This window comes from Zea mays, chromosome 5 (genome assembly GCF_902167145.1).
Source record: "Zea mays cultivar B73 chromosome 5, Zm-B73-REFERENCE-NAM-5.0, whole genome shotgun sequence".
NCBI lineage: Eukaryota > Viridiplantae > Streptophyta > Magnoliopsida > Poales > Poaceae > Zea > Zea mays.
The window spans coordinates 211,309,872-211,381,096 of NC_050100.1; the positions used below are offsets into that span (position 1 = coordinate 211,309,872).

At 50.0% G+C, this 71,225-nt stretch overlaps 2 protein-coding genes across 2 annotated transcripts; both read right to left on the minus strand.

Moving 5' to 3' along the window:
- Nucleotides 1–24,564: 24,564 nt before the first annotated feature.
- On the minus strand, nt 24,565–28,960 carry LOC103627656 (uncharacterized). Its single transcript, XM_008647948.4, has 4 exons — nt 28,139–28,960; nt 25,676–25,959; nt 25,350–25,577; nt 24,565–25,256 (listed from the first exon to the last, which is right to left on the minus strand). Exons 1-4 carry the CDS (start codon nt 28,623–28,625, stop codon nt 24,765–24,767), a joined length of 1,491 nt encoding a protein of 496 aa, XP_008646170.1. The 5' UTR covers nt 28,626–28,960; the 3' UTR covers nt 24,565–24,764.
- Nucleotides 28,961–34,029: 5,069 nt separating this feature from the next.
- Nucleotides 34,030–36,052, minus strand: LOC100286120 (60S ribosomal protein L31). The gene is made up of 2 exons (NM_001159008.2): nt 35,906–36,052; nt 34,030–34,463 (listed from the first exon to the last, which is right to left on the minus strand). Exons 1-2 carry the CDS (start codon nt 35,995–35,997, stop codon nt 34,184–34,186), a joined length of 372 nt encoding a protein of 123 aa, NP_001152480.2. The 5' UTR covers nt 35,998–36,052; the 3' UTR covers nt 34,030–34,183.
- Between the last annotated feature and the right edge of the window lie 35,173 nt (nt 36,053–71,225).

The window sequence follows — 71,225 nt, forward strand, 5'->3', positions numbered from 1 at the left end:
TCATGCTTGATGCCCTCCTCCTCAAGGAAGCCTTCGATTTGAGAGTTCTTGAACTCCATCCCGTTGTCGCTTCTAATTTTCTTGATCCTTGAGCCAAACTCATTCTGAGCCCGTCTCAAGAATCCCTTTAAGGTTTCTTGGGTTTGGGATTTTTCCTGTAAAAAGAACACCCAAGTGAAGCGAGAATAATCATCCACAATAACTAGACAGTACTTACTCCCGCCGATGCTTATGTAAGCGATCGGGCCGAATAGATCCATGTGTAGGAGCTCCAGTGGCCTGTCGGTCGTCATTATGTTCTTATGCGGATGATGAGTGCCAACTTGCTTCCCTGCTTGGCATGCACTACAAATCCTGTCTTTCTCAAAATGAACATTTGTTAATCCTAAAATGTGTTCTCCCTTTAGAAGCTTGTGAAGATTCTTCATCCCAACATGTGCTAGTCGGCGGTGCCAGAGCCAACCCATGTTAGTCTTAGCAATTAAGCAAGTGTCGAGTTCAGCTCTATCAAAATCTACCAAGTATAGCTGACCCTCTAACACTCCCTTAAATGCTATTGAGTCATCACTTCTTCTAAAGACAGTGACACCAATATCAGTAAAAAGACAGTTGTAGCCCATTTGACATAATTGGGAAACAGAAAGCAAATTATAATCTAGAGAATCTACAAGAAAAACATTGGAAATAGAATGGTCAGGAGATATAGCAATTTTACCCAATCCTTTGACCAAACCTTGATTTCCATCCCCGAATGTGATCGCTCTTTGGGGATCTTGGTTTTTCTCATATGAGGAGAACATCTTTTTCTCCCCAGTCATGTGGTTCGTGCACCCGCTGTCGAGTATCCAACTTGAGCCCCCGGATGCATAAACCTACAAAACAAGTTTAGTTCTTGATTTTAGGTACCCAAATGGTTTTGGGTCCTTTGGCATTAGACACAAGAACTTTGGGTACCCAAACACAAGTCTTTGACCCCTTGTGTTTGCCCCCAACATATTTGGCAACTACCTTGCCGGATTTGTTAGTCAAAACATAAGATGCATCAAAAGTCTTAAATGAAATGTTATGATCATTTGATGCACTAGGAGTTTTCTTTCTAGGCAACTTAGCACGGGTTGGTTGCCTAGAGCTAGATGTCTCACCCTTATACATGAAAGCATGATTAGGGCCAGAGTGAGACTTCCTAGAATGAATTTTCCTAATTTTGCTCTCGGGATAACCGGCAGGGTATAAAATGTAACCCTCGTTATCCTGAGGCATGGGAGCCTTGCCCTTAACAAAGTTGGACAATCTCTTAGGAGGGGCATTAATTTTGACATTGTCTCCCCTTTGGAAGCCAATGCCATCCTTGATGCCCGGGCGTCTCCCATTATAAAGCATGCTACGAGCAAATTTAAACTTTTCATTTTCTAAGTTGTGCTCGGTAATTTTAGCATCTAGTTTTGCTATATGATCATTTTGTTGTTTAATTAAAGCCATATGATCATGAATAGCATTGACATCAACATCTCTACATCTAGTACAAATAGATACATGTTCAACAATAGATGTAGAGGGTTTGCAAGAATTAAGTTCAACAATCTTAGCATGAAGAATATCATTTTTATCTCTAAGATTGGAAATGGTAGCATTGCAAACATCTAGTTCTTTAGCCTTAGCAATTAAATTTTCATTTTCTACTCTAAGGCTAGCAATAGAAATGTTTAATTCTTCAATCCTAGTAAGCAAATCATTATTATTATCTCTAGGATTGGGAATTGAAACATTGCAAACATGTGAATCAACCTTAGCATTTAAACTAGCATTTTCATTCCTAAGGTTGTCAATCATCTCACGGCAAGTGCTTAGCTCACTAGATAATTTTTCACATTTCTCAATTTCTAAAGCATAAGCATTTTTAACCTTAACATGTTTCTTGTTTTCCTTAATAAGACAATCCTCTTGGGAATCCAAAAGGTCATCCTTTTCATGAATAGCACTAATTAATTCATTTAATTTTTCTTTTTGTTCCATGTTAAGATTGGCAAAAAGGGTACGCAAGTTATCCTCCTCATCACTAGCATTTTCATCACTAGAAGTTTCATATTTAGTGGAGGATCTTGATTTTACCTTCTTCCTTTTGCCGTCCTTTGCCATGAGGCACTTGTGACCGACGTTGGGGAAGAGAAGCCCTTTGGTGACGGCGATGTTGGCGGCGTCCTCGTCGTCGGAGGAGTCGCTTGAGCTTTCGTCGGAATCCCACTCCCGACAAACATGGGCATCGCCGCCCTTCTTCTTGTAGTATCTCTTCTTCTCCTTTCTTCTTCCCTTCTTGTCGTCGCCTCGGTCACTGTCACTTGATATAGGACATTTAGCAATAAAATGACCGGGCTTACCACATTTGTAGCAAACCTTCTTGGAGCGGGACTTGTAATCTTTCCCCCTCCTTTGTTTGAGGATTTGGCGGAAGCTCTTGATGACGAGCGCCATCTCCTCATTGTCAAGCTTGGAGGCGTCTATTGGTTGTCGACTTGGTGTAGACTCCTCCTTCTTGTCTTCCGTCGCCTTGAATGCGACGGGTTGAGCTTCGGATGTGGAGGGATCATCAAGCTCATTGATCTTCCTCGAGCCTTCGATCATGCACTCAAAACTTACAAAATGCCCGATTACTTCCTCGGGGGTCATTTTAGTATGTCTTGGATTACCACGAATTAATTGAACTTGAGTAGGGTTAAGGAAAATAAGAGATCTTAGAATAACCTTAACCATTTCGTGGTCGTCCCACTTTACGCTCCCGAGGTTGCGCACTTGGTTCACCAAGGTCTTGAGCCGGTTGTACATGTGTTGTGGCTCCTCTCCTTTGCGAAGCCGGAACCGACCGAGCTCCCCCTCGATCGTTTCCCGCTTGGTGATCTTGGTTAGCTCGTCTCCCTCGTGCGCGGTTTTGAGCACATCCCAAACCTCCTTGGCACTCTTCAACCCTTGTACTTTGTTATACTCCTCTCTACTTAGTGAGGCGAGGAGTATTGTTGTTGCTTGCGAGTTGAAGTGCTCGATTTGGGCCACCTCATCCTCATCATAATCCTTATCCCTTACGGATGGTACCTGTGCACCAAACTCAACAACATCCCATATACTTTTGTGGAGTGAGGTTAGATGAAATCGCATTAAATCACTCCACCTAGCATAATCTTCACCATCAAAAGTTGGTGGTTTGCCTAATGGGACGGAAAGTAAAGGTGTATGTTTAGAAATGCGAGAGTAGTGTAAGGGGATCTTACTAAACTTCTTACGCTCTTGGCGTTTAGAAGTTACGGAGGGCGCGTCGGAGCCGGAGGTCGATGTTGATGAAGTGTCGGTCTCGTAGTAGACCACTTTCCTCATCCTCTTTTGCTTATCTCCGCTTCGATGCGGCTTGTGGGAAGAAGATTTTTCCTTCTTCTCTTTGTGGTGAGAAGAGGGTTTCTTCTCCTTCCCTTTGTTGGAGGAGCTCTTCTTCTTCTCCCTCCTTTTGGTGCGGGACTCTTCCGATGAAGTGCTCCCGTGGCTTGTAGTGGGCTTTTCGCCGGTCTCCATCTCCTTCTTGGCGTGATCTCCCGACATCACTTCGAGCGGTTAGGCTCTAATGAAGCACCAGGCTCTGATACCAATTGAAAGTCGCCTAGAGGGGGGGTGAATAGGGCGAAACTGAAATTTACAAATATAAACACAACTACAAGCCGGGTTAGCGTTAGTAATAAAGAAACGAGTCCGCGAGAGAGGGCGCAAAACAAATCCCAAGCGAATAAGCAAGTGAGACACGGAGATTTGTTTTACCGAGGTTCGGTTTTTGCAAACCTACTCCCCGTTGAGGAGGCCACAAAGGCCGGGTCTCTTTCAACCCTTCCCTCCCTCAAACGATCCACGGATCGAGTGAGCTTTCTCTTCTCAATCACTTGGAACACAAAGTTCCCACAAGGACCACCACAAGTTTGGTGTCTCTTGCCTCAATTTACAAGTGAGTTTGATCGCAATGAAAGAATCAAGAAGGAAGAAAGCAATCCAAGCGCAAGAGCTCGAAAGAACACAAGCAAATCACTCTCTCTAATCACTATGGCGTTGTGTGGAATTTGGAGAGGATTTGATCTCTTAGGTGTGTCTAGAATTGAATGCTAGAGCTCTTGTATTAGTTGGGAAGTGGAAAACTTGGATGCAATGAATGGTGGGGTGGTTGGGGTATTTATAGCCCCAACCACCAAATGTGGCCGTTGGGAGGCTGTCTGCTCGATGGCGCACCGGACAGTTCGGTGCACACCGGACATGTCCGGTGCCCCCGCCACGTCATCACTACCGTTGGATTCTGATCGTTGGAGCTTCTGTCTTGTGGGCCCGCCTGGGTGTCCGGTGCACACCGGACAGGTACTGTTTGCTGTCCGGTGTGCCAGTATGGGCGCGCCTGACTTCTGCGCGCGCTGCGCGCGCATTTAATGCGCCGCAGGTAGCCGTTGGCGCCGACTAGCCGTTGCTCCGGAGTTGCACCGGACAGTCCGGTGAATTTTAGCGGACTAGCCGTTGGAGTTTCCCGAAGCTGGCGAGTTCCTGAGGCCGCTCCTCCTTGGCGCACCGGACACTGTCCGGTGAATTATAGCGGAGTCGCCTCTGGAAATTCCCGAAGGTGGCGATTTCGAGTTGGAGTCCTCTGGTGCACCGGACACTGTCCGGTGTACACCGGACAGTCCGGTGCCCCCAGACTAGAGAGCCTTCGGTTGCCACTTTGCTCCTTTGTTGAATCCAAAACTTGGTCTTTTTATTGGCTGAGTGTGAACCTTTTACACCTGTATAATCTTATATACTTGGGCAAACTAGTTAGTCCAATTGTTTGTGTTGGGCAATTCAACCACCAAAAATTAATTAGGGACTAGGTGTAAGCCTAATTCCCTTTCAGGTGCTCCAGTGGCATACTCGGCTTGGAACCTACCTCCTCCCAAAGCTTTCACCCTTTTTGTGTCAAATCCGCCTGTGACTGATAGCAATTTGGGCCTTAGAGTGCGACCCTCTGCTGAGGAAGTCAGTACTTTGGTCGCTTCGCTCGGGGCGATTCCTGATGATGAACGGCAGGTTTATTTTGAAGTGCCTCTGAACCCTAGTGATGCAGACATAAATGACATGCTTGATCTGTTAGCTGAGGATTCGTCCGATGCTGCTCCTGATGGTACGTTGGCAGTAGTGCCCCTTCCAGAGGTTGATACAACTTTGGATGTCCCGAAACCTGTCAGTACTCGCCCGAGACGCCCTAGCCGAACCAGTCAGCCCGAGCCTTCTGCTGATGAGCAAAAGAAGAAGAGAAGACGCCTCCGGCGAGTATCCAGTTTTGATGAGGACGCCGGTACCTTAGCTCCTGCTGCTGAAGAAGTGCCTGCAACTGGTCTTACTGACACTGATCCCAATGGGTGTGCCCAAACTGTTGCTGATCCCAATGGGAGTGCTGCTTGCGTTGCCGCTGTGGAGGATGAAGAGGAAGAAGATGAAGCTCCTTTAACTCGGAAAAACAGTCGGCAGTTCATCGCCAGCGGTGGAAGTAGTGGAGTTCCTTCTCCTGCTTTGTCTGCCCTTATTGGTCTGCAAGAACTGTCCATGGCCAACTTTGATCAAACTCTAGAGGATATGGTCCCAGAGGATTTGCTATCAGAGCCTGTGGATGTTGATGCAACAGAGACTTGTGCTGTCGTGCCCGATGCTGGGTTGAGGTCATCCCGTGCCTCGTCGACCTTAGAGCATGATCTCGAGGGTCGGGATGCTGACTTGGATTGTCCTGGTTCCATGGAAGTAGCTGAAGGCCCGTCAACCTTAGAGGTGGTTACGGCAGAGAGCTTGGACCCCTTGAATAGTGCTGACATGTGCCTAGCCCCCGAGGATGTCGCCGGGGAAGACTTAGCTCGGGTGAAGAGTATAAGCCACTGCCCAGCCCCCGAGGGTGTTGCCGGGGATGATCCGGCTCAAGTGGGCAGTGCCAACTGTGACCCAGCCCCCGAGGGTGTCCGGGCAAGGTCTCCTTCCTGCACTTCCATGGATGTTCATGCGGGTTCATCTCCACACTCTGGCGGTATGGTGGTGGCCCAAACTCCAGATCAGGGAGTCGCTTTAGAGGGCAGCATCCCCACTGGTCTGGCGTTAGGCTCTGTTGAATGTACTGAGCTCGTTCCTGCTGGTCTGATGCAAGCTGCTTCGGGTGGTGGTCTGGCACCTGGTTATCAGCTGATTTCTCCTGACTTGGGGATCCCTTCGTTCTTTTCCAACCTCCAGGTATTGTGCTGTACTTTAGTTTGTTCTTTACGTTGCATGAATTTTTGTCATTATGTTCATCCGCTCTTCTCATCAGGCTTTGGTGGATGGGATGGCCAGCCAGCTGAGATCGCAGGGTGCTTCCATCCCAGAAGTGGCTTCATCTCTTGAGCGTTGGAATCCGGTGTCGCTTCATCGTCGTGTATCTGAGTTGGAGGCGACTAATGCGGGTTAGTGCCCTTCTTCTTCTTCCTTGCCCTTATTCGTGGATTGTTTTACCTTCTGACCTCATTTCGTTTGATTACCTCTTGATAGGAATGACTCGGCAGATTGCAGTTCTTGAGGAAAAACATTCCCGAGATCAAGCTGAAATGGCTCAACGGTGTGCTGACTTTGAGGAGAAGTATTCTCAGAGCCAGACTGAACTGAATCAGGTCTCCGCTGCTTTGGATGACGCCAACGCTCTGAGTTCTTCTCTTCATGCTCGACTTGACTCTGAAAAGGTAACTTACAAAACCGTGCCTCGCCTTATTACATGCTTGGATTCTGAATGAGTTGATTTTTGTTTGTAGGAAGAAAAACGTATCCTTGCTGCCTCTCGCGACAATCTGGATAGATTGTATCGAGACTCTAGCAACTCGCTAACCATCTTGGAGAGGAGCCACCATTTTACGATGGAAGAACTGGACAACCAGCGTCGCAGGCTGCAAGAATCTGCAGACGAAGTGACCCGCCTCACGCAATTGATATCAGCAAAAGATGCCACCATCAAGGGACTCCGAGCTTCTAAGAAATCCATTGCTCAGGAGTTAGAAGCTGCTCAGCTGGCTGCTAGAGTTGCCGAAGAAACTGTTGTCACTCTCAAAGCTCAGCGTGATAAAGCCATGGACAAGGCTATTCGGGCGGGACAAATCTTGATGAGAAGACCCGGCGTGGTTGTCCCTGAAGACATAAGAGCCGATGTGAATGCTGCCCCCGATTCTTCGAATCGCCCTTCTTCATCAGTCGTTCCTGAGAAAGACATTGGAAAATAGAGAAACATTTCGCGTGCTATGAGCGCGCGGTTAGCATGATCAAGTACTCGTTAGGGGTTATCAGCTTATCATTCGAATGATATGATCACTCTCTTATTGTATCAGAATTTTTTAATTCGCAAGTTTGTGGTAACGCTACATGATGATTATGAAGTTTGTTTTCGGGATATGGAAGTCATCCCCTGAATTGCATAAGCGTGAGTATGTTGCACTGGCTTAAGCCATCGCTGACTTTTAGCCGATAGCTCCGTTGATAGGGCATAGTGGTCGCCCTGGGTTAAGTAGGCGTGAGCATGTTGCACCGGCTTAGGTCGTTGCCGACTTAAGTCGATTGCTCCGTTTGTAGGGCATAGTGGTCACCCCAAATGAAGTAAGCGTGAGCATGTTGCACCGCCTTAAGTCGTTGCCGACTTAAGTCGATTGCTCCGTTTGTAGGGCATAGTGGTCACCCCAAATTAAGTAAGCGTGAGCATGTTGCACCGCCTTAAGTCGTTGCCGACTTAAGTCGATTGCTCCGTTTGTAGGGCATAGTGGTCACCCCGAGTTAAGTAAGCGTGAGCATGTTGCACCGCCTTAAGTCATTGCCGACTTAAGTCGATTGCTCCGTTTGTAGGGCATAGTGGTCACCCCAAATTAAGTAAGCATGAGCATGTTGCACCGCCTTAAGTCGTTGCCGACTTAAGTCGATTGCTCCGTTTGTAGGGCATAGTGGTCACCCCAAATTAAGTAAGTGTGAGCATGTTGCACCGCCTTAAGTCGTTGCCGACTTAAGTCGATTGCTCCGTTTGTAGGGCATAGTGGTCACCCCAAATTAAGTAAGCGTGAGCATGTTGCACCGCCTTAAGTCGTTGTCGACTTAAGTCGATTGCTCCGTTTGTAGGGCATAGTGGTCACCCCGAATTAAGTAAGCGTGAGCATGTTGCACCGCCTTAAGTCGTTGCTGACTTAAGTCGATTGCTCCGTTTGTGGGGCATAGTGGTCACCCCGAGTTAAGTAAGAATGCAAGTCAATCGTAAACGAGCCGAGTATCTTTGAAATCTCTCTTTATTGATGACGTATTTCCATTTTACAGAATACATGGTCGCCCCAGCTGTTTTGAAATACAGCTAGGGGTAAAACTTTCTGAGGTGCTCTATGTTCCAGGAGTTCCCAACTTCTGTGCCATCCATCTGGGTGAGGCGATACGATCTGGGCCGAGTGACCTCTGCTACTATGAAAGGCCCTTCCCATAAGGGTGATAACTTGTGCCGTCCCTCCCCCGTTAGAATTCGGCGGAGGACGAGGTCTCCTATCGAAAAGAAACGTTGCCGCACAGCTTTGTTGTGATAGCGCCTTAGAGTCTGCTGGTACCGTGCTGATTGGATTACTGCATTCAGTCGTTCTTCCTCAAGTACATCAATATCCTCCAGCCTGGTGGCCTCGGCTTCTGCTATGCTTTCGAAGATCAATCTTGGCGCCCCAAACTTGAGATCAGCAGGTAGCACTGCCTCCGACCCATAGACCATGAAGAAAGGAGTGTTTCCATGCAGGGCTCGGCTAGGTTGGGTTCTCAGGCTCCAAACAACATAAGGCAGCTCTCTTATCCATTTTCCTGCGAATTTTTCATTCTTATCGAAGACCCTTTTCCTGAGTGCCTCCAATATCATTCCGTTGGCTCGCTCAACCTGCCCGTTGGCTCTTGGATGTGCTACAGATGCGTACTTGATCTGAATGCTCTTTTGCTCGCAAAAGTCAAAGAATTCTGAACCGGTGAAGTTGGATCCCAAGTCGGTGATGATACTGTTTGGTATCCCGAATCTGAATATTATGCTTTGTATGAATTCCACGGCTTTAGCAGAGGTTAAAGAAGCAATGGGCTGGAACTCTATCCATTTAGTGAATTTGTCAATCGCCACCAATACATGGGTATATCCTCCTTGAGCTTTCTTGAAAGGTCCAATCATATCCAGTCCCCAGCATGCGAAAGGCCAAGTTACTGGTATGGTCTGTAGCTGCTGTGCTGGCATGTGCTGTTGCTTTGACAGGTATTGGCAAGCTTCGCATCTCTGAACTAACTCGGCTGCATCGTTCTTCGCCGTCGGCCAATAGAATCCTGACCTGAAAACCTTCCCGACTAGTGTTCTGGATGCTGCATGTACTCCACACTGCCCTGCATGGACTTCCTCCAGAAGTTGCTTCCCGGTGGACGGGAGAACGCACTTCATGAGGACGCCTGACGCGCCCCTCCTGTATAATACCTCCCCAATGAGTGTATAGTGAGCCGATTGTCTGGCAATGCGCTCTGCCGAGTTCTTGTCATCTGGTTCTTCTTCATTCTTTATATACTTAATAATCGGCCGTCTCCAGTCATCAGAGTCTGACTCGGGTTGATCTATGATGTTGCACTCTTCTGTTTGATCCATTGAGATACTCGGCTGCAGGATTTCTTGTACGAAGACTCCGGGTGGGACCTGAGTTCGACCGGATCCGAGCTTGGACAGTACATCGGCTGCCATGTTCCGATCTCTTTCTATATGATGAAACTCCAGACCCTCGAATTTATCTTCCAGCTTTCGGACGGCAGCACAGTATTTTCCCATTGAATCACTTGAACAATCCCATTCTTTGTTTATCTGGCTGATGACTACCAGAGAATCTCCATATACCATCAATCTTTTGACGCCCAATGATATGGCGATGTTTAATCCGTGTATCAAGGCTTCATACTCGGCTGCATTGTTTGAGGCCGGGAATAGCAACTGGAGAGCGTACTTGAGGTGCTCGCCTCCAGGTGCGGTGAAGAGAATCCCTGCTCCTGCTCCCTGCAGCTTCAGCGAGCCATCGAAATACATTCGCCATACTTCTGTAGTTTCTGGATTGTCTGGTACTTGCTGTTCTGTCCATTCCGATACGAAATCAACCAGTGCTTGAGTTTTGATGGCGGTGCGAGGTCGGAACTCGATATCGTGGGATCCCAACTCGCAAGCCCACTTGGCTATTCGGCCAATGGCTTCCTTGTTGTGAAGAATGTCCCCTATTGGAAAACCAGTAACTACTATGACTTTGTGGTCGTCAAAGTAGTGACGCAGCTTGCGGGCAGTTAGAAGTACTGCATATAATAGCTTCTGAACCTGAGGATACTTTTTCTTCGAGGGGCCTAGAACTTCACTGATGAAGTAAACAGGATGTTGTACTGGATAGGCATGTCCTTCTTCTACTCGCTCGACTACCAACGCAGTGCTTACCACGTGAGTCGTGCAAGAGATATACAGCAACAAATCTTCAGCCGGTTGAGTCGGCGTAGCTTGCCGGGGTGGTTTCAATACTGGTGGTGTTGTCAAGAATTTCTTCAGCGCGTCTAGAGCTCCTTGTGCTTCTGAAGTCCACTGAAACTTATCCACCTTCTTGAGTAGTTTGTAAAATGGCAAACCTTTTTCTCCCAGCCTGGATATAAATCTGCTCAGAGTTGCCATACATCCAGTGAGTCGCTGAACCTTCTTTTGTGACCGAGGAGCTTCCATCTTCATGATAGCTTCAATCTTATCTGGATTAGCCTCGATTCCTCGGTGGCTGATGATAAATCCGAGCAACTTTCCTGCTGGTACCCCGAAAACACATTTTTTAGGATTGAGCTTCCATCTATATCTTCTCAGGCTGTTGAAAACCAGCTGCAAATCTTCGATGAAGTTTTCCGAATTCTCTGTTTTGATCACCACGTCATCTACGTAAGCCTCCACACGCTTGCCCCAGTGATCGGCTAAGCATGTTTGAATGGCTCTCTGATAAGTCGCTCCAGCGTTTTTGAGGCCGAACGGCATGGAGGTATAACAGAAAGCACCAAACGGAGTGATGAATGCCGTTTTTTCCTCGTCTTCTTTTGCCAAACTAATCTGATGGTACCCGGAATAGCAATCTAAGAAAGACAGCACAGAACATCCAGCGGTGGAATCCACCACCTGATCTATCCTCGGGAGCCCGAAGGGATCCTTCGGACAGTGTTTGTTGAGATCAGTATAGTCGACGCACATGCGCCAATCCACTTTATTCTTTTTGAGTACAAGAACAGGGTTGGCCAACCACTCGGGGTGTAATACTTCTCTAATAAATCCAGCCGCGACCAAGCGAGCTAACTCGGCACGAATGGCCTCTGTCTTGTCGGGCGTGAAACGACGTAGCTTTTGCCGGATCGGCCTCGCCTGGGGATAGACCTTCAATTTGTGCTCGGCCAGTTCTCTTGGGACTCCCGGCATATCCGCAGGTTGCCATGCGAATACGTCTCGGTTATCTTGCAGGAACTGGACGAGCGCGCTTTCCTATTTGTCATTCAAACTGGAGCTGATGATGGTCGTCTTGCGCTCATCAGCGAACCCCAGGTTGATTCGCTTGGTTTCTTCAGTCGGCCGCATAGAGGTCACGGCCTGAGCTTCGTTTGCCGGTACGGCGAGGTCTTCCTCAGGCTTAGAGTTCGCCGGCGTAGAAGGAACCGTTGACGGCTTGGTGGTGAGGGCTGCTTGGATGGCCACTCGGAAACATTTTGCGGCGCCCTGGAAGTCGGCGCGCACAGTTATGATTCCTTGCGGTCCTGGCATCTTCAGTATCATGTATGTATAGTGCGGAATGGCCATGAATTTAGCCAGCCCCGGTCTCCCGATGATGGCGTTGTACCCGCAGTCGAAGTTCGCCACCTCGAACCTCAGGAACTCGGTTCTGTAGTTCTCCGGAGTTCCGAAGGTGACCGGCATGTAGATGTGGCCCAGCGGGTATTCCCCTTCCGTCGGCACGATGCCGAAGAAAGGGGTGTCCGACTCGCGGAGCTCTTTGAGGTGAACTCCCAAGCCTTGGAGTGTCCGGGGGAAAGTGACGTTGATGCTGCTCCCCCCGTCCACTAGCACCTTCTTTACCCGGCTTTCTCGGATCACCGGATCGACGAGAAGCGGGTATTTGCCTGGATGGTCGAAGTTGAGCCATTGATCCCCCCGAGTGAAAGTGATCGGGTGCTCCGACCACCGGTATGGGGCGGGAGGACCGGTGGTCGCCACCAGTATCTGGCGGTCGTTGAGCTTTTGTTGTCTTTTGTTCTCCTGCGACCCATGTCCGCCGAAGATGACGTTGACCTCCCTGTCAACGCGTGGGAAAGCTCCTCCTCTCCCCTCCTCCTGCTGATGGGGCTGTCGTGGTTCATCTGGTCCTCCCCTCGGCGGAGGAGGCGGTAGAGGTTGGAAGGGTCGGCCGTGCTCGACGGAGTGCTTGAAGTCCCGGCAGTTACGAAGAGTGTGGCGCATGTCCTTGTGGTACGGGCACTGGGCGTCGAAGATGTCGTCCAGCGTGCGCTCGCCTCCACGAGGTCCTCCTCGGGCGCGAGAGGCGGGTGGTCCGGCGGCGTGTACTTCTTCACGAGGCCTCTTCTCCCAACGTTTGTCGGGTGGTTGGTTCGCGTCACGTCGCGGTGCTGCCGGTGCAGGCTTTGCTCCTCCAATGAGATCCTGGGCCCGCTCGTCGGCGGTGATGTAGAGGTCGGCTTCCCGGAACAGCTCCTCGGAGGTAGTCGGTGCCTTTTGTAGTATGGCTCGGACGAAAGCCGAGTCATTGGATCCTCTGTAGAAGTCCTCGATCACGGCCGCCTCTGTGACCTCGGGGATACGGTTTCTCATGGTCTGGAACCTTTTGAGGTACGACCGGAGAGTCTCGTCCCCCCGGCGCTTGATGGATTTGAGGTCCCATGGTTGCGCTGGTTTGTCGGAGAGGGACTGGAAGTTGGCGGTGAAACGTCGACTGAAGTCTCCCCAGTCGTCGATGCAGTGTCGGGGTAGATGTCGTAGCCACTGCAGCGCATCTTGCCCAATGACAATGGGCAGATACGCGGTCATGACGTCTTCAGATGCCCCGGCAGCCCGAGCAGCGGTGGTGTAGACGGCTAGCCAACCCCCTGGATCCTGCTTAGGTTCATATTTGTCGACATTGGATACCTTAAAGTTGGGAGGCCATTGGATGGCCCTAAGGCGCGGAGTAAGAGCGGATACTCCGCACGTGTCTTCCTGTCGTCGGGGACGATGTCTGTCCCGGGGAGGGGAGTGGTGGTGGTGGTTCCTCGACCGTCCCCGGGTGGTACCGCCAGTTGAAGCTGTTGCCGACTCGGTCCTGGTGGCCTGGCTTTGAGTCGGGAAGCCGTGATCTCGGTCATACTCCTCCCGACGGCGAATTTCGTTTCCATGCCGCCGTTCGCGCGAAGCATTGATAGAGCTTCGCGCGTCTCGGCGACTGTTGATGGCGTGTCGCAAATCGTTCGGCGGGTGAGCGAGCGGTAGAAGATGATTGGCCGCCTGAGTGAACAGGCGTCGGTATCCCTCGGCGTCGGGAGTCCGAGGAAGTCCGTCAGCTATCCGAGCTAGTACGCCTCCGACTTCGCTCGGCGTGTTCATAGCTCGGGCAAAGTCGGGGTTTAGGTTGCGCCCGAAGAGCGGATTCTCCCAGCGTTGCCTTGCATCTTGCTCGGCTTGCTCCTGAGTCCGTCGGCGATCACGTCGTCAGGAGTTCCTTCGTTCCCTGAAGACGCGTTCTTCCGGAGTTTCTCCTATCTCTGAGACCTCGTCTCGCGAGATAGGCTGCTCCGGATCCCGTTCTCCGGCCGCGTGATGTCGTCGAACGTTCCTGCGTTGGTTCCTCCGTCGGCGGGATTCTCGTTGAGGTGGTTCTTCTCCAGGCGCGGTCGGTTCGTCGTTAGAGATGGCGGGCGACTCCACTCTCCCGATGAAGAGGACGTCGGGGTAGAATGGTGCTGCTGTCGTGGCGACTTTCTTTCCGTTCTCCTTTGAGGCCGGAGGAACGGAAAGAACGACTTGCCTTTCCCTGGTCTCCTTCTTCCTCGCGATCCGTGTCCATTCTTTTGTTGGGGAAGTAGACAGCGGAGTCTTCCGGGTCAGCGAGCTTCCAGCTCCAGCCTTTCCGGAGATAATCTTTTTCCGAAGAGCCGGAGGTAGCGTCTTTCCAGCATTTTCGGAGTTCGTTGGAGGAGACTTCTTTTCCGGCAGATCTGCGAGGCGGTGTAGAATTCCCTCTTCATCCGCTACAGATGAGATTGTCCCGAAGCAGAATACAGATCCGGGACGCACGGTGATCTTGCTGTGGAAGGTGACGGCCATTGAGCTAGCTTGGATCGTCGACACACCCCCTACCTGGCGTGCCAGCTGTCGGTGTTTTGGGTCCGACCGCACACCTGGGGTTACCCCTCAAGGTGTTTTTAGGAGTAGGACGGTGTCAACGACTGTAGCAAAATGGTTCGTGCCGATTGCACGAGGGACAGTGAACAAGATTTGCAGGTTCGGGCCGCTTAGAGATGCGTAACACCCTACGTCCTGATGAGTATTCGAGTGTGGTTACAAGAGGGCTCTCTGGATTGAAGGCACAGAGAGTTTATGTGGGTGGCTAAGTAAAGTAGGGTCGATCGTTCTGAAGGGGTGCCCCCTAGGCCTTATATACTCGACCGTGGGGCAGTACACGTGGATATGATAACAACAAGTAGCTGAAAGATAGTAAACCTCTTGAGTTTATCCCTACGTAACCCTTGCCGACTTATCCTCGCATGGCTCTGTTGCATGGGGGCTTCAGCGCGGGAAAGTCGGGTCTCTGTTGCGATTTACTCGTTCGACGTTGTGGGTCGTCCGGGTTTGCTCCAATCCAGTCTTACGTCTTCTCTGCTTCGTTGATTGTCTTTCCCCAGGCCCACGAAAGAACGAACTTACGATTTATTGGGCCCTTGGGCCTTTCGTGAGGTCTTTTATCTCTTTAGTGGACCCAGGGGATATCTATCCCCCACATACCTCTTTGATGAACCCTGCCGCCATTAGCTTGTGGATCTCCTCGCCTATGGCTCTGTGCTTTTCTTCGTCGAATCGGCGCAGAGGCTGCTTGACGGGTCGGGCTCCAGCTCGGATATCCAGCGAGTGCTCGGCGACATCCCTCGGTATGCCGGGCATGTCCGAGGGACTCCACGCGAAGACGTCGGCGTTCACGCGGAGAAAGTCGACGAGCACCGCTTCCTATTTGGGATCGAGCTCGGAGCCGATCCGGACTTGCTTGGAGGCGTCGCCGCTGGGGTCGAGGGGGACGGACTTAACCGTCTCCGCTGGCTCGAAGTTGCCGGCATGACGCTTCACGTCTGGCACCTCCTTAGAGAGGCTCTCCAGGTCGGCGATGAGGGTCTCGGATTCGGCGAGGGCCTCGGCGTACTCCACGCACTCGACGTCGCATTCGAACGCGTGTCGGTACGTGGGGCCGACGGTGATGACCCCGTTGGGGCCCGACATCTTGAGCTTGAGGTAGGTGTAGTTGGGGACGGCCATGAACTTCGCGTAGCATGGCCTCCCCAGTACCGCGTGGTAGGTTCCTCGGAACCCGACCACCTCGAACGTGAGGGTCTCCCTTCGGAAGTTGGAGGGTGCTCCGAAGCAGACGGGAAGGTCGAGTTGTCCGAGGGGCTGGACGCGCTTCCCGGGAATGATCCCGTGGAAAGGCGCAGCGCCTGCCCGGACCGAGGACAGATCAACACGCAGAAGCCCGAGGGTCTCGGCGTAGATGATGTTGAGGCTGCTGCCTCCGTCCATGAGGACCTTGGTAAGGCTGACGTTGCCGATGATGGGGTCGACAACGAGCGGGTATTTCCCCGGGCTCGGCACGTGGTCGGGGTGGTCGGCTTGGTCGAAAGTGATGGGCTTGTCGGACCAGTCTAGGTAGACTGGCGCTGCCACCTTCACCGAACAGACCTCCCAACGCTCTTGCTTGGTGATCTTCCTTCTTGCCATCGTCGCAGACCCTGCCACCCTTCGCGGGTGGCCCGGCCCTGTGGAAGTGGCGTCGAAGCATGACGCACTCCTCAAGGGTGTGCTTGACGGGCCCCTGGTGATAGGGGCACGGCTCCTTGAGCATCTTGTCGAAGAGGTTGGCACCTCCGGGGGGTTTCCGAGGGTTCTTGTACTCGACGGCGGCGACAAGGTCCGCGTCGGCGGCGTCGTGTTTCGCTTGCGTCTTCTTCTTGCCCTTTTTCTTGGCGCCGCGCTGAGTTGACGCCTCGGGGGCATCTTCCGGTGGGCGGCCCTGGGGCTGCTTGTCCTTCCGGAAGATAGCCTCAACCGCCTCCTGGCCAGAGGCGAACTTGGTGGCGATGTCCATCATCTCGCTCGCCCTGGTGGGGGTCTTGCGACCCAGCTTGCTCACCAGGTCGCGGCAGGTGGTGCCGGCGAGGAACGCGTCGATGACATCCGAATCGGTGATGTTGGGCAGCTCGGTGCGCTGCTTCGAGAATCGTCGGATGTAGTCCCGGAGAGACTCTCCCGGCTGCTGCCGGCAGCTTCGGAGGTCCCAGGAGTTTCCAGGGCGCACGTACGTGCCCTGGAAATTGCCGGCGAAGGCCTGGACCAGGTCGTCCCAGTTGGAGATCTGCCCTGGAGGCAGGTGCTCCAACCAGGCGCGAGCGGTGTCGGAGAGGAACAGGGGGAGGTTGCGGATGATGAGGTTGTCATCGTTCGTTCCACCCAGTTGGCAGGCCAGCCGGTAGTCCGCGAGCCACAGTTCTGGTCTCGTCTCCCCCGAGTACTTTGTGATAGTAGTCGGGGGTCGGAACCGGGTCGGGAACGACACCCGGCGTATGGCGCGGCTGAAAGCCTGCGGACCGGGTGGTTCGGGCGAGGGACTCCGATCCTCCCCGCTGTCGTAGCGCCCCCCACGCCTGGGGTGGTAGCCTCGGCGCACCCTCTCGTCGAGGTGGGCCCGATGGTCGCGGTGATGGTGCTCGTTGCCGAGGCGTCCCGGGGCCGCAGGCGCTGTGTTGCGCGTGCGCCCGGTGTGAACCGAGGCTTCCCGCATGAATCGGGAAGTCGCGGCGCGATGTTTCGAGGGGTACCCCTGCCTTCGGGAGGCGGAGCTTTCGTCCCGTCGGACCGCGGCGTCCTCCAGGAGATTCTTGAGCTCTCCCTGGATTCGCCGTCCCTCGGTGGTTGATGGCTCCGGCATCGCGCAGAGGAGCATTGCCGCTGCAGCCAGGTTCTGGCCGACTCCACTGGAAGCGGGCGACGGCCTCATCCTGGCATCGTCGGCGATGTGGTGCTGGAAGCCCTGGGGTAGATGACGCATTTCCCCGGCCGGAGGTTGGCCCGCCCATTCCTGCCCGACGTCCCGACGGATCGGCTCAAGTGCTCCTGCTCCCTCGTCGAGCCTGCCCGGCACCCCGCGGATTTGCTCGAGCTGTGGGTCATGACCCCCCGCCTGAACGGAGACCACTGCTAGCTCCCGTAGGATGTCAACGCGAGGCACAGGCCTAGGGGGATCACCGTTCTACGGCAGACCAAGATGGTTGCCTTCGGAGGGACCCCCTAGATCGACGTGGAAACATTCGTGACTCGGGCCGCAGTCCTCGTCGCCGAGGCTGCGGCTACCGTCGGAACAGTCGGAAAGGCAGTAGTCGCATGCGGTCATGAAGTCCCGCATGGCACTGGGGTTGCCAAGTCCGGAGAAATCCCAACAATAGTCAGGCACGTCGTCTTCCTCGCCCGTAGGTCGAGACGTCCGTCAGCCGGACCCAGGGTGACCGCATACGAAACCCCAGAGGGTTTGGACTCGCCTCTACGAGAGCGCCCACCAAAGCGAAGTCGCGTCAGGGACTGACTGCATCGTCGTCTCTGGTACGAGGGTGACGCCCAGTAAGCCTTTCGCGAGCGTGCTGGCGTTGTCCGTTTGCTTGGAATCGGCGCGTTGCGGGGAGACGGCGCTCGTCTTCGTCTCAAACGCGAGGTCGATGCCCGACGCACCCCCCGTTGAGGTGTCGACGTTGTCGACTCGCTCGACAGCCGACGAGGCGCTGCCTCCTGCTTGGCCTTGGTTGCCCCACCGACGGAGCGCGAGGTCGATGCCCGGCGCACCCCCCGTTGAGGTGTCGGCGCTGTCGACTCGCTCGACAGCCGACGAGGCGCTGCCTCCTGCTTGGCCTTGGTTGCCCCGCCTCCTCCTCCGTCGGCGGGGGAGAGGACGGGGTGAGCTTTAATGTTGTTCTTCCACCACGCGGGGAAGACGTCGTCGATTCCGCCGCCGGCGGGCGGGCTGTCGGCCGCCATTGCTGCTGTCGCACGGCGGGGAAGGAGTATCATGTCGTGGCTGCCGTCGAGGGACATGAACTCAAGACTCCCGAAACGGAGCACCGTCCCGGGCTGGAGAGGTTGCTGGAGACTGCCCATCTGGGGCTTGACGGGAAGCTGTTCGTCAACACGCAGCAGGCCCCTACCTGGCGTGCCAACTGTCGGCGTTTCGAGACCGGGGGGTCCCTGGGTCGACGAGTGAAATGTCGCCACGTGCCCCAGCCTAGATGGGTCGGCGCGAGGCCGAGCGCGAAGGGGGGGGGGAGAAAGGTGGCCGGAGACGGGCGTGAGAGAGGTGGAAATCCCGCGGCCTTCGTGTTCGTCCCGCGCCCAGGTCGGGTGCGCTTGCAGTAGGGGGTTACAAGCGTCCACACGGGTGAGGGAGCGAGCGGCCTTACGCGAGCGCCTGTCTCGTCCTCGTTCCCGCGCGACCCACCCTCTCTAAGAGGGCCCTGGTCCTTCCTTTTATAGGCGCAAGGAGAGGATCTAGGTGTACAATGGGGGTTGTAGCAGAGTGCTACGTGTCTAGCGGAGGAGAGCTAGCGCCCTAAGTACACGCCATCGTGGCGGCCGGAGAGGTTTTGGCGCCCGGTTCGTGTGGTGTCGTGGCCGTCGGGGGAGCGCTGGAGCCTGGGGGAAGGACAGTTGTCGGAGCTGTCGAGTCCTTGCTGACGTCCTCCTGCTTCCGTAAGGGGGCTGAGAGCCGCCATCGTCACAGAGTGTGCGGGGCGCCATCATTGCCTATCTGGCGGAGCGAGCCAGATGAGACACCGGTCTTGTTCCCCGTGGCCTGAGTCAGCTTGGGGTAGGGTGATGATGGCGCCTCCTGTTGACGTGGCTGATCTGCGCCCTAGGTTGGGCGATGTGGAGGCTCCTCCGAGGTCGAGGTCGAGTCTGTCTTCCGTGGCCGAGGTCGAATCCGAGCCCCTGGATCGGGCGAGGCGGAGGCCGTCAGCTGAGGCCAGGGCTGAGTCCGAGCCTTGGGGTCGGGCGGAGCGGTGTTCGTCGTCTTCCGGGGCTGAGCCCAAGTCCGAGCCCTGGGTCGGGCGGAGCGGAGTTCGCCGTCTTCCGGGGCTGAGCCCAAGTCCGAGCCCTGGTCGGGCGGAGCGGTGTTCGTCGTCTTCCGGGGCTGAGCCCAAGTCCGAGCCCTGGGTCGGGCGGAGCGGAGTTCGCCGTCTTCCGGGGCTGAGCCCAAGTCCGAGCCCTGGGTCGGGCGGAGCGGAGTTCGCCGTCTTCCGGGGCTTAGCCCGAGTCCGAGCCCTAGGTCGGGCGGAGCGGAGTTCGCCGTCTTTAGGGGCTGAGCCCGAGTCCGAGCCCTGGGTCGGGCGAAGTGGAGCTTCCTATGGTGCATGAGGCCGGGCCTGACTGCCTGTCAGCCTCACTCTGTCAAGTGGCACTGCAGTCGGTACGGCGCAGGCGGCGCTGTCCTTCTGTCAGGCCGGTCAGTGGAGCGGCGAAGTGACTGTGGTCACTTCGGCTCTGTCGACTGAAGGGCGCGCGTCAGGATAAAGGTATCAGGCCACCTTTACATTAAATGCTCCTGCGATTTGGTCGGTTGGCGTGGCGATTTGGTCAGGGTTGCTTCTTGGCGAAGACAGGGCCTCGGGCGAGCCGGAAGTATGTTCATCGCTGGAGGGGGACCTCGGGCGAGGCGGAGATCCTCCGGGGTCGGCTGCCCTTGCCCGAGGCTAGGCTCGGGCGAGGCGTGATCGAGTCCTTCGAACGGACCGATCCCTGACTTAATCGCACCCATCAGGCCTTTGCAGCTTTGTGCTGATGGGGGTTACCAGCTGAGAATTAGGAGTCTTGAGGGTACCCCTAATTATGGTCCCCGACAATAATGTATATGGAAAATTGTATAGAGACGAGCTCTTCGGAAAGGATGTGTCTCTTGTATTTTTTTTAATAAACCCTATATAGACTCCTCAAGAGACCACATGTTAAATGGGTTATACACGCCTAAGACTCTGGCAGCGCTAACTAAGATTTTTCTTAACTATTTTAAGCTATAAGTTTTTAGGAGCCCACGCGACTCTCAAAATGCAAAAATATATATAGCATTTCTTTTTAATATAACAGAAAAAATGCACTTCAACGACGAGCCCGTGGAACTGTTTGGATTCAATTACAGAGAGAAGCGGGAGCCGGTTTTATTGTTGTTGTAGTAGTTTGGACTAGGGATGGTAGTTGGACCCATGGGTATGGATACCCGCGGATTTCGTACCAGGTGGATATGGATTCGGCTAGAAAAACTCACCCGTGGGTACGATCAGGTCGGGTACAAATAAAATATTTTACTAGTGGATATCCAGTGGATAACCGAGATATCAATTTACCTCTTTAAATAGACCACATTCACTATAAATTAAGGCCCGTGAAAGACATGAAGGCTGAAGCCAAAAAAACTTAACACTGGCATCCCCACCCAACCACCCTATGCCCATCGCCCACCGCTTAGCTCTCTACCGCCGCCCAGCAGTCCTACAACATCACAGGCGCTCGACGCTACATTCTCTACACTAGGGAACCTTGCTCTGCCCTACCCAGTCTCGGTGTCCGAGCTTCAGTGACACTGTCTAGCCCAGCCTTGGCTTGATCTCCGGTGGCGCCGCCCCACCCAAACTTCGTGCTCGAGCTCCAATAGGACTCCGACGACCTTGCCCAGGCTCCACGCTTGATCTCCACACCCAAGCTCTGATGACACGTGACCCCTAGGGGCGAAGCCAGGATCCGAAGACAGAGGGGGCAGACTTAGCCTCCAAGCGACCAAACCAGCAAGGACACAATATAAAAATTGCAACGGAACCAACCACAATGTATATATTTGTCGACGTTTCGACCCCGGGGGGTCCCTGGACCGACGAGTAAATTGTCGTTGCGTGTCCCAGCCCAGATGGGTCGGCGCGAGATGGAACACAAGGGGGAAAAAGGGAACCGCGGCTCGTGTTATCCTGCGCCCAGGGCGGATGCGCTTGCAGTAGGGGGTTACAAGCGTTCGCGAGAGAGGGAGAGAGCCTGTTCGTCAGCCCGTCCTCTCGCGCGCCCACCTTCTCGTACGAGGGCCCTGGACCTTCCTTTTATATATGTAAGGAGATGGTCCAGGTGTACAATGGGGGGTGTAGCAATGTGCTAACGTGTCCGGCGGAGAGGAGCCAGGGCCCTATGTACATGCCGACGTGGATGTCGAAGAGGTGTTAGTGCCCTGTGCATGTGATGTCGTGGTCGTCGGAGGAGCGCTTGAGCCCTGTAGAAGCACAGCTGTCGGGGCTGTCGGGTCCTTGCTGACGTCTCCTTGCTTCCGTAGGGGGATGAGAACCGCCGTCGTCATGGGAGCACGCGGGGTGCCATCATTACTTGTTTACCGGGGCGAGCCAGATGGGTCGTCGGTCTTGTCCCCCGTAGCCTGAGCTAGCTAGGGGTAGGGTAATGATGTACCCCCTGTGGCGTGGTCGGTCCGAGCCCAAGGTCGGGCGAGGCGGTGACTCCTCCGAGGTCGAGGCTGAGTCCGAGCCCTGGGGTCGAGCGAGGCGGAGACCGTCTTCCGAGGTCGAGGTTGAGTCCGAGCCCTGGGGTCAGACGAGGCGGAGACTGTCGTCCGAGGTTGAGGTTGAGTCCGAGCCCTGGGGTCGGGCGAGGCGGAGACCGTCTTCCGAGGTCGAGGTGGGGGGCGAGCCCCGGGGTCGGGCGAGGCGGAGCTTCCTATTGCGCCTGAGGCTGGATTCGACTGCTGTCAGCCTCACCCTGGCGGGTGGCACAACAGTCGGAGCAGGGCAGGCGGCGCTGTTTTCCTGTCAGGTCAGTCAGTGGAGGGACGAAGTGACTGCGGTCACTTCGGTCCTGCCGACTGAGGAACGCGCGTCAGGATAAGGTGTCAGGCGATACTTGCATTGAATGCTCCTGCGATACGGTCGGTTGGCGAGGCGATCTGGCCAAGGTTGCTTCACTGCGAAGCCTGCCCGAGCTAGGCCTCGGGCGAGTCGAAGGTGTGCCCGTTGCTTGAGGAGGCCCTCGGGCGAGGCGTGAATCCACCTGGGTCTACTGTTCCTGCCCGAGGCTGGGCTCGGGCGAGGCGAGATCGTGTCCCTTGAGTGGACGGAGCTTTGACCTGTATTGCGCCCATCAGTCCTTTACAGCTTGTGCTGATGGTGGTTACCAGCCGAGTTTAGGAGTCTTGGAGTACCCCTAATTATGGTCCCCGACAATATTGATATATAATTTTTATTAAAATACAATATAATAAAACAACATCTATTTTGTCAAACAAAATAAAATTACATCTCAGTTATTTTGAATTTAGCTCTACGTGTATTAGCTAGATCATAGGCCTTGATAATGTCATCAGAACAAATCATTGCCGCTAATTCCCTTTCAATATAAACGACCAGATAATCCTGTAAATAGGCATCTCCCATTTTGCTTCAAAGACATGTCTTCACAAATTTCATAGCTGAAAAGGCTCTCTCTGTGGTCGCAGTTGACATAGAGAGAGTTAAGAGTAATCTCAATAATTTATCTACCATCGGATAAGAAGAATCTTTACCCAGCTTAACTAATCCACTTGTTAAATCAGCCAAAGATGATAAACCCTTTAGTTTTGGTGCTCGCTGCTAGGTGCGACAGCCAGGTGCCTAGGTGCTCGCTGCCAGAGAAGTGAAAGACGATGCAGCGTCCGGTCGTCGTGTGTTGATGGAAAAATTAAGGATTTCAGACTACCAAATAATAAACTGACAACAAGATAATAAGCTATAAGATACATTATTAATCTGACTTGGTTGAGCCGTTGGGGGGTGCCAGGCCCACTCCGGCCCCCATGGTGGCTTCGCCACTGGTGACCCCGATCGCGCCCTCGAGGCTCTAGCGACCCCGTCGAGCCTCGTCCGACACCCCTTCTTCCTTGGGGTCACTTTCATCCACCGGGTACCCGATACCCGACGGGTATCCGGTGGGCACGGGTACAGATACAAATTCCCACCCGATTGACTTGGTGGGATGGATATTTATAGAAGGTTTGAGTACAATATCGGGTCAGGTATTATTATATCCGAACATAACCTGATCCGCTGTCATCCCTAGTTTGGACAAGGATTTTAAAGTTAGCAGGTTTAGGGAGTAATCACGCTTTTATTAATTCTCTGCCTTGCTCAATATGTTGAGCTCGGTTTTGTACGCGCACCTTGCGAGTGTAATTGCTACTCTTATTAATATACAACTATACAAGCCGGCAACCAATCCGGATCTTTCGATTTAAAAAGCGTTGGCAGAGTTTAATAAGGTGTTTGGTTTGAAGAATGAGCTAGTCCATCATCTTCTCACTTCTCACTGTTTTTGTTTGGTTTATGGAATTAAATGAGTTGATCTATCACCACCTCATTCTTTATAATTAGTTAGTTAGTACTAATATGAGGAATGTGGTCATTTCACCAAATTTAAGGAATGAATCCATAATGCACCACCTCAATTTGAATGTAGTAATTCCTTAAACCAAACACCCCTACATTCTCTAGTCTGACGTTTTACTTACTAACTAATTTTTCTCCTTCTCCAAACAGTTGTTCGCGCACATTGCTTCGGATGCATTTCTTAAGCCGCTCGGCCACTTTGCCGAAACACCTTTTGGATGTCAATATTAAAGATGATGAATTGAATTGGGTTAAATACTAAATCAGACATATATTGAAATGAGATATAATTTCAATTCTATTGTTTGGATATCACTGAATTGAAGTTTGAAATTGTGCGGTCTAATTTCATACAATACCGAGAGATGATGTTTTATATTGGAAAATGGAGTTTCTAGTTATAGTCCAATTCTAGTGAATTGAGCCTCTATTTTTAAATTTTAATTCTACGTGTAACCAAACAACAGAATTTAGGAAAGCTGATTCTAATTTCCAATTATGTGATTCAATATCTACATCCAAATGGAGTATTATGCTCATTCCTATCCACCTATATGTGCCTGGGATTATGTCGAACAGGAGCTTTCAATATAGACTATGCAGCAGATGGATCTGGATATCTTATGAATTGACGTTTCCAAATGTTGTTGTACTGAAGGTTGTTAAGTTGTTCTGAAGACATGTTTGTTCGTTGCTCTTGTTAGGATAGTGGATCCGCTTCTATCATGTATACCATATATTACTTGTGAAAATAAAATGTATAGATTGCACATAAAACTGTTATTCTCCTAGTGCAATACTGAAACTGTTATTCGCCTACTTCAGTCATCTGTATTGTCTACATTAGTTTCGAAACGGAGAACATTTTGATCGGCCAAAATTATACTTCTCACGAAATAAGTTACAGTGCACAGCTGCCCTTTCTCAGCACAAGGCAACTCACTTAAAATCTACATATGTACAGCATCTAAGCAGGCTAGTAGCATTTATCAGACCCAGTTGCTGGGCAGCGAGAAATTATGGAACCTGAAGGATGCATCCCCAGCGGTATCCCTCTCGTGCATAACCCCGGGGTCCCCTTCAGTCTGCACCCGCTGTTCGACGCACGCATACGAGTTCTGCCGCGGCAACTCCGCGAATTCCGGGGACGGCAGCGGCAGCGGTAGCGGGCAGGGCTCGCGGCCTGGCTGAGTCGGCGCGCCGTCGGACATGCCGTCCCACATGAGCACGTGAAGGAGGATCGGCCGCAGAGCGTGGCGGTGCAGGGACAGTTTCTGGCTGAGGGACACGGTGTCGAAGCACCGAACGGCGCCGGAAGTCGACACCATCCACGGCAGCACCTTTTGGCCTGACACCCTCGAGATGACCAGCAGCTTGGACGCGCGCTTCGCCTCCCGATAGAGGTCGCGGAGCCCCGAACGCGTCGACGGTGCCTGGCGCTCGACGTCGTTCTCCACTACGGACGAGACGTAGATGAAACCCTGCTCACAGCCACAAGCGAAGTGACTTGAGTCCTGCTGGCTCACCAGTCGTCACATGCACTACAGCGCGAGAATGCGACCAGCGGGACGTACCTCTTGAGTGCGGCTAATGGCAAAGCCGAGCCTGGCGTCGCCCTCCTCGAGGATGATCTCCACAGGCATTTCTCCAGCAGCGGCCGTGTACCAAACGCGCACCGCCTTCACCACGCCGATGTCGACGCCGTGATAGTCCTCGAAGCCATAGAGGCTGGCGTTGGCGAGGTTCGGGAGGTCGGCCAGTGAGCCCGAGTTGACTGTCGAAGATGCCGTCTCGCCGGAGATCTGCACCAAGCAAGTGATCAGATCATCGGAGAGGCGTGCACACACAGACGGTCAAAGAACCAACATCATCGATGCAGTCTTGAATTGATCATTACTACCTTGGTGAGAAGGGCCTCGGTCTGCACGTTCAAGAACGCAATGGGCACGCCGGACTCCTGAGACGAGAGGATCCAGGCGTTGGCGCGGGCCAGGGTGTCCTCGACGCAGTTGTAGCGGGAGCCGGCACGGTCGAGCGCCATGGGCAGAATGAGCAAGGAGAGGAAGCTGCTGGAGTTGGGGATCGGTAGCACCTCCCGCATCTTCTTCTCCCACGGGTAGGACACGTAGCCGTCCTGCAGCTGCGCCTTGCTCAGCGCGCACACCACCCTCGAACTCCTCGAGCCTGAAGAAAAAGCACCGTAGTAGGTGCCATTGCCAACGACCATAGCATCACGAATGTAGAACAGTTAGCAAACTCGGATCAATATTTTGTTGACGATGGAATGCAGAACAGTTAGCAAACTCGGATCAGTATTTTGTTGACGATCTTGTGTAAGTCCTAGTACTTCTTTGGTCCAAGAGAGAAGGGAAGTCAACCGAGGAATCTCCTAGTCCTAGTCGCGTTAAGAATCTGAGGCAGGATTTTTATAATCAGATGAATACTATTCAACGATCCGCAAGTGGTTTGCGAAGCATAATAACAAATCTAGATGAACACTAGTTCGATTCAACGTGCATCGCCGTGTCTGTTGCCTGGAAGTATGCATCTTGAACTAGGTTTTTTTTTACGAACCCATCTTATATAGGAGTACTTTTTTTGACTGACAGGAGCAACACACTGCATACAGGCTTCCAGGTTTACCCAGTTACTGCAAGATTTACAGTAACAACATAATAATTGTCCGGTTCCCATCTCACCACAAGATGGGCATCTTATTTGCTACAAAAGCTTGCGAACGCAAGACGGTACCAAGAAAAATACAGGATGCAAAAGAGTTAGGAATCAGGTCAATATTTTCCCATGTTATGTAATCATGCATCATTATTACCTTTTTCCCAGTTGAGAAGGGAAGTGAACGATCAAACCGATAAAAAGTCAACAGAGGAATCTCCTAGATTCATTTAGAATTCGAGACAGGATTTTTTATAATCAGGTGAATACTGATCGCTCCTTTGTAGAGCTTCTGTCAGGTCCAACTTCTCTAACGCAGTTTTCTTTTTCTTCCAAGTGCGATAGCATATAGGAGCGCTACCGCGAAGCATAATGATGAACCAAGTTAAATGCTGATTCGATTCAATGTATATCGCTGTCTGTTTGCCTTGAAGTATGCATCTAGCTTGAGATTAAGCAATTATACACTATCTCCGTGACTCCGTTCTTAAATATTTGTCGTTTATTTTTAAACGAAAATACGACAAATAAAAAAACAGAGGAAATACTTTTTTAGATTCTTAAAAAAGGTATTCCGTAATATACCTTTTTTACTGACAGGAGAACAAAACTGGATGCGGACTTCCTAGGTATATCATGTTACCGCATGATTTACAGATATAACTGCAGGGTTACTGTTTCATAACAGGATCTGATTCTTATTGTCAATAAAGGCTTGCAAGACGTAACGACAATACAAGATCTAATGCTGGGTCATCGTTCTCTTGTTTGAAGGGTCCCTTTGGTAGGGAGGTAGGGATCTATCGTCTAGATGCTCCGGCTCCTACAATATACTCGAAGCAGGGGAGCCAAAAAAATTTTGGCTTCATCGGCTCTATGATAGAAGATAGGACAGAGAGAAACCCCTATGAGCAGTACGTGAACAACACGTGAATAATAGAGAAGCTAGAGCCGGTGGAAGCTTCGTAATGTTCATAGGAATATGCTTGACTACAGAGTATTGCTAGCATACATCAAACCCTATTATAGTTTGGTCGGCCAAGCTACCGTAGAAACTTTCCCAACGGTACGGCCATCGGTCCTCAACACAACAAGACCAACAAAGCTGTAAGCACTTTCTACAATCTTCCTCGGATCCTATATATCCCAACCCGGCATATCCTGACACATATTGACAGATACGGGCGATGCGATCATCATGTATTTAATAACTACTCCTAAAAGTGGCCATTTCTGACTGTCTTAATCTGCGCTGAGAACAAAACAAGGATCTCTATCGTGAACACGCCAAAATTTCAAGAAACGATAAAGCGCAGGTTAACTTTTTGCGCACTAAAGTCCGCATGCATGCGCCTACCCTTTTTCTCAAGTCCAATCCGGCATGTAACGAAAACTCAGTGGCGGACTTTTCTTCCGAGGGCTAGCGCGGCGAACCGAATCAAGTTGATCGCACGGGCTAAAAGCGGATCAAAAAGAGAGATCCTGATATTTGCCATCAGCAAGAAATATGTTTGTAAAATTGTCATCAAGCTCATATTTCATAGACTCAACTGACCTACAATTTATAGACATAGTGGTAATTATAACAAGAAGATAATATTGTGAGTGACAAAAATCCAATTAAAATCTGCAACGAAGAAGTAGAAGAAGAGGATGAGCATGTTGTGCTATCGGGGTGGTAGTACGGTACCTCTGATGGCGATGCACTCGCTCTCCATGCGGTCGACGAGGCCGACGGCGTAGTTGGGGTCGCGGATGGAGCGGAGCACGTAGTGGCGGGTCCGGCCGATCCCGCCGACGGACTCCTGCGGCACGATGCAGGCCTGCATGCTGGCCGCGTCGTCCGCCACCTGCAGCTCCCCGCTGTCGCCGGCGACGAGCTGGCGCTGCAGCTGCGCGGAGGCGGAGGAGCGGCGCACGCGGACCTCGACGGAGGTCTCCCCGCGCTTGTAGGCCGCGTGCAGGAGCTTCTGCAGCGCGGCGCGGCCGCCCTTGAAGGGCGCGGCGGCGTGCGCGGCGGGCTCGCCCCGGCGGCCCACCCCGATGAGGAGCTCCTCCACGACGTCCCCCGTCTGCACCGTCTCGCTGCTCCCGGGCCCCCACTCCTCGGCCCGCGACCCGCCCGCGACGCACTCGATCGCGACCACGCCTTGCCTCCTCCCGCTCTCCATGGGCATGCCCCCAGGCTCCTCTACGCCTCTTCGGCTCTCCCTCCCTCCTCACGAGTCGCGCTGCGTGGCTGTGAATCAAGCAAGTATCTGGGCAGCTCGCGCTGTTGACTTGTACAGGGCGCTGTCCTGTCACGCCGCCCTAACACCAACGCAAGGCAACACAGCACCGTAGCCTAGAAGAGCAGCTCAGCTCACGCAGATTCCTCGGCCCTTTTAGAGACGGCGGCCAGTCGAGAGAGAAGCCGCTTTCCAGGATGGTGCAAATGGAAGCGCCGCTCGAACGCGATGGACCGATCGGGATGGCCACGCGTCGACCGGCTCGGTCGCTGAATCCGCGCCCTCCGTTCGTTTACCACGGACCACTGGCCACACGGGTCGTTAAAATCTGGCTGACGTTATCGGCGTGGAATCTGGGCCTAAAATTCGTCGACCGTGACGCCACGACCGCCGCGCCTTCTGATCGGCAGATCCCAGGCGTGGGATTCCGGCGGCCTCGCCGGACCAGAGTTCAGATCAGCAGCTTACGCTGCAGCTGTCGTGTGACAACGTAGTACCGCCAGTTAGGCTGTAGTCTAATCTCCTAAAGAAAAAAAACTGAATCGACATGCTCCAGGACCTCTGAACACCATTTGTCCCTCTCGCGAAGACTCGCGGTGTCCTTAGCTGGAGTGGGGGATCCGTTTTTCTCGTTCAAATTCAACGGTGTGCCCATTGGTCAAGGCTAGCTTCTACGTCACGTTTCACTGGACGATTGGAGGAGGCCCAGAGTATCATAGAGTGACTGCTGCTTAACTGAATCCAGTTTCCTGAATATAGCGCTGATGACGAATCCCAATATTCGTTTTCTGGGCCAACGGCCTCGTGGCATCACTGGCGAAGAAGATTTCAAAACGGATGCGCATCATCTCTTGCCCATCAAAAAAACAAGTATTGGAACTCGCTTGCGCTGCCACTCAATGGCGTATGCCGTATAGGGCTTGTTCGATAGATGAAATCCCAACATTAATTTAATCCGGGTCTATATTGGATGAATTCATACCTCACTCTCAATTATATGGTAGGATTAAATCCATCATTTAATTCATACATCTTTCAAAACTAGTTATTTTTTGATTTATAAATTCTAATATAAACTTGTGCAATATCTTCGTGGATTTGTTCTATACCTAATAGCTATGGATATAATCCATGTCTTCCATAGTTTACAAAATTATGAAATCCTTAGGATGAGTTTAACCAAATAAAAATTTTGAGTAGGCTTGAAATATTTTGGACATAGATTGTGACATGGATTTAATTACAATCTATACTAGTCTAGAGCTGGATTGGTGTAAACGAAAAGGTCTAAGTAGGTAGATTCACGGGTCATAGCCTCTCTAATTGACAGCCCAAGTGTATGGATTCTTTACGAGTGTTGTGTCATGACAGAGAAATAAATGGTCAGCTACTCTCGGCGACCACTTCATATACAAGTAACAACCACGAAACACACTCCTACTTCCCTGTTCCCACAAGTAATTCTCTGGTCAAGTTTCCATCCATGTGCCAGTGGCCAATAATGGCGCTGTACTAGAAAACACGGCATATCCATTTTTGTGGAAATAGAGGTTGGGAACCAAGTAATGATATAAATTACTGAGGAACAGATAAATTAGCCATCATCGTTGACCTCAGTATTGGCCACAGGCACATGTTGCGAGTTGCGACAGTGACATGGACACATGGTCATACGGTATAGTAGTTCGAGAGTAGACCCGAGTATGGGCCAGGCGCGGCCCAGGCCTAGGCTGGTTCAAGAAAAAAAAACACCGTTCATTTTAGGCCTACAAACACCATGAAATCCGTCCAAACGCCGAGCCTGTAGCCACATCCCACGTCACACATTTTTCTTCATTCTCCACTCGCCCCGTTTATCTCACTGCTACAGGATGCATTTCTGCAGTCGGTCAAAATGCACCTTTGCAGTTGGCCATTCAGTCCGTCTGGGACTATTTGGCTGTGTTAATCCGTAACTTCGTAGATAGGCCCATAAATATGGGTTTTCGATCTTTCTGTCAGATTTAAGATAACTCAATTTGATAGAACGCGATGAACTGATTCAATTTCATATTAAAAAAAAACCTAAATCCTGTAAACTTATTAGCACCCTGACTCGTGTCACTAACTCGGTTGATCTCACCTAGAAAGCTAATTCCTACATGAGAAACAAAAAAATACAAGCAACAATTATAAAGTCCACAATTTAAGCAAAGTGATAACTGCAGACATATGATTAAGATAACCAATGTGGGGCTCCACAGACCACAATCGAAAAAATGATTGTTTGATAACAAATTAATCTAAAACGAAACACAAGCGCTAATGTCGGAGACGGCTACTGATTATCTCTACTAACTATTAAGTTAGCAGTGTAGACCGCCCCCGCCTCTGCCCGCACGTCCTCCCGCAAACCCCGCCGCGCTTCCAACCACCTCCGCATCCGACATCACTCGCTTCGGCTGCTGGCGCTCGTCGCTGGGGAGCACCCGCGGGATGCCGTCGCGCCGCTCGTGACCAGGCTCCTAGCCGCCGCGCTGCGCTGCGTCCCTCCTCCGTGCGCGCACCGCCCGCGGCGCTGGCCCCGCTCACCGACGTCGTGCTCCACGAGCAGGACAAGTGCGCGCAGCTGGCCGCCGCGCTCGCTGCCGCCGCCGCCGTCGAGGCCTCGGAGCCCACCGACGACCTCGCCGTGTACCTCCGGGGGCTCCTCCCGTGCCTCTACAAGCTCCTCCGCGTCGCGGCGTTCAAGGCCAAGCCCGCGCTCATCTCCCTCATTGACGCTGCCTCGGCAGCCTCCGGCGGACTTCTCCGTGCGCGCACCGCCCGCGGCGCTGGCCCCGCTCACCGATGCCGTGCTCCACGAGCAGGACCAGTGCGAGCAGAATACAGCAGCACGGGCGTCACCGCCACATTCGGGGCTAGGGCTCCGGCGACGGCCGCGCGGCGGGCGGCGGGATTAGGGTTTGGCGAGATCGCATCGGGGGAGAAGAGAAGGGAGATAGCGAGATCAGGATGGCGCTGGCGCCCGTGCTGCTGTATTCTGCTCGCGGCTCGCGTGCGTTTCTTCTCTCTTGCCTGGCAGGGGGGAAGAGAGGGGAGGGGGGAGGAGCGTGAGGCGCCTGTCGCTATGTCCCACCGTGCCACGAGGGTCGTGGGAGGCTTCAGCACGGGTCCCGCGGGTCAGAGCGACAATCACAGTACACACGGTAAAGTTATCGGATGGGACGAGCGAACGGCGGAACAGGGCTTGCTTCCTTCTCACGGACTCACGCTCACCTGCCCACCCAGTCACAGGACCACTGACGCGTGGGCCATGGAGGTGCGGTGAATGGGGTAGGCAGACGGCGGGGTAGCTGGGGACAAGGCGTCACGGCAGGGTGAACGTTGATTCCACCTTGTGGGCCCCGGATACGCTTCTCGAGAGTGGCTGGCTGCCTGCGTTGGCAGCTTGATTTGATGGGCACTTAATTAAGAAGCCTAGCCGTAATTAAGAAGCTTCCGCTGGTTGCTTTGGCCGCTATCCACTTTGGGGCTTGTTGCTTCTGCTGCACCGCCCTCTGGTTCCTTTTTCGAGATTATCTCTACTAACTATTAAGTTAGCAGTGTAAACCGCCCCCGCCTCTGCCCGCACGCCCTCCCGTAAACCCCGCCGCGCTTCCAACCACCTCCGCAACCGACAGGACGCCGCTGCGGCGGCACTCGCTCCGGCTGCTGGCGCTCGTAATGGTTGCAATGTAATGGTGAAATAGCTATATTTAAATAACAAAATTTATATATAGGTAGGATCACAATGAATTCTGAAATATTTTCTCATAACAATATAACACACAATTGTACATAAGTTATCGTATTATTATACATTTCCGTTGCAACGCACGGGCACTCATCTAGTATAGTCTAAGAGTCATCACAACCCCTTAACGTGCCCACTAACAAGCTCTAAGATGATACACGACCAAAAAAAACCAAAAGACATGACGCAACGTCCTAATAGATTCTAGACGCTTACTTGTTTCGATTGTATCATGATTTCTATTAACTCTTATATAATTTAGACCCTAAACCAAGGTGTTGGTTATCTTATAAAATTAGCTTTCTATATATATATATGGATCACCGAAAACGGAGCATGTATGTGTCGTGAGCGTCTATTTTATTGCAGACTCGTCCAAAAGGCCAATACAGACTACTATTGGACGTCATGCTGTGCTTTCCAATTTCCAACCTTTCTCGAGGTACTTCATAACCCTCTTAAATATTTCAAAGCAAGATAATATCTTTAGATAACAATCTATTACCATAACTATAGAAAAGGGTCGCTTAAGAACGAGCTTACTTCTAAATTTAATTGTCATGTTCGAGCTTGAACTATTAGACCTTACATGACGATTGGAGGACTGGCAGGTACACGCAAAGTAGTAATGTATTCATCGTGATCTCTCCGCCGACATCCAAAAACATCAACTATAGAGAGTACCTACCTCTAGTAATTGATAAAAAAAATATATATGAGCACTTTGGCGAGTGCCAACTCATATCAATGTATCTCGAAACAATATATATATTATTCATCACTATACGTGATGATCACTCACCTTAAAATGACTTAACAAAAATTATGAATGGCTTAACAATTAATAAAGATTTTTAAGCCATTTCTGGATGGATTGTCATTATTTAGGGTGAGGAATGGTGCCTACGGTACATAATGTGGACTTGGTTGGTATGAAATTTCTATATCATTCATGGTCATAAGACCACAAATTCATGCACATCAACACCTTTAGATACATCAATTTTTTCACATGCTCGAGGATGTGTTGTCTTCAATCACGAAAGTGGATATTGAAAGCATCTATACCTCTAGTTGGGTTTTAGAGATAAATGACAACAAGATTGTTACTAATGTGTTGTTTATAGAGACAAATTGAGTTAGGTTTCTATAAAATTTCTTGAGAAAAATAAACTCTAATTATAAGCCCAACTTTACAGAATTGTCTTTCTTGATTTTTTTAAGAAAAGGGCATTGTTTAGTTTAATTTTTAAGAAAATATTTTAAGAAAAGGGTATTGTTTTTATGGATAGGTAACGCTTCAGGCCTTTTTCTGCAACCACTAAACTCAAGCTTAGAGCAACCACCGATTTCTCCGCTTTTCTCTTCTTCGCGTCACTGACAATCGGGTGGTCGGGCCTGCCGAGGCATTTGTCACCAAAAGTTAGGGCTTAATCGGTAACGTTTAGTGCCGTTTCGACATAGACGGCCAAAACATCAACACATAGGTTGCTAAAATACTCAGACAACACTATCGGACACATCATATTTACTAAGATACAAGCACAGATGTACGATTGGCACGACATAATAACAACGTTGTCAGAAAATGCGTAGGACCATGAAATACCATGTGGATATTTGGATTACTAGAAAGGAGACAAGTCTCGAAGCTTCTATTACATGAGTCATTGGCAGTAGATAACAATAAGCTCAAGCAACATTCTCAAATTTATCTCATGGTATACAGGGCTTAATCCTCATCCTCAACAACCTTAGTTCCCAAACCTTTGAGACCCTCCGGTGGGATCTCAGCAACTGTGACCAGAGAGTAGAGTTCCTCCTTGGCGTCTTCCTCATCGTTCCGGTTGCGGGCAATTCTGACACGGACACGCCTCGGCACACTGCGGATACCACTGCTCCAGATGTGCTTGTTGAGCTTCACGTCAATCCGGACATCAGTAGTACCCATGGCCTTCTGAGCGAACTTCCTGATCTCCTTGATGGCATTTGGTGCCTTCTTCTTAAAGGTGCTGTGTACAGTTACAGATTGATTAGTGATCACTAAATGGCAGCTCAACTACAGCCTGATTTGGAATACAGCAACAGAATAAAATTGTGTTCAAAAGAAATCCAACAAACGTCAAATGGAACATCAAGATGTTGTAGCACCCAAATGGAACACATGACAGCATGTTAAGGCAACATGTGTAACGATGAATGACATCTTTCTACCGGACATGTAACTGTATCGACCACAGCATTGCATTCGGCAGATACCTGACTATGTCCGGACAATACATCATAACCATATTATTGGGTCACATGGAACTTGTAACCTATTGTGGTTTGTGAACAACTTTATACAAGAGCAATACAGGCCACTGATAAATGGCCACAGCAGTGAAATGGAACAAATGACAAAGTGAAGGCAACATGAGTGACATCTGTGTACCAGTCATGTAACTGTATCAACCACAAGATTGTGTAAGACAGGTACCTACTAATGACCGGACAATACAAAACATACTACTGTATTATAGATACAACTTCAACTGAATACTACAACCCAGTCAAACGGCAAAAGGAATACAATACTTATCACTGGAGAACAATATACTGCCCAAATGGAACACATAGTAGCATTACGAGAAGCAATACGTGTAACGATGAGCAGATTACATATCCCGGGCATGTAACTGTGTTAAGCTAATTAAATAAGGCAGACACCTGACTATACCCGAGTAGCACCTAATCGAACAGCGCCCACAAAAGCAAAATGTCACATGCCAATACTCACAAAGCCAAACAAGAAGACAAACGCGTGCAAGGTTATTAAAACGATAAAACGTTGGAACGCTCATGGGTGAAATTGACTTCTAAACGTTTAAACTTTGTTTAAACGTAGTTTTAAACAACATAGGAAAAATACCAATATATCATAAAATCAGACAATAATATGAAGTTAAATACCAAAACCGAGAGGTTAGTGGCTTACCAAAACTTCACCCATGAGCTGGATTGAACCCCAAAAGTAACTAATAGACTGTGCCCAAAAATAGCTAATGGTCTAAAATACATAAAACATTGTGTTTTACAGTTTAGAACGCCAAAACGCTAAAACGTGATTTCAACCTCTAATTAGAGTTTTGACGTTTAAACGTAGTTTTAATAACACTGAACGCGTGATAAATGTTGGATCAGATACAAGAGCAAGATCAACTAGAAGCTATTCCCGCTCGGTCAGGTGATCCCCGACTGTAATCTAGCTGGTAAAGAATACTGGATCCAATCAGGTATATCAACCAATCGCAAGCCCACAGAGTGCTCACAGGCCGCAACCCTCCGCACCAGCATCGCACATGCAAGCCCAACGCAGATATAGAACAACGATATGCTCTCCAACAAGCGGATCTACTCTGCTGCCACGCGAAGCTTGGGAATGGAAGGAGGTTGGGGCGGTTTGGGGCAATACCATCCGTGGAGGCGTTTGTGGAGGTTGATAGTGTACTCGCGTGTCACCACCTCATCCTTGCGAGTGCCGGCGCCTCGCTTCTTCTCCGCCATCTCCGCTCCGCCGCCGGCTCCGCGTCCGCCCTTGTTTGCTCGGGCTCGAGGGAGGCCGCCAGAATCTCCCTTTTATAGCGGCGCGAGCTAGGGCTACCTAATGTTTCGGGCCTCCCTGTGCACATACATGCCCAACCCATCTATGCTTAATTAGGCCCATCTTGGTAGACCCTCGACTTTTATTTTTGTTTATTTTTTAATCAATGTGTTCGAGTAATTTGGTGTTGATTTAAAACTAAATTTCCACAAGAAATCACTGTAAACCATACGTACTGAACTTAAATTTTTGCATCCAAACAAATGTTTATATATTGTTTGATTGACAATATATCCACATCCAAACAAGCTACAAGAGTTTGGTGGGTTAAGCCTCCTTTGGTATACAGGAATTTCAGGTGCATCGTACAAAAACTTCACTGCAATTAGTTTATTTTCACGGGGAAAACACAGGGAATGGGAAACATTCCCACATTTCAAAGGAAAACATAGGGAATGGGAAACATTCCCACTTGGTTCTATGAGTATATAAAGTGGTCTAGTGTGGAACGCTACCACCTGCTCGTGTGCCACCATCGGCATCGATCACATTGGTCCCGTAATTTTTGGTACAACCCCATGACTAGATCACCTATCGGTAGCGACCCTAATTAGTCGGTACATACTGTCTAGTGACAAGTGACACTTTCTGATTGGTTCATATCATTTTGGGTTTAAAAATTTAAAACAAAAAAAACCTAGAACTCTGTCTATAAATAGAGGACAAGTGTTTGAACTCATTCACATAACTCAACTCGAATTTCTCTAGCACCTCCTCTTACTTATCCCACCCTCATTTCATTCGAACAAGAGCGTTTTTAGATGTGCGGTTTTTAGATGTCTTCGTCAAGTTTAGATACCGACATGACAAAAGACAAGGCGATTGAGTTGTTGCAGGAAACTATAATGCAACAAACATCGAAGATTGCTGCTGAGTTTTCCACAACGAGTAGACAGAGGAGGCAACGTCAGAGCTACATCGACCATGATCGTGTGTCCACATACGACTTGTCGATGCAAAAATTGCTTTAATGACCAATGTGTCAATTCCTCGAAGGTACCACATGCGAAGGAGCCTCTTCCTTCAGATTTTAGAGGGGTTGGGTGAGCACTCCCCATACTTCACTCTTTGAACTGGTGCACTCAACCACAATGGTTTCTCCCTACCAAAAGTGCACAATTGTCTTATACACGCTTGCATGTGGTAACATTGCTGACCCTGTTCATGTGTTCATCAAAATGGAGAAAAGGTTTTCCTTACGATACCTCTAAATGTTCTGTAGAAGTGTTATTTCATGTCTTGATGAGGCATATTGTTGTCGTCCCACTATTGACGATCTCATGTGACTATCAGCTAAGGGAGAGGAAATGTGATTTCCTAGTATGATATATAATATAGATTACATACATTAGAAGTGGGAGAACCATCCCATTAGATGGAGAGGACAGTTCATACAAGGGGACATTGGATCTTCTATCATAATCCTAGAGGTAGAGATGGCAATGGGTAAAAACTCGCTGGGTATTACTTGCCCAAACCCATACCCGCAAAGAAAAAATACGCCCGCTAAAAAACCCATACCCATGACGGGTATAAAACTTTGCCCCAACCCATACCCATGCGGGTTTCGGGTACCCAACGGGTTTCCCATACCCACTGACATCAACATAAAAAATAATTCATCATGTAAATAACAATCAATACATTAATAAGCTAGCATAAAAGGAACAAGTGATAACTAATTTTAGCCTAAAATTTGTTACATGAAGTTTATTTCAATTAAAACATATTCAATTAATAATATTATGAGACATATTTATAAGGAATGTTGATTTTAAGACGGGTTTTAAAAACCCATGGGTTTGTGGGTATGGGTAGTGGAAGAACAAACCCATGCCCACGTACCCGTTGGGTGTAATACTCAAAATTGTGTACAAGAAATATATAGTGTTTTCCTTATTTGATGTGCCTCATTTGCATCATAAAAAGAGCATACACAAAATTTAGAGTTTAATTCAAACAAATGATAAAAAAAGAATGCATCATGTTGGAGTTTATATGTCTGTGCATTAAATAAAATAATAATGTTAATGGTAATAAGATAGTAATTACTAGAAGTTGAATTAAGCCCTAAATTAAACCTAGAGTTTTTGAAAATGGGAAGAAAAGAGAAGAAAAGGAGAGTATATAATACAAAGAGAAACTATATTTTCAGAGTTGATGCTACTTAATTTTACAATATGATTAAGAATAAATTTATCACAGGTTCGAATTCAAATTCGAATTCAAATTGAACTTGGAAATATAGAAAAGAGAATAGAGGATAAAAAAAAGAAAAGAAAAGAATAAAATGAACCAATCCAACATGGGCCGGCTGCCACACTTCTCGGCCCAATCCGAGTTCTCCCCGTGCGGCCCAGGATTCTTAACACCGCGCGCGCCGCGGGCGCTGGCACCGGGTGGGGTCCGCAGGTCAGCCTCCATGCTCTCCTTGCGCGCCTCTCGTTCGCTGCGGGTGGGTCCCAGGGGGCAGACTCGTTCTACGCTGGCTCTCTCTCTCTCTCTCTCCGCTTATATGTGCCACTGGAAGTTGGGCCGGGTTGTCAGTCGTCTCCCCGCAACGATTCCACCGCGTATGGTGGAGGCATGCCGGGATCCGCGGCCGACTTCGGTTCACCTGGCCGCTGACCTACCCATAAAATTGGAATCGCGAGCACCTCTTAACCCCTCCGCTGGGCGCCGTCACGACATTTCTTCGCTTGGATTTCGATCGGAGCCGAAGAGGGTGCGGCGGTGGACTGCTAGCGAGGTGCGCCGCTGGGGATTCTGGGCTTCTGCTTCGACCGAACCCTCGAGGTAAGCTCTGAGCCTTCACAGAGACCGATAGGAAGTAGTCAACGTTCCACCGCGTGGGAAGCACGACTCGTACCTCCGGGATTTCTCGCCGGAGATCTCCGACCGCCATAAAACCGCGCTTCGCCGTGGATGGGAGTCCTGGTTGCATCACTACCGATAATAGGCTCACCTTAAAACTCGCGATCGATCGTACTTCCTGTAGAACTATTTGCATGGGAATCGAGTGCACGGGTGTGCTGGGGAGTGGTCTCCGGCGAACTTCGCCGCGCGCGGGCCGGTGGGTGCCGCCAGAGGTGATCGGGGGATTGGTGATGGCTCAGGGACCGTCAATCCGGTCTTCAACGGTTGGGATTGGTTGCCTTGTGTCGCGTTGACCGGGCGAATGGTGGTCCTAGATGAGTGATCCTACGGTGGAAGACAACTTCAGGATTCATTAAACGCTTACCGTTAGATTGAGATCGGATGGGCATAGCTTCGTACCGGTTCGCGATGTAGAAAGATCTAATCGGCGCCGTTCGTTTCTAATCGGACGGCCGAGACTCGCCCGTACCCCTTCGCCGTGGCAATCTTTGTAAAGAAACCCCCTGTTTTCGCAGAATAAACCCGCTGTCCATTGCACTATGCTATGTGTCTAGGGAATCTTCTGCGCTAGCCACTGGATTTTCTGATAATTGATGCCCAGTCCAGAACCTGTTAAAATGAATAAATTAATTAGTAAAAGTATTTTTAATGCAAAAACAATTGCTAGAACTTGGAAAATTCATATCTAATTCATTTTAGCTCCAAATTGAACCATTCCAATTTCTAAAATTTTGTAATAATATTCTCTATCATTTAGTGTCTCTGTTTTGACATGAAAGCAGTAAGAAAAGTAATTTGTCATTTAATCCTATTTCAATCACATTAAACCTTAGGAACTTCATAACTTGAAATCTATAACTCCAAATTTAATGATTCCAGTTCCTGTGATTCTATTTTAATATCTAGTTTATTACTGTGTATTGTATTTACATGTTTGGTGCAATGTTAATTTTTGCTATACTATGTATGTATTGTGTTGATGCGAGTAGACGAGCAAGCCACTGTGGAATCTGAGGTTCAACAAGTAGAGATAGCTGAGCCGGAGCTCATTGAAGGCAAGTTGTGCCCTTGATCACTTACTTTCCCAGCCATGTTCTTATTAATTTTAATGATCTGCATAGGATAATTTTGATGGGAGCCTTTATGTTACCCCAGTTTTGATTACCTCTATACCTTGTTCACCCCTGAAATATTTTTGGGTAGTACTTGCTATTGCTTTATGTGGATTGGGTATGGAGATACACTATTCATGATTATTCTGTTATTAACTTGTTATTATTATTGTTCATGTTAAGATCATTAAATTAATGGGAACATGGAGCGACCACCCGGGAAAACAGTGCTACCACAAGGGTATAATGGGACGCCCTTGGCTGACTAATTAGGAAAGCTAGTGGAAGACTACCTTACCTGAAAGGGGCAAGGGCAGTAGGGGAGAGGTCAGTGCGGGGAGGTCCCTGGTTGATTTTGCTGCGATGGCTGTCAGCCAGGAACCCTGTACTGGATCTTCCTATAAACTGTAGCGGGTTTTCGGAAGCTAGTGGAACTTTGTAAAGGCCTCGTAGTGGATCCCTAGCCATTCACCTCGGTAGTGTCTAAGGGCCTTGCAAACCCAGGCGACATGGGATACACGACTTGTGGGTAAAGATGCGCAACCTCTGCAGAGTGTAAAACTAGTATACTAGCCGTGCTCACGGTCATGAGCGGCTCGGACCCTCACATGATTAATTATGGAACTTAAATTCAATTTGACATTTGCATCGCATTTGGGATTATTTTACTATTATTGTTCTTTATTATTATTAAGGTTTGGTATTTACTTACACTTAGTAATTGCTAATAAAATTTTGACCAACTTATAAAAGCAATGCTCAGCCTCAACCTCTATTTCATTGATCAGCCTTACACTACATGAACTCCCACCTTTGGTGAGTTCATGCCACATTATTCCCCACGACTTGTTGAGCTATGAACGTATGTGAGCTCACTCTTGCTGTCTCACACCCCCCCCCCCACAGGAGAAGAACAGGTGGTCGAAGAGGAGCCGCCTAACACTGAGGAGTTCGATCTGATCTAGGTGGCGTTTCTCAGTCGACATTGGCGCCGACGATCCTTAGTTCGTTTTATATTTATCTTTATTTTGTAATAAGACTTCCGCTATGTAATAAATACTCTGATGATTTATGACATTTATCTCTATACACTCTGTTATTATATATGTTGTCTTCTTGGCGCATGTATGAGATGCACCCGGCTTTGTCCTTTAAAACCGGGTGTTACAGAAGTGGTATCAGAGGAAATGTTGACTGTAGGACGAAACCTAGATAGAAATGGACAAAACCCTTATCTACTTATCTTACTCTGATTCATTCCATACTTACCTTATCTTGATCCTATCTCACCTTCTACTGTTCTACTCTGATCATTCTTACCTTTACTACTCTGAGACAAGATGGATTTCACACCTTGGAATCCCTACCCCTATGATATTTTAAGAGATAGGAGGCCTAAGACCAAATCAAAACTATTTTCTATATTTAAGAATGTTGGTTGATTGTTCTGATGATCAATGCCTGATTTGCTTCTTTGATTGATTGAAATAGTATAGATGGGCATCTTAGCATGTACCACCATAAGATAATGAATTAGCTTTAGTAGGTGACACACTTAGCTAATAAATCCCCCAAAGTAACATGCTTCGTAATCACTGCCTTGTCTACAATCCTTTCTTTCTTACCCTGTATTTCTAACTCAGATGAACTACCCCTATAGTGTTAGAAGAGAGCACTATAGACGTGATCCTTGGTATGTCATGGTTAAGAAAGACAAAGGCAGTATATACACTGTGCTAAAGGAACCATAGAACTCACCAGTTCCAAAGGAGAAAGATTTGAAGTTGGAATTGCAGTAACTACCGCCACCAAACTAGCGGCATTCTTAGTCGATGGGAAGTTTGTTGGTGACAACATCCGTGTGGTTAAGGATTTTTCGGATGTCTTTCCAGAGGAGTTACCAGGGATGCCACCAGATACGGAAGTTGAGTTTGTCATAGATCTCTTACCTAGAACTGCTCCTATTTCTAAATGGACATATATGATGTCTGTAGAAGAGTTAAAAGAACTCAAGAAGCACTTAACGAAGTTACAAGAGGCTGGATAAATTCGTTCGGATTCTTCACCTTGGGGAGCGCCGGTTCTGTTTGTACAGAAGAAGGATGGATCACAAAGAATGTGCGTGGATTATAGATCCCTTAATGATGTTACTGTGAAGAACAAGTATCTGTTACCCCGCATTGAAGATTTATTTGATCAAATGAGAGGTGCAAAGGTATTCTCGAAGATTGATCTCCGATCGGGATACCATCAAATGAAGATTAGGCCATCGGATATTCCCAAGACGATTTTATCCACCCGATATGGTTTATATGAGTTCACCATTATGTCATTTGGACTAACCAATACACCAGCCTATTTTATGGATCTAAAGAATAAAGTGTTCGTGGTCTGGACAGGTTCGTCGTGGTCTTCATCGACGATATTTTTATTTATTCCAAGAGTGATAGTGATCATGAGGAACATCTGAGATTGTCGCTACAGAAGTGACGAATCAACTCTACGCCAAGTACAGTAAATGCAAGTTCTGGATTGACGAGGTGTCATTCCTTGGACATATCATTTCTAATGGAGGAATACCAGTGGATCCTGCTAAAATCAAGGAGATAGTGGTGTGGAGCATACCCACTACGGTTACGGAGGACCGAAGTTTCTTGGGACTTGCAGGATATTATTGGAGATTTATTGAAGGATTTTCTAAGATTGCTAAGCTTATGACCTCGCTTTTGGTGAAGGAAAGAGAATTCAAGTGGGACGAAAAGTGCCAAGACAGCTTTGATCAATTGAAGAAGAGATTGATGTCACCACCAATGTTGATTATGCCAGATCTGCAGAAGGGATTTGACATTTATTGTGATGCATGTGGCCAAGGATTGGGATGCGTGCTTATGCAAGAAGGTCATGTGATCGCCTATGCATCTCGTCAGTTGCGCAAACATGAGTTGAACTACCCCACTCATGACTTGGAATTGGCTGCCGTTGTGCATGCACTGAAGATTTGGAGACACTACATTGTGGGAACTAAGCGTCAAGTATACACGGATCATAAGAGTTTGAAGTATATATTCACTCAGAAGGATCTCAACCTTAGGCAACGTCGTTGGTTGGAGCTTATTAAGGACTATGATTTGGAAATTCACTATCACCCGGGCAAGGCAAATTTGGTTGCAGATGCCTTGAGTCGAAAGGAGCATGTTCATTCAGCTGTTGTTGCCCAGCTACCCGATGAGATTGTTGAGAATTTCAGGAGACTTAACCTGGGGATTGTTGCTCACACTGAAGGAGTTACTATTGATGTGGAATCTACCTTGGAACAAGAAATCCACAAAGGACAAATTGGTGATGCTAAAATACAAGAGATTAAGGATCTGATTACTGAAGGACGAGGTCCGGAATTCATGGAAGATGAGCAAGGCATCATATGGTTCAAGGACATGATATGTGTTCCTGATATTGAAGGCCTTCGTGAGACTGTTTTAAAGGAGCCCCATGAATTGGATTATTCTATTCATCCTGGTAGTACCAAGATGTATCAGGATTTGAAGCGGAAGTATTGGTGGTATGGATTGAAGAGAGTTGTGGCTGCACATGTGGCTATGTGCGATGTGTGTCAAAGAGTTAAGGCTGAACACCAGAGGCCAGCTGGACTATTGCACCCCCTGAAGATACTCGAGTGGAAATGGGAAGAGATCGGTATGGATTTCATCACTGGATTGCCTCGCACCCAGAAAGGATATGATGCTATATGGGTGATTGTGGATAGATTGACTAAAGTGGCTCACTTTATTCCTGTCAAGACTACTTATAAAGGTTCTCAGTTAGCAGAGTTATATATGGCTCGGATTGTGTGTTTACATGGAGTACCAAAGAAGATCGTGTCTGATCGAGGTTCACAGTTTACCTCAAGATTTTGGAGAAGCTTTCACGAGAACATGTGTACAAAGTTGAATTTTAGTACAGCTTATCATCCTCAGGCTGATGGACAGACTGAAAGGACTAATCAAGTATTGGAGGATATGTTGAGAGCTTGTGCCCTTCAACATGGTAGTAGTTGGGACAAGAGTCTACCTTATGCTGAGTTCTCATATAATAATAGTTACCAGGCCAGTCTGAAGATGTTACCGTTTGAGACTCTATACGGCAGGAAATGCAGGACTCCTCTATTTTTGGACCCGACTAGAGGAAGACAGTTCTTTGGACCTGAACTTATTCAAGAGGCAGAAAAAAAAACAAGTTCGTATAATTCGAGAGAATTTGAGGGTATCTCAGACCAGGCAAAAGAGCTACGCTGATAATAGAAGAAGACCACTGGAGTTGAGGAAGGTGGTCATGTGTACCTCAAGGTTTCACCACTTCGTGGAAATAGTAGATTCAAAGTTAAGGGCAAATTGTCCCCTCGCTTTATTGGACCATTCAGAGTTTTTAGGCGAGTTGGAGAGATGGCCTATCGACTCGAGCTACCTGATAAACTATCTGATGTGCATAATGTATTCCATGTGTCTCAACTAAAGAAGTGTCTCCGTGTCCCTGAGGAACAGTTACCAATGGATGAGCTCAGCGTTCAGGGTGATTTGACTTACACGGAGTATCCTATCAAGATTTTGGATACTTTGACTCGTGTCACGAGGAATAAGGTTATAAAGATGTGCAAAGTTCAATGGAGTCACCACGGTGAAGATGAAGCAACCTGGGAAAGAGAAGAAGAGCTTCGCATAGATTTTCCCCACCTTTTCCCTAGATCTTCTTAAATCTCGAGGACGAGATTATTTTTAAGGGGGGTAGGATTTGTAATACTCAAAATTGTGTACAAGAAATATATAGTGTTTTCCTTATTTGATGTGCCTCATTTGCATCATAAAAAGAGCATACACAAAATTTAGAGTTTAATTCAAACAAATGATAAAAAAAGAATGCATCATGTTGGAGTTTATATGTCTGTGCATTAAATAAAATAATAATGTTAATGGTAATAAGATAGTAATTACTAGAAGTTGAATTAAGCCCTAAATTAAACCTAGAGTTTTTGAAAATGGGAAGAAAAGAGAAGAAAAGGAGAGTATATAATACAAAGAGAAACTATATTTTCAGAGTTGATGCTACTTAATTTTACAATATGATTAAGAATAAATTTATCACAGGTTCGAATTCAAATTCGAATTCAAATTGAACTTGGAAATATAGAAAAGAGAATAGAGGATAAAAAAAAGAAAAGAAAAGAATAAAATGAACCAATCCAACATGGGCCGGCTGCCACACTTCTCGGCCCAATCCGAGTTCTCCCCGTGCGGCCCAGGATTCTTAACACCGCGCGCGCCGCGGGCGCTGGCACCGGGTGGGGTCCGCAGGTCAGCCTCCATGCTCTCCTTGCGCGCCTCTCGTTCGCTGCGGGTGGGTCCCAGGGGGCAGACTCGTTCTACGCTGGCGCTCTCTCTCTCTCTCTCCGCTTATATGTGCCACTGGAAGTTGGGCCGGGTTGTCAGTCGTCTCCCCGCAACGATTCCACCGCGTATGGTGGAGGCATGCCGGGATCCGCGGCCGACTTCGGTTCACCTGGCCGCTGACCTACCCATAAAATTGGAATCGCGAGCACCTCTTAACCCCTCCGCTGGGCGCCGTCACGACATTTCTTCGCTTGGATTTCGATCGGAGCCGAAGAGGGTGCGGCGGTGGACTGCTAGCGAGGTGCGCCGCTGGGGATTCTGGGCTTCTGCTTCGACCGAACCCTCGAGGTAAGCTCTGAGCCTTCACAGAGACCGATAGGAAGTAGTCAACGTTCCACCGCGTGGGAAGCACGACTCGTACCTCCGGGATTTCTCGCCGGAGATCTCCGACCGCCATAAAACCGCGCTTCGCCGTGGATGGGAGTCCTGGTTGCATCACTACCGATAATAGGCTCACCTTAAAACTCGCGATCGATCGTACTTCCTGTAGAACTATTTGCATGGGAATCGAGTGCACGGGTGTGCTGGGGAGTGGTCTCCGGCGAACTTCGCCGCGCGCGGGCCGGTGGGTGCCGCCAGAGGTGATCGGGGGATTGGTGATGGCTCAGGGACCGTCAATCCGGTCTTCAACGGTTGGGATTGGTTGCCTTGTGTCGCGTTGACCGGGCGAATGGTGGTCCTAGATGAGTGATCCTACGGTGGAAGACAACTTCAGGATTCATTAAACGCTTACCGTTAGATTGAGATCGGATGGGCATAGCTTCGTACCGGTTCGCGATGTAGAAAGATCTAATCGGCGCCGTTCGTTTCTAATCGGACGGCCGAGACTCGCCCGTACCCCTTCGCCGTGGCAATCTTTGTAAAGAAACCCCCTGTTTTCGCAGAATAAACCCGCTGTCCATTGCACTATGCTATGTGTCTAGGGAATCTTCTGCGCTAGCCACTGGATTTTCTGATAATTGATGCCCAGTCCAGAACCTGTTAAAATGAATAAATTAATTAGTAAAAGTATTTTTAATGCAAAAACAATTGCTAGAACTTGGAAAATTCATATCTAATTCATTTTAGCTCCAAATTGAACCATTCCAATTTCTAAAATTTTGTAATAATATTCTCTATCATTTAGTGTCTCTGTTTTGACATGAAAGCAGTAAGAAAAGTAATTTGTCATTTAATCCTATTTCAATCACATTAAACCTTAGGAACTTCATAACTTGAAATCTATAACTCCAAATTTAATGATTCCAGTTCCTGTGATTCTATTTTAATATCTAGTTTATTACTGTGTATTGTATTTACATGTTTGGTGCAATGTTAATTTTTGCTATACTATGTATGTATTGTGTTGATGCGAGTAGACGAGCAAGCCACTGTGGAATCTGAGGTTCAACAAGTAGAGATAGCTGAGCCGGAGCTCATTGAAGGCAAGTTGTGCCCTTGATCACTTACTTTCCCAGCCATGTTCTTATTAATTTTAATGATCTGCATAGGATAATTTTGATGGGAGCCTTTATGTTACCCCAGTTTTGATTACCTCTATACCTTGTTCACCCCTGAAATATTTTTGGGTAGTACTTGCTATTGCTTTATGTGGATTGGGTATGGAGATACACTATTCATGATTATTCTGTTATTAACTTGTTATTATTATTGTTCATGTTAAGATCATTAAATTAATGGGAACATGGAGCGACCATCCGGGAAAACAGTGCTACCACAAGGGTATAATGGGACGCCCTTGGCTGACTAATTAGGAAAGCTAGTGGAAGACTACCTTACCTGAAAGGGGCAAGGGCAGTAGGGGAGAGGTCAGTGCGGGGAGGTCCCTGGTTGATTTTGCTGCGATGGCTGTCAGCCAGGAACCCTGTACTGGATCTTCCTATAAACTGTAGCGGGTTTTCGGAAGCTAGTGGAACTTTGTAAAGGCCTCGTAGTGGATCCCTAGCCATTCACCTCGGTAGTGTCTAAGGGCCTTGCAAACCCAGGCGACATGGGATACACGACTTGTGGGTAAAGATGCGCAACCTCTGCAGAGTGTAAAACTAGTATACTAGCCGTGCTCACGGTCATGAGCGGCTCGGACCCTCACATGATTAATTATGGAACTTAAATTCAATTTGACATTTGCATCGCATTTGGGATTATTTTACTATTATTGTTCTTTATTATTATTAAGGTTTGGTATTTACTTACACTTAGTAATTGCTAATAAAATTTTGACCAACTTATAAAAGCAATGCTCAGCCTCAACCTCTATTTCATTGATCAGCCTTACACTACATGAACTCCCACCTTTGGTGAGTTCATGCCACATTATTCCCCACGACTTGTTGAGCTATGAACGTATGTGAGCTCACTCTTGCTGTCTCACACCCCCCCCACAGGAGAAGAACAGGTGGTCGAAGAGGAGCCGCCTAACACTGAGGAGTTCGATCTGATCTAGGTGGCGTTTCTCAGTCGACATTGGCGCCGACGATCCTTAGTTCGTTTTATATTTATCTTTATTTTGTAATAAGACTTCCGCTATGTAATAAATACTCTGATGATTTATGACATTTATCTCTATACACTCTGTTATTATATATGTTGTCTTCTTGGCGCATGTATGAGATGCACCCGGCTTTGTCCTTTAAAACCGGGTGTTACATTGGGTTTCCATTTGAACCCATTAACAAACCCATGGGTAGAGAAATTGACCCAAACCCATACCCTAATAGAGCAAAAACCCACCGGGTTTCGGGTAGCGGGTACTCATTGCCATCTCTACCTAGAGGTGGTTGCCTCGTATGACTTGTGGATTTGACATGTTTATTTGGAGGTGGTGGGGTAGAACAACAACGTGAACACCTCAACCCATCGTCGTTGTTCACGGACGTGCTCAACAATAAAGTAGTGAATCTGAAATTCACGGTGAATGACCATTAGTACTGAAAGGGAATTAGGCTTACACCTATTTCCTAATTGATTTTGGTGGTTGAATTGCCCAACATAAATAATTGAACTAACTAGTTTGCTCTAGTCTATAAGTTCTACAGGTGCCAAAGGTTCGCAATAAGTCAATAAAAAGATCAAGAAAAGGGTTCGAACAAAGAGAGCAAGGGACAACCGAAGTGTGCCCTGGTCTGGCGCACCGGACTGTCCGGTGTGCCACCGGACAGTGTCCGGTGCACTAGGGGACTCCAAGCTAAACTTCTCACCTTCGAGAATTCTCAGAGGCGCTCCGCTATAATTCACCGGACTGTCCGGTGCACCACCGTACAGTGTCCGGTGCCCCAAGGGAGAGCAACTCCGAACTCGCCAGCTTCGGGAATCCGCTCCGCTATAATTCACCGGACTGTCCGGTGAGTCACCGGACAGTGTCTGGTGCCCCAAGGGAGAGCAACTCTGAACTCGCCAGCTTCGGGAATCCGCTCCGCTATAATTCACTGGACTGTCCGGTGTGACAGCGGAGCAACAGCTACTTCGCGCGCAACGGTCGACTGCAACGCATTAAATGCGCGCCTGCGCGCGCAGAGGAGCAGAGCACGCGCGGGTGGCACACCGGACAGCCTACAGGGCCTGTCCGGTGAACCATCGGACAGCCAGGCGGGCCCACAAGATAGAGCTCCAACGGTCGGAACCCAACGGCCTGGTGATGTGGCTGGCGCACCGGACTGTCCGGTGCACCCATCTACAGCAGCCTCCACCAATGTCGGCGTTTCGACCCCGGGGGGTCCCTGGACCGACGAGTAAATTGTCGCCGCGTGCCCCAGCCCAGATGGGTCGGCGCGAGACGGAGCGCGAAGGGGGGAAAAGCCGGAGGGAGACAAGCGTAAAAGGGGAAACCCACGGCCTTCGTGTTTGTCTCGCGCCCAGGTCGGGTGCGCTTACAGTAGGGGGTTACAAGCGTCCGCGTGGGAGGGAGCGAGAGGCTTACGCGTGCGCCGTCCCGTCCTTCCCCGCGCGGCCAACCTTCTGTAAGAGGGCCCTGGACCTTCCTTTTATAGGCGTAAGGAGAGGGTCCAGGTGTACAATGGGAGATGTAGCAGTGTGCTAACGTGTCTAGCAGGGAGGAGCTAGTGCCCTAAGTACATGCCGTCGTGGCAGCCGGAGAGGTTTTGACACCCTGTTCGTGTGTTGTCGTGGTCGTCGGAGGAGCGCTGGAGCCTTGCGGAAGGACAGCTGTCGGGGCCGTCGAGTCCTTGCTGACGTCTCCTTGCTTCCGTAAGGGGGCTGAGAGCCGCCGTCGTCACGGAGCACGCGGGGCACCATCATTATTTGTTTTACCGGGGCGAGCCAGATGGGACGCCGGTCTTGTTTCCCGTAGCCAGAGCTAGCTAAGGGTAGGGTAATGATGGCCCCTCCTGTGACGTGGTCGGTCCGAGCCCTGGGTAGGGCGAGGCGGAGGCTCCTCCGAGGTCTAGGTCGAGTCTGTCTTCCGAAGTCGAGGTCGAGTCCGAGCCCTTGGGTCGGGTGAGACGGAGACCGTCGGCTGAGGCCGAGGCCGAGGCCGAGTCCGAGCCCTGGGGTCGGGCGAGGCGGAGACCGTCGTCTTCCGGGGCCGAGCCCGAGTCCGAGCCCTGGGTCGGGCGAGGCGGAGTTCTTCGTCTTCCGGGGCCGAGCCCGAGTCCGAGCCCTGGGTCGGGCGAGGCGGAGTTCGTCGTCTTCCGGGGCCGAGCCCGAGTTCGAGCCCTGGGTCGGGCGAGGCGGAGTTTCCTATGGCACCCGAGGTCGGACTTGGCCGCTGTCAGCCTCACTCTGTCGAGTGGCACAGCAGTCGGAGCGACGCGGGCGGCGCTGTCTTCTTGTCAGACTGGTCAGTGGAGCGGCAAAGTGACTGCGGTCACTTCGGCTCAGTCGACTGAAGGGCATGCGTCAGGATAAGGTGTCAGGCCACCTTTGCGTTAAATGCTCCTGCGATATGGTCGGTTGGCGTGGCGATCTGGTCAAGGTTGCTTCTCGGTGAAGACTGGGCCTCGGGCGAGCCGAAGGTGTGTCCGTCGCTTGAGGGGGCCCTCGGGCGAGACGTGAATCCTCCGGGGTCGGCTGTCCTTGCCCGAGGCTAGGCTCGGGCGAGGCGAGATCGTGTCCCTTGGGTGGACCGAGCCTTGACTTAATCGCACCCATCAGGCCTTTGCAGCTTTGTGCTGATGGGGGTTACCAGCTGAGATTAGGAGTCTTGGGGGTACCCCTAATTATAGTCCCCGACAGTAGCCCCCGAGCCTCAAAGGGAGTGTTAATACTCGCTTGGAGGCTTTTGTCGCACTTTTTGCAAGGGGACCGGCCTTTCTCGGTTGCGTTTTGTTCCGGTGGGTGCGCGCGAGCGCACCCGCCGGGTGTAGTCCCCGAGGCCTCGGAGGAGTGGTTTGACTCCTTCGAGGTCTTAATGCGTTTCGCGATGCTTCGGCCGGTCTGGTTGTTCCCTCATGCGAGCTGGTCGTAGCCCGGGTGCACGGTCGGGTCCCAAGTTCTCGGGCTGGTATGTTGACGCTGTCAACGGTTTGGCCGGAGCCGGGTTTGCGAGAGCAGCCCCCGAGCCTCTGCACAGAGCGAGAGGGCGGTCAAGGACAGACTCGACTTTTTTATATACGCCCCTGCGTCGCCTTTCCGCAAGGAGGAGGGGGGAAAAGCGCCATGTTGCCCTTGGAGGGCGCCGAACATGGTGTCTCCAGTGAGCTGCTAACGGGTAATCCGAGTGGACGCCCGTGCCCCATTTGTTAGGGGTCGGCTAGTGGCCCGGAGGCGCGCTCCAAAAGTACCTGCGGGTGATTTGCCGGACCCGGTCCCCTTTTGACGGGGTCCGAGGGCTCGATGCCTCCCTCTGATGGGATTCCGTTACAAAATCGTTCCCGTTGGTCTCGGAAATGTCCTAGGGTACCTCGGGAGCATAGCCCGAGCCTTGGTTATGTATCGAACGTACCCAGGGTCATCCCTCGCTCTGCGTCTGAGGCGACTGTCGAACCCTTCGAGGGCCAGCCTACGAACCCCTGATCAGTAGTGGGCGCGGAGCCCGAGTGGCCTGAAGCGGCCGTTGAACCCTTTCGAGGGGTCGGCCTTCGAACCTCTGACCAGTAGTGGGCACGGAGCCCGAGTGCTCTGAGGCGGCTATTGAACCCCTCCGAGGGGCCAGCCTTCGAACCTCTAATCAGTAGGGGGGCTCGGGGCCCGTTTCCTTCGCGGAGAAGGATCCCTTTCGGGGTATCCCCTTTCCCGGTCCCTGTTGTAAGAGAGAGAAAGAGGAAGAGGAAAAGGATATGAAATCGAATGACGTGGCGCACCTTTTTTGACGCGGTCATTATGGCGGAGGTGAAGCGTCGCCTGCTTCGCCTGCCAAAGGCGCCTCCTGTCCTGCTGCAGAGTTAATGCGACGGGCGAGTGGTTCGCGGGGTAGCCGTTGCGCGTGCGCGAGCCGTTCGAGGAACGGAACACGGGCACGCCGTCTTCACGCCGTGGGAGAGGGTTCTCTCGCTGTCCCAGGAGGGGACGTGAGCTTGGCTGACGACTTGACCGCTGCTTCCGCCCGCCTGCCACCGCCATTACTGCCGGCCCATTTCTGGCCGTTTTGACCGTCGCGCTTTCTCCCACGGCTGACTGACCCGTGACCGACGTGCTTGGCTGGCACTGTTGGGTCATACGCAGGGTTGCCTCGAGTCGCGGTACTGGTTCCGCAGTCGAGGAGGCACGGTAGTGGCGCGAGTGGCGGTGCAGTTTCTTGCACGTAGCAACCAGCGCGCTGGTTACATGACGTGTGGGCCTGGGCCCCCATGCTGGACGCATTGGAGGCGAAAGGGTGCGCCCACTTGGTGCGGTTGCATGCCGCCTGCATGGCGGTCCGCCCTTTCACCCGCTGGTCTGGGCGAAAGTGGAGGAATGCTTGTAACCGCTGGGCAGTTGCGCGCACCGCGCGCGGCGGTTTGGCTTCTTCTGCCCTGGGCCAGCTTGCATGACGCGTGGGACCCAGTCCCCGTGTCGTAGGGGGAGGACCTTGGAGCGTGTTGGAGAAGACTCAGCCCGCGATGGCTGAGGACGCAAGTGGGGAGAGTTGCCTTTAAAAGGAGGGTGACCCCTTGAAAGGCAACCATGTCTTCGTGCTCCCCTTATGCATCGCGTCTTTCCACCTTCCGAACCCCCGGATGGGGGACACTCGCAGTTCTTCCGCCTTGTCGTTGGAGGAACACAACTTCACGGAAGTTGGTACCTTTCAGCCATCGTTCGGCTTCAAGGATTTTCATCAGGCAGCCCGGCCACATCCCCTCGCCGGCGGTCACCCAAGACGGTGACCACCAGCTCCTGGGTGGGGAGAAGCGAGCCGGGCTGCGGCCTCTGCCCCTCCCTCAGCTTCAAGGATGTTCATCATCAGTGCTGGGGAGGGGAGTGCGCCGAGTTGGGGTCGTTCTCCACACGGGCAGCGGCCCGCTCCTTCCCTCAGCGATCGGGGGGAAGGGCGTTCGCCGTTCGTGGCGCCGGCAGCTGCCGCGTGTCCGGCTCTCCGGTCCGAGCGGCTTCGGCGCTGCTTCCGGTGCCACCTTCCGTCGTGGCAGCCGGAAGAGGTTTCTCTACCGACGAGATAGTCGGTGCCGCCCGCGGACTGACCTCCAACTCTACGGCCTTCTGCTCGTCCTCGCCCCTCGAGTGGGGACGTGGACGAGGGCCTTATGGCAGCAGCATCCGCCCTGAGGTCATCGTTGCTGCTGTTTGGCCGCTCGGAGCAGAAGTCATCGTCGCCGCTGCTGGAGCGGGCGGCAGTGAGCCATCCGTCGGCCTTCTGTTGCTCCGCAGGCCCTCCAATCGTGGGGGGTTGTTCGTACCTGCGGAGGTGGAACCGGAGTTCCATTTGTAACGACACCTTGAGTGCCGGTGTCTTGTTCATTGTGGCTGTCGGGGCCTGAACATGTATGTATTTTTGGCATGGAGCCGTGTTTTTTTCCTCATTTCGAGCACTAGGACTCGCCTGTCGGCTAACTAGACCGCTTAACCAAGTGTGAGTTGCCTCGTGCGAAGGTGACGAGTGAGGTATTCGTATCCCGGAGGCGTAGGAGTCCCTCGGCTCGGTCGGCCTTGCCGCCCGAGGCTTCTCTTGCTTAGTTAAAGGAAACCCTCGACCGCTCTTCAATGAGCCGAAGCCAGAGGCAGCGGTGTTAGCATGGACAGAGGCAGAGTTGGCTCGAAAAGAAGACTTCGTCGACCGGAGCCTGGCCGGGCTGTCCACTGGCGGGACCGACACCGGAGTCGAGTTGCCGAGGCCACGAGCCGGGCTGATGTCCTCGGGGGGCAGCTGGCTGAGGCTTCGGGGTGGCCGGCCGAGCTGTCTGCTCGGGCCGGATACCTGGAGAAGACCCTGGCGGCAATGGCCCTGACGCGATGCTGATGTCGTCCTTCGGAGTGGAGATCCTCCGACCGCGTTGTCGTCCGAGGCTCGGTCGGACTTTGCCGAAGGTGTGGTTGACGCCGAGGGTGCTGCTGCTCCCCCTCCATCAAGGTCCGAGCCTGCAGGATCGGTTTATCTTGTAGTGTGCGTATGTTTTCTGCGGCCGCCGAGGCCCAAACATATTGTTGTCGTGTTTGTAAAGTTGCGTTTCTTTTCCTCTTGTTTCGAGTATCTGGACTTATTTGTCGGTAACAGAATTGTTTGTCCGAGCGAGAGTTACTTTTCACGGAAGGTGATGAGTGAGGTATCCGTATCCCGGAGGCGTAGGAGTCCCTCGGCTCGGTCGGCCTTGCCGCTTACGTGTTCTCTTACTCGTCCGCAGGATTCTGCTATCGATATAGTCGAGAAGGCCCGAGAAATCGTTTCGACAGAAGAGTTTTCGAGCGTGAAGACTTGTTCGGTTCGCGGAATCACCTGTCCGAGCGTGAGTTACTTATCGCAGAAGGTGATGAGTGAGGTATCTGTATCCCGGAGGTGTAGGAATCCCTCGGCTCGGTCAGCCTTGGCTGCTTACGTGTACTCCGTCGTTTTCAGGATCCCACTTTCGAAGTAGTCGAAAAGCACGAAAGACGTTCTGGCATAAAAGATCTTTTCCGAGGAAAATTTTGACGTGGAGGGGGTTCCCCCCTTCTAGCCCCTGAGGGAGGGACGGGCTTTGCCGAGGCAAGGCTGACCCTTCTTTGATGGTTAGACTTTGTGTGTGAACGAGGTGTACGAACGACTTGAAAGCATCTTAAGGGTAGAAGCGACGTAGCTGTCGGATGTTCCAGGCGTTGTTGTAGACCTCGCCTTGACTGTTGGCCAGCTTGTACGTCCCGGGCTTCAGAATTTTGGCAATGACGAACGGCCCTTCCCAGGGAGGCGTGAGCTTGTGCCGCCCTCGGGCGTCTTGTCACAGCCGAAGCACCAAGTCGCCCACCTGGAGGTCTCGGGACCGAACCCCTCGGGCGTGGTAGCGTCGCAGAGACTGTTGGTACCGCGCCGAGTGTAGTAAGGCCATGTCCCGAGCCTCTTCCAGCTGGTCCAGTGAGTCTTCTCGGTTGGCTCGATTGCTTTGGTCGTCGTAGGCCCTCGTCCTCGGGGAATCGTATTCTAAGTCTATGGGCAAGATGGCCTCGACCCCATAGACTAGAAAGAACGGTGTGAAGCCCGTGGCTCGGCTTGGCGTTGTCCTCAGACTCCAGACCACCGAGGGGAGCTCCTTCATCCATCGCTTGCCGAACTTGTTGAGGTCGTTGTAGATCCGCGGCTTGAGCCCTTGCAGAATCATGTTGTTGGCACGCTCTACTTGCCCATTCGTCATGGGGTGAGCCACGGCGGCCCAGTCCACCCGGATGTGGTGATCCTCGTAGAAGCCCAGGAACTTTCTGCCGGTGAACTGGGTGCCGTTGTCGGTGATGATGGAGTTCGGGACCCTAAAGCGATGGATGATGTTGGTGAAGAACGCCACCGCCTGTTCGGACCTGATGCTGTTTAGGGGTCGGACCTCGATCCACTTGGAGAATTTGTCGATGGCGACCAGCAGGTGCGTGTAGCCCCTGGGTGCCTTCTGCAAGGGATCGACGAGGTCCAGACCCCACACAACAAACGGCCAGGTGATGGGTATCGTCTGCAGGGCCTGAGCGGGCAAGTGTGTCTGCCTCGCATAGAATTGACACCCTTGGCAGGTGCGGACAATTCTAGTGGCATCGGCCACCGCGATCGGCCAGTAGAAACCTTATCAAAAGGCGTTTCCAACAAGGGCTCGAGGCGCTGCGTGATGACCGCAAGCCCCCGAGTGTATTTCTTGTAAGAGCTCCTGGCCTTCGGCGATGGATATGCATCGCTGGAGGATGCCCGAGGGGCTGCGGTGGTAGAGCTCCTTCCCGTCCCCCAGCAAGACGAACGACTTGGCGCGCCGCGCCAACCGCCGAGCTTCGGCTCGGTCGAGGGGTAGCTCTCCTCGGTGGAGATATTGCAGGTACGGGGTCTGCTAGTTTCGATTAGGCGTGACCCTGTTCCGCTCCTCCTCGACGCGCAGTGCCTCACCCTCGGGGGCCGAGGGTGCCTCGGGCCGAGCCGAGGGTGCCTCGGGCTGAGCCAAGGGTACCTCGGGCCGAGTCGAGGGTGCCTCGGGCTGAGCCGAGGCCTTCTCGGGCTCGGGCGCGTCGTCAGGAGAAGACGTCCGGGGGAACCGTTGTCCGACCCGAGGCTATCTTAGCCAGCTCGTCCGCAGTCTCGTTGTATCGTCGGGCAATGTGGTTGAGCTCGAGCCCGTAGAACTTGTCTTCCAGGCGCCGAACCTCATCGCAGTAGGCTTCCATCTTCGGGTCGCGACAGTGGGAGTTCTTCATGACTTGGTCGATGACGAGCTACGAGTCACCGCGAGCGTCGAGGCGTCGGACCCCTAGCTCGATGGCGATGCGCAACCCGTTGACCAGAGCCTCGTACTCGGCCACATTGTTGGACGCCGGGAAATGGAGGCGCAACACGTAGCGTAGGTGCTTCCCGAGGGGCGAGATGAAGAGCAGGCCCGCGCCTGCCCCTGTCTTCATCAGCGACCCATCGAAAAACATGGTCCAGAGTTCCGGTTGGATCATAGCTGTTGGGAGCTGGGTATCGACCCATTCAGCCACAAAGTCCGCCAAGACTTGGGACTTGATGGCCTTCCGAGGGGCGAACGAGATTGTCTCGCCCATGATTTCCACTGCCCACTTTGCAATCCTACCCGAGGCTTCTTGGCACTGGATGATCTCCCCCAGGGGGAAGGATGACACCACAGTTACCGAATGAGACTCGAAGAAGTGTTGCAACTTCTGCCACGTCAGGATCACCGCGTACAGCAGCTCGGAGACGATGAACCCCAAGAGCATGCCTCGGGGGACCCCAAAGACGCACTTCTCGGGATTGAGCTTTACGCCTTTCGCCTTGAGACACCGGAATGTCGTTTCAAGGTCGGAAAGGAGGTCGGAGGCTTTCCTCGTCTTGACTACGATGTCATCGACGTAGGCCTCGACCGTTCGACCAATGTGTTCGCCGAACACGTGGTTCATGCACCTTTGGTATGTCGCACCCGCATTCATCAAACCAAACGACATGGTAACATAGCAGTACATGCCGAAAGGTGTGATGAAAGAAGTCGCGAGCTGGTCGGACTCTTTCATCCTGATTTGGTGATACCCTGAGTAGGCATCGAGGAAGGACAAAGTTTCGCACCCAGCAGTGGAATCCACGATTTGATTGATGCGAGGCAGAGGGTAGGAAACTTTTGGACATGCTTTGTTTAGACCAGTGTAGTCTACACACATCCGCCATTTCCCTCATTTCTTTCTCACAAGCACAGGGTTGGCAAGCCATTCGGGATGGAATACTTCTTTGATGAACCCTGCCTCCATTAGCTTGTGAATCTCCTCGCCTATGGCTCTGCGCTTTTCTTCGTCAAATCGGCGTAGAGGCTGCTTCACGGGTCGGGCCCCAGCTCGGATATCCAGCGAGTGCTCGGCGACATCCCTCGGTATGCCAGGCATGTCCGAGGGACTCCACGCAAAAACGTCAGCGTTTGCATGGAGAAAGTCGACGAGCACTGCTTCCTATTTGGGACCGAGCTCGGAGCCGATCTGGATCTGCTTGGAGGCGTCGTTGCTGGGGTCGAGAGGGACAGATTTAACCGTCTCCGCTGGCTCGAAGTTGCCGGCGTGGCGCTTCTCGTCTGGCGCCTCCTTGGAAAGGCTCTCCAGGTCGGCGATGAGGGCCTCGGATTCGGCGAGGGCCTCGGCGTACTCCATGCACTCCACGTCGCATTCGTACGCGTGTCGGTACGTGGGGTCGACGGTGATGACCCCGTTGGGGCCCAACATCTTGAGCTTGAGGTAGGTGTAGTTGGGGACGGCCATGAACTTGGCATAGCATGACCTCCCCAACACTGCGTGGTAGGTTCCTCGGAACCCGACCACCTCGAACGTGAGGGTTTCCCTTCGGAAGTTGGAGGGAGTCCCGAAGCAGACGGGTAGATCGAGCTGACCGAGGGGCTGGACGCGTTTCCCGGGGATGATCCCGTGGAAAGGCACCGCGCCTGCCCGGACCGAGGACAGATCGATCCGCAGAAGCCCGAGGGTCTCGGCGTAGATGATGTTGAGGCTGCTGCCTCCGTCCATGAGGACCTTGGTGAGCCTGACGTTGCCGATGACGGGGTCGACAACGAGCGGGTATTTCCCTGGGCTCAACACGCGGTCGGGGTGGTCGCCCTGGTCGAAGGTGATGGGCTTGTAGGACCAGTCTAGGTAGACTGGCGCCACCACCTTTATCGAGCAGACCTCCCGACGCTCTTGCTTGCGGTGCCGAGCCGAGGCGTTCGCCACTTGCCCACCGTAGAGCATGAAGCAGTCGTGGACCTCGGGGAACTCTCCTGCCTTGTGATCCTCCTTCTTATCGTCGTCGCGGGCCTTGCCACCTTCCGCAGGTGGTCCGGCCTTGTGAAAGTGGCGCCGAAGCATGGCGCATTACTCAAGGGTGTGCTTGACGGGCCCCTGATGATAAAGGCACGACTCCTTGAGCATCTTGTCGAAGAGATTGGCGCCTCCGGGAGGTTTCCGAGGGTTCTTGTACTCTGCGGCGGCGACAAGGTCCGCATCGGCGGCGTCGCGTTTCGCTTGCGACTTCTTCTTGCCCTTCTTCTTGGTGCCGCACTGAGTAGACGCCTCGGGGACGTCTTTCGACGAGTGGCCCTGGGGCTGCTTATCCTTCCGGAAGATGGCCTCAACCGCCTCCTAGCTAGAGGCGAACTTGGTGGCGATGTCCATCAGCTCGCTCGCCCTGGTGGGGGTCTTGCGACCCAGCTTGCTCACTAGGTCGCGGCAGGTGGTGCCGACGAGGAACGCGCCGATGACATCCGAGTCAGTGACGTTGGGCAGCTCGGTGCGCTGCTTCGAGAACTGCCGGATGTAGTCCCGGAGAGACTCTCCCGGCTGCTGGCGGCAGCTTCGGAGATCCCAGGAGTTCCCAGGGCGCACGTACGTGCCCTGGAAGTTGCCGGCGAAGGCTTGGACCAGGTCGTCCCAGTTGGAGATCTGCCCCAGAGGCAAATGCTCCAGCCAGGCCCAAGCGGTGTCGGAGAGGAACAGGGGGAGGTTGCAGATGATGAGGTTGTCATCGTCCGTTCCACCCAGGTGGCAGGCCAGCCGGTAGTCCGCGAGCCACAGTTCCGGCGTCGTCTCCCCCGAGTACTTTGCGATAGTAGTCGGGGTTCGGAACCGAGTCGGGAACGGCGCCCGTTGTATGGCCCGGCTGAAAGCCTGCGGACCGGGTGGTTCGGGCGAGGGACTCCGATCCTCCCCGCTGTCGTAGCGTCCCCCACGCCTGGGGTGGTAGCCTCGGCGCACCTTCTCGTCGAGGTGGGCTCGGCGGTTGCGGTGATGGTGCTCGTTGTCGAGGCGACCCGGGGCCGCAGGCGCTGTGTTGCGCGTGCGCCCGGTGTGGACCGAGGCTTCTGAAAGGGAAATGTGCCCTTGGGCCATTTCTAAGTATTTTGGTGTTTGAGTGCCAACACAAGTGCTTTTGTGTTAAACTATGAAAAGGGGTGGACAAAGTGCAAATCATGTCAAAAGGTATGTTTCTAGACTTAGTACATTATTTTATGGACTAATGTATTGTGTCTAAGTGCTGGAAACAGGAAAAATCGAATTGGAAATGAGATGGCTTTGTTCAGCCAAAGTCTGCTCAGTCTGGGAGCACCGGACTGTCCGGTGGTGCATCGGACAGTGTCCGGTGCGCCAGGCTGGCTCGAGCGAACTGGCCGCTCTCGGGAATTCACCGGCGACGTACGACTATAATTCACCGGACTGTCTGGTGTGCACCGGACTGTCCGGTGAGCCAACGGTCGGCCGGGCCAACGGTCGTTCGTGCGATCTGCGCGGGACACGTGGCTGAGCCAACGGCTAGAAGGAGGCACCGGACTGTCCGGTGTGCACCGAACAGTGTCCGGTGCGCCAACGGCTCTCTAACCCCAACGGTCGGCTTCGCCAAATAAGGAAGGATATCCGCACCGGACAGTGTCCGGTGGTGCACCGGACTGTCCGGTGCGCCAGGCGACAGAAGGCAAGAATTGCCTTTCCGGATTGCTCTCAACGGCTCCAAGCTGCCTTGGGGCTATAAAAGGGACCCCTAGGCGCATGGAGGAGTACACCAAGCATTCCTTGAGCACTCTTGATCACTCACACTCCATTCTTGCGCGCTTGTTCGACATTCTAGTGATTTGAGCTCCGTTCTAGTGTGCTAGTCTTTTGAGCTTAAGTCTTGGTCTTGTGTGTGCGTATTTGCTGTGATCTTTGTGTCTTGTGTGAGTTGCTAATCCCTCCCTTACTCCGTGAGTCTTTGTGAACTTCAAGTGTAAGGGTGAGAGACTCCAAGTTGTGGAGATTCCTCGCGAACGGGATTAATAAAAGCAAAGCAAAACACCGTGGTATTCAAGTGGGTCTGTGGACCGCTTGAGAGGGGTTGATTGCAACCCTCGTCCGTTGGGACGCCACAACGTGGAGTAGGCAAGCGTTGGTCTTGGCCGAACCACGGGATAAACCACTGTGCCATCTCTGTGATTGATCTCTTGTGGTTATTGTGTTTTGTTGAGACTCCTCTCTAGCCACTTGGCGATTATTGTGCTAACACTTAATCAAGTTTTTGTGGCTTAAGTTTCAAGTTTTACAGGATCACCTATTCACCCCCCTCTAGGTGCTCTCAATTGGTATCAGAGTCGTTCTCTTCACGAAAGGACTAATCGCCCGAAGAGATGGATCCTAAGGGGAAGGGAATCGTGATCAACGACAAGGAGAAGGAGTCTTTCGTCAACGAGCCGAAGGATGACAAGCCTACCGACTCGGGCTCGGGCCACAGACGCAAAGATGGGAAGGAAGAAGAAGACAAGACGCATCAAGGAGATCATCTACTACGACAATAGTGATGAGTCCACTTCTTCCCAAAAGGACAACGACGACAACGACTACGAGAGAAGGAAACCGGTTAATTCGAACTTTTCTTTTGACTACTCCCGTATTCCACAAAGTACAAATGCTCATTTGCTCTCCATTCCACTTGGCAAACCTCCTCACTTTGATGGAGAGGACTACAGATTTTGGAGCCACAAAATGCGTAGTCACCTATTTTCTCTCCATCCGAGCATATGGGAGATTGTGGAAAGTGGAATGAAATTTGATAGCTCGGTGTTGGGGACTTGTTCTCAAACGCTATGAATTAAGAACAAGGCAACATAAAATGTTAGATGTTAACGCCCTTCGCCCATGAAACAATATTCCCTTGAGGATAATGAACCATGGACGAAGGTTGATGAGAATATAATTACGAAGGTTAAATCTTCGTAATTAAATTCTAATAGATGGTATAAGATAACATAAAATAAAGGGTATGGAAAGATAAATGAATCATAAACGAATTAAATTGTATTTATCTAATATATTGAATTATTGAATACAATTATACCTCTGCCTTGACAAAGATTGGTTCCCGAAAGATGCGATTACAATTGCTAGAATGCGTGAACAGTAAAGGAATACTGTTCACTATTTATAGGTACAGGACACAACCTGTGAGGAATTACAATTATGCCCCTCATAAAAGTTTACAACATTGACCCAGACCTTTATGGACTAAAAGGTCATTCTATCTTTAAGTCGGTTTGTAATACCGAAGCTTCATGAAGAGGAACCTTCGGCCATCTCACACAAGCAGCTTCAGCCGAAAGCCACTTCTTCCTAGAAGACCTTCGGCGACGAAGCATAGACCCAACAGTAGCCCCTTTCGCGGTGCTAGATCGTTTTTCGCAACGAGCTTGATCCGTGAAAAAAGTCTCTTAAGCTTCGGGGAGCCGAAGGTCCAAAAAACACATTCCCTGAGCTCGTTGTCGAGAAACGATTCAGTTTCCCAGCGCGTAGCGGTCCCACCTTGCAGCGAGTGCGAGCGGGTGCCTGCCTGGTGTAAAAATCCTGGCGCTTCGCCTTCTTACCTGCAATACTATATAAACAGACGAGTAGGTGTGAAGTTACCACAGCACTCATTGCTATTTGCACTGTTTTGCTGCCAAAATTTTTAACCATCGCCGAAGCTTAACTCTCGGAATCGAACGAAGCTCCAGTTTGAAGCCTGCTTCGTCAGAAGAAAAAACTTGGGAAGAAAAAAGTACTAAATTTTTACAAATTCAGAATTAAATGGCCAGAGTGCGTTCTACCGCTAGGGTTGAGCGTGAGGGGGGCGAAGCTGAAGGTTCGGAGACTGTTCCCATCTCCGAAGCGATGCAGAGGTATGGACTGGTAACTTCGGAAAAGATCCCCAGTGATGATGCAGAACAGGCAGAACAAGCAATTGCCGAAGCAGAAGAAGAAGATATTGAGGAAACTGATCCCGAAGACGATTATCGAATTGCCATGCCAAGCAAGCCCAGCCACTTGGACTTCGGAAAGTCTACTGTTTCGAAGGCTGATCTTTCCAAAATGGTAAAGTCGGGCTTTTTCAATGAGAATCAAAAGAAGCTATTACGCTTCGGGGGAGAAGAGACTACCCCAAAGCCAGAGAAGGATGAAATTGTCATTTTCAAGAGCTTTTTAAAGGCTGGATTAAGATTCCCCCTACATGGGATTATTGCAGAGGTACTGAAGAGGTTTGGTATCTACTTTCATCAGCTGACTCCTAACGCTATTGTTAGGCTTAGCGTTTATATCTGGGCCCTCCGAAGCCAAGCGGTGGAGTCGTTTGCGGACAGCTTTTGTCGAGTTCACGAACTGCACTATCAGACGAAGGCTAGAAAAGATGGATTGCATGACAATTTTGGTTGCTATAATTTTGCTTACCGGAAAACCACAAAGTTTCCTGTAATCAGCTACCGAAGCAAATGGGCAGCAGGCTGGAAGTCGGAGTGGTTTTATGTCAAGGTTGATGACGACAAGGAGAAGCTTGTGCAAAGTCCACTTGAACTAATCTTCGGAGAAACCCGCCCCCATTGCAACATGACACCGGAAGGTCCAACTCAAAAAGCAATGAATGAATTCAGAATTATTGCAGAGCATATCAGTACAAGAGACCTGGTTCAGGAGTTTTTGGCTTTCAAGGTTTTTCCTAGTTTAAAAGAATGGGAAATGCCGAAGCTAAAGGGGGAAAAGAAAGAAGGTGAACTTGTGCGTTTACCTTACTATTTCAAGTTTAAGAAATACTTTAAAACACCTTGCCAAGAGTGGCTGGATACAATTGAAGTAATGTGTAATGAAATACTTGGCAACTACTCCAAAAAAGAAGATCAATTGATGACTGCGGCCTTCGGCACCCGTCCGAAGCAAAGACTGAATCGAGTGCTGGACGCCTTGGGTTTTGAATACCCTGACTATGAAAATCTGAACAAAGGTGCCGGAGGCCAGAAAAGGAAAAGGATAACTGAAGCCTTAAATGAAGATGAAAAAGAACCACCAAAGAAGAAAATTCCGAAGAAGAGGAAAGCGTCTTCTCCGAAGCGAAAAATATCCGACGAAGAAGAAACCCCCGCATCACCCTCTGCCACTGATGTGGAGGCAATTTTGAAGGTAATGACTGAATCCCTGCCTGCGAAGCTAAGTCCATTGGGGCCTCAACTGACAAAGTTTTTTCAGAAGGAAAAGGAGCCCGAAAAAATGAAGAAAACGACTAAAGTAAAGAGATAGAGGATCATCGGTGTGACAGAGGTAATTGACAAGACACCGCCAAGAGCTTCAGCTCAGAAGACACCAGCGGCTGAGGAAGGGACAGATATTGAAATCACACCTTCGGAGGTCGCGGCTGCCGAAGCTGCCTCAGCTGAAGATTTGAACCTGGAGAGCACAATCGAACATATTGACAAAATACTGCTAGACATGGCTGCAGAAGAAGCTACCACCGCCGCCGAAGAGGCCGCGGCCGCAGCGTCGGGGAAAGGGAAGGAAATTGCTGATGAAGCTTCAGAAAACGAAGCCTTCATGTTTCAAAATTTAGTTGGAGAAAAATTGTCAGAACCCGAAATAGAAGAGCTTAAAGAGTATGCCAAATCTTGCGGGTACAAGCCAGGAGCACTCCTCTTCGGAGGTATTGATGATGAGAAATTAGATTGTATCCGAAACCAAACTGGAGCCAAAGTTATCGGTACTCTGTCAAAGAGTATCGGTTTTCCGAAGCTAGAAACGGACATTAGCCGCTACCGACGACAACATATCGTTGGTAGTTTATTTTATTCCAATTTCAAGGTGAACTACTTTTCCCTTAACTTTTATTGTTTTTAATAATAAAAACATGTCTAACAAAGGTTGTTTTCGTGCAGAGTATGCTGTTGAGCAAAGCCTTGAAAATGCAACAAGATTTTGAAGACAAGAAACACGAAGTTATAATTGAAAATTTAGAAAGCAAAATAAAGGAGCAATCAGATGCTATCGAGAAAAAGAACTTTGAGCTCCAGGCAACCGAAGGTTTATTGGCGGAAGCCGAAGCAAAAATAACAGAACTGAACACGAAGCTTCTCCGCCAATCTGAGCAGTTTGAACAAGAAAAGCAAGAACTTAATACAAAACTTGAAGCCGAAGCTCAACAAAATTTAGATTTGAAAAAACTATTGGCGGGCCTTCAAGAAAAATGTTTGGAATTTAGCAACAGATGCATTCAACGACTAAGAAAAATTTTCCACTCAGTTGGAGCCAGCAGTGAGAAATTCACCCCCTCAGCTGAAGATTTATCGAAGACCTTCGAACATATTGAGGGTGAAATTGACGAGCTCGACGAAGTTATAGCTGGGCACGGTGACTTCTGTGCCTAGGTAGCTTCTCGGGGCACTGCTGCAGCCTTCCTAAAAGCTGGCTGCGATCACGGAAAGATTGTCAATAGGCCCAATTTCACTTTATCACCATCAATCCTAGATGACATTCCTGATCTCGCTCGAAGTATTTCCAATAGATTTGTGAAAATGATATGGACAAAAGGCGGGCGAGAAAAGGCTGGAGACGAAGCTCGGAGTCATCTTGAACCAGTAAGAAATCATACCTTGTGTTTACCTCTTCCTTCAAGCTCAATTTTGACTTACAACAACTTAATTCATGTAGAATGACGAAGCCGAAGCCGATGATTGAAAAGAATGACGCCGAAGCTAAGATCCCCCGAAGATTAAGTAGGAGTAGACTGTAGACAGACTTAGGAAACTTTTGAGATAACTTTTGTAAATGTAACTAAACTTGTCTTTAATGAGTTCTGTTCATACCTTGTATCATGCTCTTACCCTTCCATTAATGTATGTGAAGTGCTTTGTTGTGGACGAAATTACCTTTTTTTTTGAGCCGAAGGCGAAAAAACACCTTCCCTTCTTTTCGTACACAGCGAAGCATAGAAAACAACATTTCCCTTTCTTCCGAAGCTCTCCTTTTTGTACGCGAAGAAGCTCTTCTCTTATGCCGAAGCAATTACTTATGCCATGATGATGATTATCCTACATATGCCTGGATGAATGTTTATGAATGCAAATGCTATGATGTAATGTGATATGCGAATGAATGTCCAAACACATATCCGAAGCTATACTGTCAGCCATTATTTTCTTAGAAACAATCACACATCAGCTCTGCATTCCCTTAGGAACGACTTTGGAGCTTCTTCGCCCTTTACTTTCGGCGTAATCAGCGTTGACTTTTCGCTGTAAGCTCTGCATTCCCTTAGGAACGACTTTGAAGCTTCTTCGCCTTTTACTTTTGGCGGAATCAGCGTTGACTTTTCACTGTAAGCTCTGCATTCCCTTAGGAACGACTTTGGAGCTTCTTCGCTTTTTACTTTTCGGCACTCGATGGTGCGTTCTCAGCTTTTACATTTACATTCTTTGGGGGATTTTGCTCTTATAGAACTAAAAAAGGTAATTACATATGATGGCCCCATTAAAAACCTTTCTCCCCCTTTAGAAAGGAAAAGGGTGCCATGAAAAAGAAAAAACATAAAAAAGTTACATCAAGTTACACATAATATCGCCGAAGCTCATCCGCATTCCAAGATCTAGGAATGTCGTTGCCGTCCATATCCTTCAATCTGTATGAACCGGGTCTTGACGAAGATGCTACTAAGAAAGGTCCCTCCCATTTCAACTGCAACTTGCCCACTGTGTCTGGGTTGGCCACTCTCCGAAGCACCAAATGTCCTGGCTCAATATTCTTTAGTCGAACCTTTCTATCTCGCCATTTGATTGTTTTGGCTTGATATTTATTGATATTCTCCACAGCTTGAAGCCTAATCCCTTCTAAAGCATCTTTTTCCACAGAATAAGCATCTTCAGAACCTGATTCTGCCGAAGCTATTACTCTTATTGATCCAGTTTTAGCTTCCTCCGGAGTTATTGCTTCGTCACCGAATAATAACTTGAATGGAGTAAAGCCTGTAGACCTTGATGTTGTTGTGTTGTGGCTCCACACTACTTTGGTTAACTGATCTGGCCACTTTCCCCTGGGTTGATTGAAGATTAACTTCATTATTCCTGTCATTATAATGCCATTGGCTCTTTCAACGAGCCCATTTGACTCCGGATGCCTGACTGATGCAAAATGGATCTTCGTACCAATTTGATCACAGAAATCCCTAAAAGCTTCGGAGTCGAACTGTGTTCCATTGTCCACAGTGATGGCCTTTGGTACCCCGAAACGACAAACAATATTCTGCCAGAAAAACTTTTGAATGGTGGCCGAAGTTATTGTGGCTAAAGGCTTTGCCTCAATCCATTTGGAAAAATATTCCACAGCCACTACAACATATCTTAAGTTCCCTTGGGCCGGTGGTAATGGACCCAACAAGTCAAGGCCCCACCTTTGCAATGGCCAGATGGGTTGTATGAGCTGTGTTAAGGACGAAGGTTGTTTTTGATCTCTTGCACATTTCTGACAACCTTCGCACTTTTGAACTAATTCCGCTGCATCCGAAGCTACCTTCGGCCAATAAAACCCTTGACGGAAAACTTTTCCAAGTAACGGCCTAGATCCAATGTGAGATCCACACAGGCCTGCATGTATTTCTTTCATCAACTCTATGCCTTCGGTTCTAGATAAACACTTGAGCAACGGAGCACAAACTCCATGCTTGTACAACTCCCCTTCTATCATGACATATGGACGAGCTCTTGCCTCTATCCTCCTGTTATAAGTTTCGTCATCTGAAAGGAATTTACCCTGAAGGTAAGAGATGATTTCAGTTCTCCAATCTTCGCTATAAACAGGAGATATATTGAGGACTGCTCTTTCAAGGAGTTCCACTGAAGGTGCCTTTATTGTTTCGAAGAACACATCCGAAGGTAAAGGCAGCCCCTGTGCTGCTGATTTAGCTAGCAAATCAACATGTTCATTTTGTCCTCGAGGGATATTTTTGACAGAAAATCCTTCGAAGGAAGCTTCAACTCTTCGAACCATGTCTAGATATCTTTCAAGCTTCGGATCTTTAGCCTTGCAACTCTTGTCGATATGACCCAAAACAACCTGGGAATCAGTTTTAAGAATGGCCCTTATGATTCCCATTGCTTTTAGCTTCCGAAGACCCAAAAGCAGGGCTTCGTACTCGGTAATATTGTTTGTACAACTAAAATCGAGTCTTGCCGCATAACAAGTTTTAACTTTGGATGGCGAGACCAACACAGCAGCTGCTCCTGCCCCGAAGGTTCCCCAAGACCCATCGCAAAACACTGTCCATACTTCGACATCTTTATTTGTTTCTTCATCCTGAGCCCCTGGCGTCCAGTCAGCAATGAAGTCTGCTAACGCCTGGGACTGGATCGAAGATCTATGCACATAATTAATGCAAAATTCATTGAGCTCTGCAGCCCATTTTCCAATCCGCCTAGTAGCTTCTCTATTTCTCATAATATCCTTCAACGGCTGCGAAGAAGGAACAACAATATTGTATGCTTGAAAGTAGTGCCGAAGCTTCCTGGATGCCATCAAAACAGCATATAATACCTTCTCTAATTCTGTGTAGTTTTTCTTTGATATACTAAGAACTTCAGATACAAAATACACTGGGACCTGCTTCTTGACTTGGCCATCAAGCTTCTCCTGAACAAGTGCTGCACTTACCGCTGAGTGCGAAGCTGCCACATATAATAACAAAGGAGCCCCTGGCGTTGGTGGAGTTAATGTTGTTAAATCTATCAGATATTGCTTCAGTTCCTCGAAGGCTTTTTGTTGGCTTGGTCCCCATTGAAAGACTTCGGCTGATTTCAGCACTTCGAAGAATGGTAAATTTCTTTCTGCTGATCTGGATATAAATCTATTAAGAGATGCCAACCTCCCTGTTAATCTTTGGGCCCCCTTTTTTGTAGTTGGTGGCTCCATTCGAAGTATAGCTTCAATTTTACTTGGATTAGCTTCAATTCCCTTTGTTGATACCAAGCATCCAAGAAATCTTCCCTTCTTCACTCCGAAGACACATTTTTCTGGGTTCAATTTTAAGCCAGCTTGTCTGAAACTGGCGAAGGTCTCCTGCAAATCAGCAATATGATTTTCCTGTTTCGTGCTTTTTACAATGATGTCATCAACATAAGTTAGCACATTTCTGCCTATCTGAGAGTGGAGAACCTTCGCAGTCATTCTGCTAAAACTTCCTCCAGTGTTTTTTAGCCCCTCAGGCATCCGAAGATAGCAATATGTGCCACTTGGGGTTATGAAGCTAGTCTTCGGCTCATCTTCCTTCTTCATCCAGATTTGGTGGTAGCCTGAGTAACAGTCTAGCAGACTCATGAGCTCTGAAGAAGCTGCTGCATCAACTAAAGAGTCTATCCTTGGCAATGGGAATTCATCCTTCGGACAAGCCTTGTTAAGATCTGTAAAATCGATACACATTCGCCACTTGCCATTGGCCTTTTTTACCATAACAGTGTTAGCTAGCCATTCTGGGTACTTTACTTCTCTGATAACTCCTACACTGAGGAGTCTTTTGACTTCATTACGAGCACCTTCGGCCTTATCATCAGACATTTTCCGAAGCCTCTGCTTTCTGGGTCTGAAGGATGGGTCAACATTGAGCGAGTGTTCAATAACATCCCTATTTACTCCACAGAGATCATTAGCTGACCATGCAAAAACATCTTTGTTGTTGAACAAAAACCTTATCAAGGTTTTCTCCTGTTCTTCGGATAATTGAGAGCCCAACAGCACCTTCTGCTCTGCTATGTCCTCACATAAGAGCATGGGCTTCGGCTGATCTGCTGAAGCTGCTTTCTCCCTTCTGAATTTGTACTGTTCACAAGCTTCAACTCCATCTATGTTATGGATTGCTTTTGAGTTAGTCCAGTTTCCTTCGGCCCTTCTGGCAGCTTCCTGACTTCCATGAATAGCGATGGGTCCTTGATCCGAAGGTATCTTCATGCAAAGATAAGCAGGATGAAGAATTGCTTCGAAAGCATTGAGGGTGCCACGACCAATAATTGCATTGTAAGGGTATTCCATGTCAACAATGTCAAATATAACTTGCTCAGTCCTAGTGTTGTTGATGAACCCGAAGGTCACTGACATGGTGATCTTGCCCAGCGCTACAATCTGTCTTCCTCCGAAGCCACAAAGAGGATGTGTAGCATCATGAATCTTATCTTCTGGCTCTTGCATTTGTCTGAAGGCCTTAGCAAATATGATATCAGCTGCACTGCCTGTATCAACCAAGACGTTGTGAACCAGAAACCCTTTGATAACGCAAGAAATAACCATAGCATCGTTATGAGGAAAATCCTTGAGCTGAAGGTCCTCCTGGGAGAAGGTGATTGGGATGTGGGACCACCTTGACTTGATAAAGGGCCCTTGCACTCCAACATGTTGTACTCTTCTCTGTGCCTCTTTCTTCTGCTTTTTATTGGCTGGTTCTGAGCACGAACCACCTGTAATCGGGAGCACCAGCTTCGGGTCCGAAGCAGCTCCAGCTTGATCGTTGAACGAAGCCATCAGCTCAAAAAAGTGGAAGTGAGTTCACCGGAGGTGGGCGCCAATGTTGGGGACTTGTTCTCAAACGCTATGAATTAAGAACAAGGCAACATAAAATGTTAGATGTTAACGCCCTTCGCCCATGAAACAATATTCCCTTGAGGATAATGAACCATGGACGAAGGTTGATGAGAATATAATTACGAAGGTTAAATCTTCGTAATTAAATTCTAATAGATGGTATAAGATAACATAAAATAAAGGGTATGGAAAGATAAATGAATCATAAACGAATTAAATTGTATTTATCTAATATATTGAATTATTGAATACAATTATACCTCTGCCTTGACAAAGATTAGTTCCCGAAAGATGCGATTACAATTGCTAGAATGCGTGAACAGTAAAGGAATACTGTTCACTATTTATAGGTACAGGACACAGCCTGTGAGGAATTACAATTATGCCCCTCATAAAAGTTTACAACATTGACCCAGACCTTTATGGACTAAAAGGTCATTCTATCTTTAAGTCGGTTTGTAATACCGAAGCTTCATGAAGAGGAACCTTCGGCCATCTCACACAAGCAGCTTCAGCCGAAAGCCACTTCTTCCTAGAAGACCTTCGGCGACGAAGCATAGACCCAACACTCGGATAGTCCTATGTTTATCAATGAGCAGATTCATAGAAACGCACAAGCTACTACTGTGTTGTTAGCCTCTTTGTGTAGGGATGAGTATCATAAGGTGAACGGCTTGGACAATGCCAAGCAGATCTGGGACACCCTCAGGATCTCACATGAGGGGAACGATGTCACCTTACTCACCAAAATGGAGTTGGTGGAGGGCGAGCTTGGAAGATTCGCAATGATAAGGGGCGAGGAGCCAACCCAAACATACAACCGGCTCAAGACCCTTATCAACAAAATAAGGAGCTACGGAAGCACTCGATGGACGGACCACGACGTCGTCCGCCTAATGCTAAGGTCCTTTACTGTTCTTGATCCACATTTGGTGAACAATATTCGTGAAAATCCTAGGTACACCAAGATGTCGCCCGAAGAAGTCCTTGGAAAATTCGTAAGCGGGTGAATGATGATCAAGGAGGCAAGGTACGTGGACGACGCGTTGAACGGTCCAATCCATGAGCCTCAACCCATTGCTCTCAAGGCAACGAGAAGCAAGGAGGCGCTATCTAGCAAGGTGGCGCAAGTTGAGGCGGCTAGGCTAAATGATGAAGAGATGGCCCTCATCATCAAACGCTTCAAGACGACGCTAAAAGGTCGCAAGGGACAGCCAAGCAAGACCAAAACAAAGGGGAAGAGCTCATGCTTCAAATGTGGTAAGATTGGTCACTTTATTGCTAACTGTCCCGATAATGAAAGTGACCGGGAAC

Bases quoted from the DNA above. Each gene is read 5' to 3' on its own strand.
- LOC103627656 (XM_008647948.4), bottom strand. From the start codon at position 28,625: ATGCCCATGGAGAGCGGGAGGAGGCAAGGCGTGGTCGCGATCGAGTGC. The intron at 25,578-25,675 runs GTAGTAATGATC...TGCTTGGTGCAG, and splicing joins CCGAGGCCCTTCTCACCAAG to ATCTCCGGCGAGACGGCATC. The intron at 25,257-25,349 runs GTACGTCCCGCT...GGCTGTGAGCAG, and splicing joins CCATTAGCCGCACTCAAGAG to GGTTTCATCTACGTCTCGTC.
- LOC100286120 (NM_001159008.2), bottom strand. From the start codon at position 35,997: ATGGCGGAGAAGAAGCGAGGCGCCGGCACTCGCAAGGATGAGGTGGTG. The intron at 34,464-35,905 runs GTATTGCCCCAA...AACTGTACACAG, and splicing joins CACAAACGCCTCCACGGATG to CACCTTTAAGAAGAAGGCAC.